Genomic DNA, 69,896 nt, shown 5'->3' with positions numbered 1-69,896 from the left:
GTCCTCTGCCTAGCAGCTTCTGAGAAGATGACAAAAGGTAAAGGAGGCCATTCTCCTGAGGTCCTGGGGAAGGATAGCAGGAAAGGAGAGGGGTCAACAAGAACACGGGCACGCGCGTCAGTGCGGCCACTGCCCCCAGGCCGCAGAGGGCTGGGTGTGGGAGGCTCAGGCGGGGATAGCTGTTGCCTCTTATCCTTTCTCCTTCTCCTCACCTCTTCCTTCTGCTCCTTTCCCTCCTTCCCTCTCCCTCCTGCAGGTGAGAAGCAGCCTGGGGACCAACATCCTCAGCGCCATTGCGGCCTTTGCCGGGACGGCCATTCTGCTCATGGATTTTGGTGTCACTAACTGGGTGTGTGTCAGACACTCCACGGAGTGGGTAAACTTGGAGAGTGAGGAGCCATATCCAGGAGGTGGGGGAGGCGAGAGTTTGCAGCACCAGGAGGCCTGGGCATTAGCGGGGCCTACCAGTCCCAATAGACCCCATGAGTATATTGACCCTACCCCAAGGATAGATGGGAGGCAGCCTGGTAGAGCAAACGGGAGGGCACAGGACGGGCAGCAGGAGGGCTGGCCCCAGCTCCAGCTCTGCCGCCAACTGGCTGTGTGACCTTGCATAAGTTATTTTCACTCTGGGCCCCTTTCCTCCTCTATTCTAGAATTCCCGTCTTACCTTGACTGTGGGTTTTTCATCCCCAGGATGTGGGCAGAGGCTACCTGGCCGTGCTTACTATCTTCACCATCCTGGAGTTCTTCATCGCAGTCGTCGTCACCCACTTTGGGTGCCAAGCCACCCACGCTCAGGCCAACGAGGTGAGAACTTCCACCCCATGCCCACCCCCAACCTGGGCCTCTGAGGAAGGCTGTTGGCTGGGAAGACTCTCTGCTTCCAGCCCCTCCCGTCTTCCCTCTAGGAAGCCATCTGGAGGGACTGGGCTGCCATGAGCTCCAGGCTCTTACATATGGGGAACCCAAAAAAGTCTTTGCTTTTTTAGGAAAATACATAGGACTATTTTCCTCATGGCCACTAAGGGGGCGCCAGCACCAGTGGACTAGCTGCTCTGTGAGCCTTGATGCAGAGCAGTGATGCAGGGGACCAAGGAGAGGGCTGTACTGGGATAAGTAGGACTTCTCCAGAAGTTCAGGGGCCATGAGGGAGACAGGGGGCATCAGAAAGGGGCAGCATGACTCAGGTGGAAATTGAGCTTAGTTTCCAAAAAACTGGAGGACTGTGAAGATGGAAGGGGGGTGGAGGAGGGTATTCGTGGCAGGGGAACCAGTTGGAGAAAAGCCTGCCTTTGGCAGGAAAATGCAGGCCGTGGCGTGGCATGCTGCTTCGGAGGTGGCTTCGTGCAAGATGGGAGGTGAGGCTATCGAAAGTCTTTGAGCAGAGAAATAAATGCTCAAAGGGGAGAGTGAGTAGAGCGGGATTCGGGGAAATCAAGAGGGTTTGTCCGCTGTTAGGGGTGGAGGGGCGGAGAGGAGGGGCTGGAGGCAGGGAGGCTGCGAGGGGGCCAGTGCAGTGATATGCAAGCCCGGAACCAGTGCTGGGGCAGACCAGAGAGAAAGAACTCCAGAACTTTAGTTCCTAGAGAAATGGGACTTTCGTCTGTTTTCTTTACTGCTGTACTCCCAACGCCTGGGTCATAGTTGGCCCCAGTAAATATTTTTTGACATTAGTTGAACAGGTGACAGTTCTGAGTCACCCATTCAGACTTGCAGAATTCATTACGAGGGCACTGTTCTCAGAATCCCCACAAGGGGGCACTATTGCCGCACCTCCTTCATTGCGCCAGCGCCCTCTAGGACCGTCACGGGGTTTTCTTTTTCTTTGCAGCCCGTCATTTTCCTGCCGAACGCCTTCAGCACAGACTTCAACATCGCCAGCCCGGCAGCCTCTCCACCCCCTGCCTATGACAATGTGGCATATATGGCCAAGGAGTCGTCCGAGTAGATGGTCACTCTGGCCCGCTGGAGTCCAGCCTTTCCCCTGTGGGCCCAGCCTCTCCCCACCCCGACCTTGATAATGGAGGGCAGCCTGCCACGCCCCCCCCAATCCTCACGTATTGTGGCACGCGAGTGAGGTGTTCCCCGGGGACGTCTGTCCCACCCAATTCTTGCAGTGGTTTCTGTCCTAAAAGAGATAGTTGATGTCAGAGGTGTGTGTCCCTCAGCTCCCTGGCCCCGTCACCCCTCTGGATATGCCCCTGTGTGCTGCTCTGCATTTCTCTCTGCTCACTTGGGGAAACCCTGGACCACTGAGAGACGGGTTTGAGGGCTACCCTGACCCTCAGGCCTTGTGAAGGTCATTAAGCTCAGAAAGCCCAGAATCTCCAGAAGGGAGTACTGAGTCCAATTGCTGAGGCCACACAGTCGGCAGTGGCCTGACCTTGGGTGTTTGGGCTCCATGACCAACTCTGTCCTTTGTAATCTGCTGCCACATCATTGGGCTCCAATTTTCCCACCTGGAAACTAAAGTGTTGAACTAGATGACATATAAGGGCCTTCCAGCTCCCCTGGGCTCCTTTGAAGTCCTGGGTCTAAGTCAGGTGTTGTCCCCCCACTGCCTCCGGAAATGCTCATTTTCCTTATCTGTAAAATGGTTGGTATTGACTCCGGCCCTTCCCAGCTCCCAGGGTTGGGGAGGTTGCAGGGGAGAGCAGAAGCCAGCGCAGTGCACCTCGGTCAATACCCACAGGTGCACAGCGATGGTGGCCCCTCCTCCAGGAGGCTCAGGTGCCCCCTGTGCCTTTCAGCACCCCCTCCCACTCCCCCAGCCTGAGGAGCAAGGCTGGCCCTGAAGGTTACCATGAGCTGGGCTGGGTCTCCAGGCCAAGGAGACACCCCTGATATTCAGAGACCCTGGCAGGTGGCTCGTCTCGACCACACCACAGAGGGAAATAAACAGCGTGGCTTACATTTTGAGCTGGTCTCATTGCAATTACTTTTTCTTTTTAACTTCAGGAGCTTCGAAGGGTTGTCCCTTATTTATCAAAAGACCTGGGTAACTGTCCCATTGTCACAGCAAAAGGGCATCTCTGAGTGCTGGGCTCTGTGTGGAGTGATCCTTACACTTGTTCTGTCCCCACCTGAGCCCAAATAAGCAGGCATTCATATCCCCTCTCTACAAGTGAGGACCCAGAAGCTTGAAGAGGTTAAATCATGTGCCCAAGGCCACCAAGCTAGTAAGAGGCAATGCTGGGATTTGAACCCAGCTCCATGTGACGGGAGAGTCTGTGCTCTTAGTACATGGCTCCCAAGTCCAAACCCAAGTACCTTCCACCAAGCCCTTCCCCTCCTTCTTCCTGATTCTTCATCCCAAAGACTGGGACAAGACTGCATTCCTCAGCACCCCCACTTCTTCATCTAACAAACTCCTGCTCCTCCTTCAAAACCCTATATTAATATTGCCCCTTCTGTGAGGTCTTCCCAAAGAGGGGTAGTTGGCTAGGTGGCTAAGTGCTATTCAGCCACAGAGCTGGGACGAGTGTGGGGCAAGCAAGGCCCCCTTTAAGGAGCCACTTGCTCCCAGCGTCTTGCAAGTGCAGAGTTGGGGTGGGGCATACAACAAGCTTTGGCTTTCAAAATTGAGAGAGGAATCTTGAGGACTGAGAGCTGAAAGTTTAAGACCACAAAGTCTAGAGTTGGGGGAAACAAGTTTTCAAATTTTAGACCAGTTTTCCTGCCACATGTAGAGGAGATTCGAGACGTTACTGAACAGAGGGGAGATGTGTGGAGAGAGGGAGGGAGGAAGGAAGAACAAGGAGGAAGAGAAGGCATAGCGCCTGGCTGGGATTACCACCATCTGGCGCCTGTAGACTGAGTCCCTCAGGAGGTGTGGGGGCCAAAAACCACAGATCAATTAGGAGGAATTAAAGAGCTGGATGCTTTTTCATTTCCCAGGCTGGAACCTAAGGAGACTGCAAGAGATGTCCCTAGAGATGCCCTATGTCCAGACAGCAGGGAGCCAAAATGTGGAGTAGATGTGGCTGAGGGCTGTGCCCATGACACAACACGAAGTTCTACACTCCCATGTGGATATAAGTAAAAGCATCAGAAAGCTTTCTGTGTCCCCAAGGGGGAAGCAGAAGAGGCTGAGTGAGTTGAAGTTCAACGTGGATTGCATGGGACTGTAGCTTTAGAGCAAATAAGAGTGGAGACAGGGGCCACCAGGGAGAGACCAGCAAGGATAAACTACACCTCCAGAGGCCATGAAAGATCACAGCTTGGGGATTAGAAGTCACAGGAAGTGACTGAGTTATCCTTAATTGGCAAAATTAAATTCTCCGCCACGTAACTACCATGAAGAAGAAAAAGAGTTCTGAAAACCATAACACATTACTAAGAGACATTAATGAAGATCTAAATAAATGAAGAGATATACCATGTTCATGGATTGGAAAGCTCAAAATTTTGTTAAAATGCCATTTATCTCCAAAATGTATCTATAGATTCAATACAATCCCATTCAAAATTCCAACAGTTTATTTTGGGGGAAATTGACAAGCTAATTCTAAAATTCACATGCAAATTCAAAGGATCTAAAATATTCAAGAAAAACTTAATGTTGGACTTAAACTACCAGATTTCAAAACTTACTATAAAGTAATAATCTCCAAGACAGCATAGTTTTAGTGCAAAATAGACAAATAGATCAATGGATTAGAAAGCCCAAAAACAGACCCTCACATATACGCTTCACTTGATTTATGACAAAGGCTCAACAGCACATCAGTGGAGAAAAGATGTCCTTTTCAATAAATAGTGCTGGAACAAATGGATATTGGTATAGAAAAAAAATGAACCTTAATTCCTACATCACACTATACATAAAAATTAATTCAAGATGGGTCATAGACCTAAATTTGAAAACTAAAACACGCTTCTAAAAAAAATTAGGAAAATATCTTTATTACTTTGGGATAAGCAAAGGTGTCCCAAATTGGACACAAAAAAACACTAATAAAATAAAAGATTGATAAATTAGGGTTTATTAAAATTAAAAACTTCTGTTTATCAAAAAACACCATGATAAGTGTGAAAATACTCCACAGACTGGGAGAAGATTTTGAAATACATAATACCTGATAGAGGACTCATACACAAAATGTATAAATAACTCCCGAAAATAAATAAGAAAAAGAGAGACAACTCTATTGAAAATGGGCAAAGAACTTAAACAGACACTTCACCAAAAAATGATATCTAAATAGCCAATTAGTGTGTTCAACATCATTACTCATTAGAGAAATACAAATTAAAACCACAACGAGATACCACAACAAGCCAAAATGGCTAAAATTAAAAAGACAGGCTATACAAGTCTTGATGAGTTTGGGGAGCTCATCTTCTTCCACATTGCTGGTGGGAGTATAATTTGATAGAACCACGCTGGAAAAAATGCTTGGCAGGACCTGCTAAAGCATACAATATAACCCAACAATTCTATTCCTGGATATATACCTAACAGAAATGAGTGAGGGTCTGGCCTGGTGGTGCAAGTGATTAAGTACACGCGCTCCACTGCGGCAGCCTGGGCTTCGCTGGTTCGGAACCCCGGGCATGCACCGACGCATTGCTTGTCAAGCCACGCTGTGGTGGTGTCCCATATAAAGTGGAGGAAGATGGGCATGGATGTTAGCCCAGGGCCAGTCTTCCTCAGCAAAAAGAGGATTGGCAGATGTTAGCTCAGGGCCGATCTTCCTCACAAAAAAAAAAAAGAAGAAGAAGAAAAGGAGGAATGAGTGAATATGTCCACCAAAAGACATGTACAAGAGTTTTTAATGACAGCTTTACTCATAATAGGCCAAAACTTGAAACATTTCAAACGTTCATCAACAATAGAACAGGCAAATAAATTGTGGCATATTCATTAAAAAATGAATAAATAAGAAAGAACAAACTACTTACACATCCAACACATGGATAAATCTCTGAGTGAAAGGACATACTGTACTATTCCATTGATACGAATTTCAAGAACAGGCGTCATAAACTGATGGAGATAGAAGTCAGCACAGTGGTTTTGCCCTAGAGAGAGATTGTACCAACTGAGTAGGGCATGAGCCAGCCTTCTGGGGCATGGGAAATGCTCTAGATCTTGATCTGGGTGATGGTTATGTGGGTGTATACATAGATAAAAATTCATCGGGCTATACATATTTATGCATTTTATGTAATCACCTCAGTTTTTTAGAAGTAGGAGAAAAAGAAACAGAAAAAGTTACTGTCTGAGTTACCTATTTCTATGTAAGAAGTTACCACAATGTCTCAAAGCAGCACACATTTATTATCTCACAGTTTCTGTGGTCAGAATCCACCTGGGGTCTCACAAGGCTGCAATCAAGGTTGGATCCAGGGCTGCATTCTCATCTGGATGCTCGAGTGGGGAAGAACCCACTTCCAAGCTCACACAGGTTGATGGCAGAACTCATTTCCTTGTGGATATGAGATTGAGGGCCTCAGCTTCTTCCTGTCAGCTGTCAGCTTCCCTCAGCCCCCAGAGTCTACCCTCAGCTCCTTGCCACCTGGGCCCCAGCACATGGCCATTACTTCTCCATCGCCAGCTAGAGAGACAATCTCTAGAGTAAGTCTGCTAGCAAGATGAAGACTCATGTAACAATGTAATTATGGAAGTGACATCTCATAATCTTTGCAACAGTCTATCAGTTAGAAGCACATCACAAGTCCCACCCACACTCAAGGGGCAGGTTAGCGGGGGTCATCTTGGAATCTGTCCACCACAGTTACACTTTTGCCCATTTAAGTTTTGTGAATGTGAAAATGCAATGTGTTTCTTTCTCTCCCAGCTTAAAAAGCCCTATATTGACCCCCTAAACCCCTTCGGCTGTGGATTTATTTTCTTCTTCTCCTTAATAGATTCTATTTCCTCACCTCCCACTCACTCCACTGAAATTCCTGTCTCCAAGGCTGTTGTCATTGACTTCATTGTCACCAAAACCAATGGGCTTTTTTAAATCCTTGTTTTAATAATAACAACTCCATCCATTTATTCACTGTTGCATGCCCTAGACTCTCCTCTACACTCTGCACATTCCCTAGGTGATCGCATCTGCTGCTTTGGCTTCATTTAATGTTTTATTCAGCAGTTGTTTATTGAATGCCTACTTAGGGGCTGGGGATGCCAGATATTAGCCAAAGTCCCTGCTCTCACGGGACCATCTATCACTATCCCGACAGTTCCCAAATCTCTCCCTCCCACCCAGATCTCTTCTCTGAGCCAGCTTCAGCATCTACTTGCATGCCCCACTGGAAAGGCATTTACATCTTCTCTTCCAACTCAAACCACTTGTCAATCAATGTCACTACTGACTTGGCTGCCCAAGCAGAAACAGAGTGTCATTCTGGGTTCCTCCCCCACCTCAGCCTCATATATAATCATCCTTTGCTGATTCTCCTCATTCTAGCTTTCTCAACTCAGTCCACTCTTCCCATCACCTGTGGACTGCATTTGTCTTTCCCCTGCATCATGGCATCAGCCTCCCGGCCTCCTAACCTGTGTCCTCAGCTCCAAGCTGGCCCAACCCACCCCTGGGCTAGATAACAGCCAGATGGATTTTTCTAAAGTATGAAAGCAATAGTGTTGTTGTTCAGCCTAAAGTCATTTGGGGCTCTCCTTTGCCCTCAGGCTAAAGTCCAAATGCTCTGGCAAGTTTACAAAGCCCAGGAGACATGGCCCACTCACCTCTCCAGCCTTATCTCTCCTCACGCTCTCTTACACTTGACCCACAGTCATACCGATCCTGGGAGACCCCTCTGCCTGGAGTGCTGTCCCTGCCTGCCCCTCACTCTCCTATTTGTCCCACTTAACTCCCAACCCTCCTCAGACCTCAGTGTAGACACCACTTCCTCCAGGAAGCCTTACCTGGTCTCATCCTTCTCTCCTCCTTCTAGGTGAGCTGGCCTCTGCTGGGCTCTAGGCACACCGCATGTCCAGGGTCACTTCACTCCACTGCATGTCCAGGGTCACCTCACTTCACCACATGTCCAGGGTCACCTCACCTCACCACATGTCCAGGGTCACCTCACTTCACCACATGTCCAGGGTCACCTCACCTCACCACATGTCCAGGGTCACCTCACTTCATGGCACATCCAGGGTCACCTCACTTCACCACATGTCCAGGGTCATCTCACTTCACCACATATCCAGGGTCACCTCGCCTCAACACATGTCCAGGGTCACCTCACTTCATGGCACATCCAGGGACACCTCACTTCATGACATGTCCAGGGTCACCTCACTTCACTGCATATCCAGGGTCACCTCACTTCACCACATGCCCAGTGACACCTCACTTCACTGCATATTGAGGGTCACTTCACTTCACTGCACATCCAGGGTCACCTCACTTCACTGCATATCCAGGGTCACCTCACTTCACCACATGCCCAGTGACACCTCACTTCACTGCATATCCAGGGTCACCTCACTTCACTTCATATCCAGGGTCACCTCACTTCACTGCATATCCAGGGTCACCTCACTTCACTTCATATCCAGGGTCACCTCACTTCACTGCATATCCAGGGTCACCTCACTTCACTGCATGCCCAGGGTCACCTTGCTTCCCCAGATAGTTGCCTGTCTCCCTGATCATCTTCCCCTTTGGACTCTCTATCAAGTTCCTGTTGCTGTTGTTAAAAACTCCTACAAACTTAGTGGCTTCAAACAACACGTTTATTATCTTACAGTTCTGGAAGTCAGAAGTCCTTAAATGACTGTGTTAGCAGGGCTGAGTTCCTTGGGGAGGCTCTAGAGGAGAATCCATTTCCTTGCCTTTTCTGGCTTCTAGAGGCTGCCGCAGTCCTTGGCTTGTGACCTCATCCTCCTTCTTCAGAGCCAGTAGTATGGCACCTTCCAGGCCCTCTCACTGACTCTGATCCTCCTGCCTCCCTCTTACAAGGACCCTTGTGATCACATGGGGCCCACCAGGTAAGCCAGGATAATCTCCCTTTCTCAAGGTCCTTAACTTAATCACATCTGCAAAGTCCTTTTACCATGTAAGGTCACATAGTCTCAGGTCCCAGGGATTAGGACGTGGACATCTTTGGGGGCCGTTATTCTGCCCACCTCAGCCTCCAAGATCCTCAAGGCAGGGGCGGTCTCTCATTCACTCCTGGACCTCCAGAACACAGCATAGTGCCTGGGCTGTCATGAGTGCTCATTAATGGTTTTATGAATGAGTGGGTCAGTTCATGAACAAGGGTGTGGGGGGTGTGTGTGTGTTACATGTTGTATGTGACTAACAGTGGTGAAGCAAACGCCTCTAACCCAGGGGAAAACCACAGGCCCTAGAAAAACATTCATTGCATGTTTGAGGAACTAAAAGTGTGGATGATGAACGGGTACAAAGCAACTGATGACAGGTGAGCCCCACACCACAGGAGGCCCCAGGGCACATGTCAGAAGATGGCGGTGGGTGGGTGGTGCCTTCTGGAAGATCCAGAAGAAACAGACGGTCTAGAGCCACCGACTGCCCAGCCTCACCCGTTTTGGGAGGTCTGCCCCATCCAGCAGGCCTGAGAGAATAGGAGTGACCTCTCAGTGGGCGTGACAGCTAAGTGAGTGTGCGGGAGGTTGCGCTCCGTCTGGTTGTGTGTGTGACATGGAACATGCATGACAGGAGAGTGTAAGTGACCCCTGAGAGTGACTATAATACTTACACACAGTACCTAATACATGCCAGGCACTGCTGTAAGCATTTTCCATTTTCTAATTCATTTAACCCTCTAGCAACTCCATAGGTATTATTATGCCCATTTTGCAGAGGGGGAAACTGAGGCCCAGAAAGGTTAAAAAACTTGCCGTAGGCCTCACAGCTATGAAGTGGCAGAACCAAGGTTTGAACTCAGGCAGCCCGGACCCAGAGTCGACTCTGAAGGGCTATGCTGTGCTCGGCAAGCTGAAGTCAGTAAGTACTGGCAGGGGTGGGTCCCTGGGATGGTCGCTAGGCTCTGCCTCATGCTTCCCTGCCCACCCTTGGCAGAACAATGTGGAGAGAGAAGCCAGATGGCAAAGGAGGGGATTAGGGTGAGAGCTGAGGGTGGTCAGAGGCCACCCACACCCCTCCCCTCGCCTCTTCGAGGATCTGCACACCACTCAGAGCACGGGCGCCATGCTCAGGGGCAGGGCTGAGCAGGGACAGGGTGCCAGGGCGAGTAAGATGGCTCCACCAGATCAGCCTGATGCAATTTGCGGGCCATGCCTGGATCCCGATGCAAACAAATCAAAGGTCACAAGATGCTTAATCAGAGAAGCTTGAACACTGACTAGACATTTGATATTGATTAAGTCATAAGAACTGGGTGAGAAGAGGCTTTTCTGACACATAGTGTTGAACTTTCCTCAACGAGACTAGTCATCTACCTGTGCCTCACAGAGCTCTGCTGGGCCGTGGGGTTATTGCATCCCACGTAAATAGGCCTCCATGAGCACTAAGACTTTCCTCGTTTTAATTTTTTAGTTGTGTCATGTGGTCATACTTTTTTTTAAAGAGTTTTTAAAGAATTTTAAAATGCTTACATAAAAATGGTAGGGTGTCTGAGTTTTGCTTTCCAATGGGGGAGACAGAGTGGGAACAGATCGGCAGAGAGCTGCTGACGGGGATGTCGCTGGGGATGGTACCTGGGAGTTCACTGGACCATTCTCTCTACCTTTGTGAATGTTTGAAATTTTCTAAAACAAAAATATCTTGGGGCCGGCCTGGTGGCGTAGTGGTTAAGTTCGGTGTGCTCTACTTCAGAGGCCCAGGTTTGTGGGTTCGGATCCCAGGTGCGGACCTACACCACCCATCAAGCCATGCTGTGGAGGCATCCCACATACAAAATAGAGGAAGGTTGGCACAGATATTAGCTCAGGGCCAATCTTCATCACCAAAAAAAAAAAATTAAAAAGATCTTTGAAAAGGCTCAAACTCTGACTCTACAAAGATTTACCATCATCTTCACTCCATCTGTCCTGCATTGTAAACAGGTTAAATTGTCAACATTTGACTTGCCAAAGGAAATTCACGACTACAGAGGAGGGCGCTAAGATTTTCACCTGCCTGGGTTGGGGGCTGGGGGAGACATCGACAGCTCACATGCAGCTGGGGCATGAAGCAGGAGGTGGGACCAGGAGGAAAAAGATCCAAAGTCTGATGTTGTAAAGACGTTCTGATCTTCTCGTGCTGCCTCCGGAGGGCCGACCATGGCTGGAAGCTCAGAGTGGAGGTCCTGGCACCAGATGAGTGGTCCCCCATGGCAGAAACAAGGAGGGGAGTGTCTTTGGTCAGTTTATCTAGAAGCAGAGCCTGAGACAAGGATTTGGTGCAACTGGTTTACGAAGGAGTGTTCTCAGGAGAAGAAGAGTGAGGGAAGCAGAGCAGGGCAGATGAAACAAGCCAAGGACAGGTGTGATCTAAGCTGCCCACCTACTTCAGCCTGATTCCACGTAGGGGGCTGCTGAGGAGCACAGACTTGGTCCCACCTTGAGACAGGGGGCCAGCCTTTTATATGCCATGCCAGTCATTGGCTGCAGCGTTGGGACAGGGGTGTAACCTAAATTCCCAGAAGGGAGCAGCTATGAGCCCAACAATTACAGCAGCTGGAAAATGGGCACCCCATCCCCCAGTAAATGGGAAGTGGAGGGCACCAATAGCATCTACCCCAGGGAGGAATTCACTACCTAGAGCCCCATGCTGCTGCCCATCACTGACTGTTAGAGCTGGGAGGGGCCTCAGCCATTTCCATTCCAATCCCAGAAACTCATACACACAGAGACAATGTTAAGGAAACAGAGCCCCAAAGAGAGGAAGGGACTTGCCCAGGACCACTCAGAGCCACGACTGGAATCCAGGCCTCCTGACCCATCACAGAGCAGAGGCCTTCACTTCCCACAGGCCCCCTGGCTGTCTTTACACCAGCACTCTATCCCAAAGCACTAGGGGAGGCTGGCTGCGGCGCATTCACAGATGTTTTCTAACTGGCATACACTGAACTCCCGTGGGGGACCCCAGCCCCCTACCAGTCCCTTTTCACATAATGTGACTTGATGCCTTTCAACTCCTGCCTTTCTCTGTTTGACATACATGGACATGCATGCACACACGTGCATGCACACATGGACACACACATATGCACACACAGGCACACATACCCCTCAGAAGCTCTCCCTGTCCAGGCCTCCACAGCACAGCCTGATTAGGGTCACAGGTTTTCTCTGCTTGACCACAAACCTCCCGTGGACAGATCTTACTCCTTGCTGCCCCGGTCCCTGTGTTGTTCAGCTCAGAACTCCATAGATAATCTCAGAGCACTAGTTCAAAGCACTAGTTCAATAAACTTGGTGCTCTCCTTTGCTCTCTACACCCTTCCCCACCTTCCCCAGGAGCCCAGAGCTCTCATGCCCTCTCCCTCCAGATGATGAGGACAGGATGTGTCAGGTCTTAACCAAGAACTAGACAAGCACCAAGTGGAGCCTGGTTGGTGGGTTCCAGGCAGGTGCAGGCTAGTGGCAATGCTGGCTAATATTTTATGAGCATTTGCTGTGCCAGGCCCTGCACATTGCAGACATTATCTCATTTAATCCTCACACCCCTTGGCACACCCCATGTGACAGATAAGGAGACTAAGATGCTGGGATGTAATCAACCTGCCCAAGATCAATGCTCAGGACAGCAGAGCCAGGATCTGGCCCAGACTTATCCACTCCCAGCACTTATGATCTGGTCCACTCTGCTGGGAGTTGGAGGGTCCTGCCCAGATCTGTCCCTGCCAACCCTGCCCTCCAGAAGCTGAAGGAACAAGGGAATATGTGCAGGACCTGGGGAGTGCCGGGCCCAGGCTGGTTTCCCTGGGGGTGCCAGGCTCACTGGGCTGCGGGTCCTGAGCTGGCTGACGAGCTGGGGAAGGGTATTCCTTCCACTGCCCCCAATGGTCTCCTGCCCCCTCCCCTCTGTCAGCCCACTTCCATCTCTAAGCTGCCCTGCACCGGGGTCTGGAGGTGTGGTGGGCAGGGGCAACAGGGCATAGCCTTCTAGGGACTCGGGGATTATGCCCTTCTTCTTGGGAAGTGGGGACTTCACAACAAACAGACTTTCCCTCTGGTTGTCTAAGTCCTGCCGCAGCAACTCCGTCCCTTCCTGGTTGTATATAGTTCATTGCAGCATCTCTCTATCCCGTGAGAGAATTATTTAGAGTTGGCAGCGACCCTAGAGATCACAGTCCAATCCCCACCCCTACCATGATATGCACATGAGAAAACCAAAAAGAGGGCAAAGAAAGTCAAAAAACCCAGAACTTAAAATTTATAAGTTTAAGGCTACTATGCCCAAAAGCATTTCCACAGAATACCAAGTGTGTAGAATCATTGGATTATGAGAAAAACAGTTCCATAGCTAGTGAAGTTTGGGAAATGTCCTTAATATTAAAATAGAGGGCTCCACTGCAGGAACTCTCAGGGCCTTTAATATACTAACGAGGAGGATGAGGATATCCAGGGTTTCCCAAACTTATTTCACCATGGAACCCTTTTGTTGCTGATCTTTCAGGACCAGTGTTCCGAGGAATGTACTTTGAGAAAGGTTACTCTGGCTTCTTGGATCCAAGTCTTTATTGGATATTTGAACCACTCCCACTGCCTCAACTCTGGCAGGTGAATGTCCAGGCGGAAGCACACCCCCAGTGACCAGGCATTCACTGTCTCCCTGGACAACCCATTCCATCCAAGATCCCGCTGCTAAGAAGTCTGCCTTCCTTTGTGCTTCCCAGTGGCTAATTGGTACAGGCCTCTCCCACCAACCACAGTGACTAACCCTCAGTCCACTATGACTATGTCCCTGAAGTGCTGGGAATTGAGAGCGGGAAAAATTCCCAAGGATAGCTGGGTCAGGTCACAGAAAAGAGAGTCACGCAGCCGTGAGTCTCTGGGCTTAGCTTCCAGAGCCCAGCATTCCCCTCCCCCTCCACTAAATCAGGTGGTGGCACTGCAGGCCAATGGGGATATTGATCAGAGGTCCCAGCAGCCTGGGCACAGAGCAGTGGCATCAGACCACACACAGCCCCAATCTCAGGCACTTCCTTGCTGTGTGACTTTGGCCAAGGCGCTCAACCTCCCTGAACCTGCTCCCTCTTCTATGGAATGGAACCAACTTCCTGGGGCTAGAGGGAAGTCAGCATGCACAAACGCCCCCCACACAGTGCCTAGCGCAAAGCCTGCAGCCCCATCCGGCCCTTCGCTCTCCAACGCTCTCCCTCCCTTTCCTCCCTGTCCAGGACTTAGTCACCTGGCCTACCTGTTCCTCCCAGCCTCCCAGGGCCCTTTCCCCTCCCACCATCACCACCTCTGTGGCAGGAAATTGCAAAATGTGGGTGCTCAAATGAGACCTCCTGAATTCACACGGTCAAAATTAAAATGGAGAGGAATGTGCCCCTCCCCTTTCTTTTCACTAGAAAGAGTGAAAACAGCCCAATGCCTTGAAAGGATTTTCTCATTAGCCCTGTCTCCATGGAGAACCATCGCCTACAGAGATCCTCACAGCCAGCCCCCCTCTCCTCCCCTCCCAGACCCTCTCGCCCCCCACTTTCCTGAGAAAGATGTCTGCTCTCCCAGCCAAGTCACCAGGCAGCCCCCAAGCCCTGATATGCCCACGACATCCACATACAACATAATGACCAGGCCCCTTAGCAAGTGACACTTCTAGCCTCCTGCAAAGTTATACCCCAACCCCTTTCTCATGTCCATTAAAACACCCGGAACATTCATTTTCACTTATGGAGACAACAGTACATACCAGATTTCAGCCCACAAGTTCTGGAGCCAGTCTGCCAGACTTGGAGTCTCAGCCCAGTCATTTACTTGCTGTGTGACCTTGGGCAAGTGGCTTAACCTCTCTGAGCCTCACCTGCAAAATAGGAGCAAGGATAGTATTTACCTCGCAGGGTTGGCATGAGGATAAGATCAGATAATGCATGTAAACTGCTTATCCCGCTGCCAGGAACAGAGAAAATACTCGTAAATGTTGATTTATTGTTAAATATTGACTTCCTGGCTCAGTGTTGGCTCATAATAGGTCCTCAGCAGAAATTTCCTTCTTTTCTCTTCCCCATCGCCCCAAACCCAGGAGGCACCGCTATGGCCACAGGTGGCAGGGCAATTATTTGATTCCCACCTCCCTTCCTGAGGACTGATCCTTCCTTGCAGACCCACCAGGATCCCTTAGAAGGTGGGGAGGGGATTCATTTCAGCCAGTTGGTCCAGGGCACCCACAACTTCTTCCAGGGCCAGTCCCTAACAGTGGCTCACTGTTCCCTGCCCAGGCCTTCCACGTGGTCATGGCTCTGCTGCTCTCGTCCCTTGGGGGTTACCTGGCCTCTGCAGTCGAGAGCCTTCACCTGGTGGTGCTGAACTGTTGACATCCATTCTGAGGCACTGCCTCGGTGAGTAGGTCTCAAAACACGGGCCGGGTGTGGGGGTCGGCAGGCAGGCTGAGGGACACCGGCACTTGGGACGGGATGTAGGGTGCGGTGGAGGGAGCTACTGGCGTGGGGCATCAGCCAGCCCTTCTCCAGGCTCCTCTCTCTGCTTCTGTTCTCTCAGTCATACTGGAAATAGCTCCTTCCCGGGGGCCCCTTCAGGCCTGCATCCCAGGAGTGCTCCCCTCTCTCCTCCCTGATTTAACATGCGCATCCAGCAGAGAGGACAGCGGGCAGAGCTGGGGTCGCTCCATCTTCCCTCAGGCTTCTGAGCAGCCAGGCTGCCTTTGGACCCAGCAACACATCCCTGGTGCCCTAACTCTCTGCAAGGTCGGTCTGCGAGAGCACAGGGGTGTAAGGCACAGCTCCTGTCCTCCCAAGGCCGTCAGCCTGGATGGGGATGAGAGGAGACCAATGCACACACCGTTTCCCGCAGGATCCCCAGGGCCCCCTCCCTGTCCTGGTCCAGATGGAGTCCTGCTTACACACTGAGTCCCAGCTCCACTGATGCCCTCTCGGGCAGGAGTCCCAACACCCCACTGTCACTTCAATCCTCTGTCCCCACTGCCACCAGCTCCGAGCTTGCAGGGCACAGTGATGGAACTGTCCCCACATGCAGTGCCCATTCATCCCTGTGACTGGCATATAGTAGTCGCTTATTGAACATTTGAAGGACTAATTACAGAAATACACCAGAGACCTTAGAACCAAGAGCTAACATCCTCCAAACTACAGGATCCAGGAAAGGAGAAAGGGCAGAGAGCAGGGGACAGTGCAGGAATCTCAGAGGGATGGTCTGGGTAGTAAAATGGGGGAAGCCTGGGAGGGCATTCCGAGTGCAGGGCACAGCCTGATCCCAAATGTGCTCCAGAGAAGACCAGCCTGGCTGGAGCAGGACCTGAGATGGGCCATGTCACGGGCAGGGTGAGCTCCCTTTGCTGGAGGAATGGTGTTCTCTACCCAGTTGGCGCCCAGATGTTGGTTTTCTTAGAAAATAGCAGGTGACAAGGAATGTGTGGGTTTCAAGGAACCCCAGCTCCTCTCTTAAGACTGTTTCAAATCTGGCCAGCAGTTCCTCATCTCAGGCATCTCGGCGATAACAGTGGATTCGTTTTCTAAATCGTATCTGGTAAGTCAGAGCCCTGAGACCATCCCGGTCCACCCCGTGCCTGGGGTAACTTTGTGAAGAGCATCTGCGCCCGCTGGAGATTCCGGAGGCCGCTCTCCAGGATTTGCTAGGAGCAGGCACAAGCCTTCCGGACAGCAGAGGGCGCCCAAGCGGAAAGGTCCGGCGTCCTGGAGCTCTGCCCCTCACATCCCTGACTCCGCGCCTTTCACTCCACCCGCTGCCTTTCCTCCACCCCAGCTCTGGCCCCCAAGGTGTCTGGCCTGGAGGTGTCTTCCAGCCTGTTCTGCACACAGCAGCCCGAGGAATTGTTCTCCAGGGCAAATCTGACTGTATCCCTCCGCGGCTGTCAAGCCCTCCTCCGTTCCCTGGTGCCCTTGGCTTGCCTCCAACTTCAGCGAGTCGGTAAGAGCTGAGCCCAGCACCTGGGCATCCATCTACGTCTCATGTTTAAGTGACAGCCAGGCACAGCTGTTCTCATACCTTGTGCTGGCCCCTATTCAAGCACCTCACCCTCTCCCTGCTGCACACTCTCTCCTGGCTTTCACTTACTAGTGATCGTTCTTCAAGACTCGGCTTAAACGCCTCGTCCTCCTGGGGGGTCTTCTCCGACCCGCCATGGCTGGCTTATGTGTCTGCTGGGCTCCTTGGACTTACCTGTGTCCTTGTCTCTCTCTCTCATGCACTAAGCTGTGTGGGCAGCTGTTGTCTGAGCATCTTTCTAGCCTGGGGTGGCCCAGGTAGGCACGGAGTAGACCGCCACACAAGACTGGATGGATGGAGGTGCATGGAAGATGGAAGGACCATCCTTACCCATCGCATTTCATGGCCTCAGCCCACCCTCTGCCCTAGAAGCCCTGGCCGGGGCCACAGTTGTGCCCCTCAGCCTGGGCTGAGCTGTGGCTGTCCCCTGCCCTCCCAGAGGGGCGTAGAGAATGGGACGGTGTTGTGCAGTTTACCCAGCAGAGGCAGAAGATGCGTGGCTAGCCCATTCCCCCTGGGCTGTGCCCCTTTCAGAACCATTAGTCTCCCCTCTTCCTATAGAGAAATTCATTCTTGTATAAGGGGTTGGAGGCTCCATATGTTCATACTCTTTCCCCATCACAGGGCTCTGCACTTGGTAGGAGGCTCCTGGAGTAGTGCTTAACCCAAGATGATGCTGAATGGAGGCATTTCAGGGACCAGGGTGGGTGGGGAAGGAGGCAGACCTGGAGTGTGTAAGGATAGGGACCTTCATGGCTCCTCCCGCCCTTTCCAGTGGGGAAGAGGCTGGGTGAGGAGTCATTTGGGTGTAAAGTCCCTGATCAGCTGGTATATCTTATGCCAGGATGGTCAGGACTGGCTTTGAGGAGGAGACAGCAGTGGGAACATCCTTCATCACAAAGCCTGTGGATCTGGAGAAAGCCCTGGGTTCCCCCAATCCTGTCGTGTAGAAGGTGAGGGCCAGTTGGGGCCTCCTCAGTGGTCAGCTGTCTCAGCAAGTCGTGTTTGGCTGAGGAGCCTCAGGCCCAGAGACAGGCAGAGTCTTTCCTGAGGCCACAGAGCAACCTCCTGGCAGGCCTGGACGTAGGACCTAGCTCTGGGTCTCTAACTTTTGGACAACGGTTGTTACTTTTATTTTTTGCTTACAGAAGGCATTGTGTCTGTCTCTGCACGCTGGTTGGCCTCTTCGTCATTGCCAAGGATCTCTTTCTCTAGAGTCCGTTTGAGTTCCCAATCTGGAAACCGTACCCCACTGGCATAGTGAGTGCCAGGCCCTGAGGGTCCTCCGACTCCCAGGAAGGCGCTGCCTCGGGCTGGGCAGAGAGGAGGTTTCTGGCTCTCAGAAAACCTCTTCTGAAGGCCAAGTAGTGGGGCCCTCAGCCAATCTGTTCCCACCCGTCCCTCCCTAGATGTGGTGCAAGGCAGGATGCCAGCCTTCTCGCTGGTCAGCATCATGGGCTGGACCAGGCCTCGAGTCACTAAAACCAATCCCACTTTTATAGGGGGGGAAACTGAGGCCCAGAGAGGAGGAGGGGCCTGTCTGAGGTCAAGCAGCAAGTTGGCAGCAAATTCAGGCCCACAATCTGGAACTGTTGATTCCCGTTCAAGGCTCTTTAAATATCGTAGCCCCCATGATCCCATTATCTGTGAGCCTCACAGCAGCCTTGTAGAGCTGGCCGAATCCACTTTGTTACCCCCATTTTATGGAAGTGAACACTAAGGTCCAGAGAGGTTAAATTTGTGGACCAAGGCCACACAGCAATTCAGGGCGTGGTGGAGACTCAAAGCCGGGTCTACAACTCCAAGCCCCACTCTCTTTTCACCCCACCACAGTCTCTGAAGTAGAAGTGGGCCAGCCGTTCCATGTGGGCAGCTGCAAGCCTGAGCCAGGTTCCGAGTGTTCTGACCTCGGTGGCTTGCTATTCCTTATCGCCCCCCAACCATGAACATGCACACGTGTGTGCACACACACATGAACACGCATGCCTGGACACACAACACACACTTCCCACCAGATGCTCGTGGCCCTGTGAGATGTTGCAGCTATGCAGTGGTCCTCAGCCCAGCTCTTCCCCTCCACAGCTGTAAGAGATGCCCCATCTCTCTGATCCTCGGTATCCCCGTCTAAGAGGGGTTAGATGAGATGATGCTTAAGGCCGCCTGCAGTTCTACCAGGACCTGCAAGATTCTCCACCTTCAAATATTCACCAAAGACCCATGGGTGCCAGGCGTTAGGCATAGAGCAGTGACTGAGACAGCCCTCCCCACGCACACCTGGGAGCTGAAGCCCCCACTGCCCTCTGCTGGCTGGGTCTGACTCCTGCTGGTGCCGCATGATGGGTGCAGGTACCCAGCGAGGCCTCGCCGTGTCTCTCCCTCCCAGGTCCACATCCAGAGGCTGGAGCTGGCCCTGCTCTGCATCACCTGCCTGGAGTTCTTCCTGCCGGGGCCACGGCCATCCTGGCCTGTAGGAATGACCGCCCGTCTGCAGAGGCGAGGGCCCTTCCTGGAGAGACAGGCCCTAAAGAGATGGGGACACGAGACAACAGAGGGCTCAGAAAGGGGAGGCAGCAGGCAGGGGGTACATGAGGAGCACGTCTCTCGTGCGTTCATTTGTCACGTTGTGGGCATTTACCAAGTGGAACCACAGAGGCAGCCCACAGTCCAGCAGGGGAGATAAGGTGCAGGGCAGAAAATGCCAATTCGAGGCAAAAAATATGGGGCCACCAAAGAGCAAACACCATGGGCGCTCAGAACAACAGGCCACTGCACTCTGAAGATTTCCCTGGGGCCTTCAGAGCTCTCGGGGTCCGTCCTTCCTCCTAACCACACCGGCTTGGACCTCCTGGAACCTTGCAGCCACTCTGGGAGGAGGGTTCTGCTTTCCCATTTTAAAGAGGAGGAATGAGGCTCAAAAAGGTTAATTGATGTCCCAAGGTCACACAGCCATTGAGTGGCTGTGTCACCCCAAAGGCCCCTGTGCCCTCCTGCATCTGAGAGGACAGTGCCAGGGACGGGCTCTGCAGCCCATCACAGATCAGGGATGAGGATGCAGCTGTCACCGGGGATGCTGTCGGCATCAGACATGCCCGTAGAAGGTACTGCAGCTAGGAGGGACCTTGGCATATCGCCTGGCCCAGCCCCGTTGGGGAAACCCACCAGGTGAGTGACTTGTCCGTGGTGACTGATACACTGGTAGCAGGCCCGGATTAAGGGCCCAGTCTGCTGACTGCCACGTGGTCCTCTCCCCCACTCCCTTCTCAAGAACAAGGAGACGGAGTCACGCACTGCCCTCGTGGAAGTCCCTCTGTCCCTCCAGCCTCAGTTTCCCCATCTCCATGATGACCTTGAGACTTCAACAGGTGAGCCAGTGGGGAAGTGCTTTGTAATGGCCACTTGCTTCCTGCATGTGAGCAGCAGGGATGGTGGCTTCTCCTTTGCAGAGGGATGACTTGTCCCCTGTTCCCAACACACTGTTGGAGCTCAGAAGGCTGTCGATGAGGCCTCCGCCATCGTATGAGGACGTGATTCGAGGCGGCATGCACGTGGAGCAAAAGTAGTGGTGAAGCGGCTCCCAGCACCATCAGAATTCACACCGTGGGCCCTTCCCCCTGCCACAGATATGACCTGATTCCCAGGGGGCAGCTACCAGAAAGGGGCAAACCGTGCTGTTGCTAGAACTGTCTGCCTCATACTGGTGGCTGAGGCGGGGTGGTCCCCATCCCCTCAGGCACAGGAGGAGCCTCCGGGCCCCACCCCATAACACCCCCCATAACACCGCAGGCTCTGACTGGTCAGCCAGAGCTGCTCGGCTGGACCAGGTCCTACTCACGCCCCCTAACAGCTCAGGAGCAGATCTCCAGGCCGGTACCCTCTACCCCTCCACCCTCCCTCATCTGCTTTCTCCAATCAATGGTGGACGCTCAAGAGCTTGTCCATGTGGGCTGTGCCGGGAGCCAGAGAAGGGATCCTCAGAGCCCAGGGAGGCATGGTCTTCCCTAGCCTCAACCTGCTAAGAGGTCTCTGGGGAAACTTGTGCATCTGAATCCGTGGAGTCAGGTGGAGGACAGCAGGAGCATGAGTCAGAAACTGTGACCAGTTCTTCCCTCCTAACCATCACGGCTCTGTCTGCCTGCCTGGGCCTCAGTGTCTCCATCTGTGCAATGAAGGGGCTGGTGGGTGAAGTGATCCAGGGGCCAGCTCATCCCTTGATCAGTAATCCTGGGTGCAGGGGTAACTTCCGTGTCTTGCTACTGTCGGGGGAAGAGGGAGAATCTCCCTCTGCCCTTTTCCTTAAGGTTCTTATGTCTGGCCAAATAATTAACAAGACAGGTTAGCAGGAGAAAATAATACCAAGTTTAATAGCATGTATACATGGGAGAAAGCAGGGACACTGCGTTTCTCAACACAATAGCAGAAAATCTCGTCTTAAATACCATGTTCAACCAAAGACAAGGAGGATGTTGGGGGTGGGGGTGTCAGTTACAGGAGATTATCACTAAAGCACTGTAAACAAGAGTAAGGTTTATTATGCAGTTGTAAGGCCTCACCTTCCACATTGATAAGTCTCTAGAAATGAGGTCATCCCCCCTCTTCCCAATACAGAGAGGGAGATAACTTTACAAATGGAGACTTCCCTTGTAAATGATTATCTGGTAACTCCTCGCAGGGCCATCTAGAGCATGTGGCCAGAGAGACAGAACTTCCAATAAGATGGGCTTGTTGGTGCCTTTTCTATTGTAACCTCTATCCTACATTATCTTTACAGCCATCATGATAGATCTGTTCCAGGAAGGAGTTACTATGTCAAATTCTTTAGGCAGTTAGTGGGGGAGGTCAAAGGTCCCTAGAGAAAACAACCAAGGTAAAGAGATGGATTTCAGGGTGGCCAAATCTTGATCTCCCACACTACTGACAATGTCACTTTTTATTCCTTCCCTTTTTTTTTTTAAGAAAATAAAACAGCAGGAAACACTTATCAAATAGGAAAATGTCAAAATCCGTCTTTCTGTAGTATGTGAATGTATGCCATATAAAAATTTCAAACATATTAGACACTAACTTCGTAGTACTATGTTGAATACAATGATTTACATTTTTTCTTTTCACTTGAAGTTGTTTCTTGATCATATGCCATGCAAAGATGAAGAGTAATTGGAAATATTCCGAGGGGGCTCATACAATCACCGAGCCCATAGCAAAGTAAAGGAATTCATGAGTCTGGAGGCTGGGAGACCTGACCTTGATGATCTTCCGGTTCTCAGCCAGCCCTAGCAGTCTCCGTTTCTGCAACAGTGAGCCAAAGGAAGGAAGATGGTGCACCCAACATCTGGTCTGTTGCTTAGAGATCGCAGCTCGATGGCCTTGGGGCAAATTAGCCAAATGCACGGTCCCCTGGTTCCCCACAGACAGGTCTTCCACTTTGTAGTTAGGACACCACCCTGCTAACTCTGTGCCTGGGGAGGGACGAGCTTTATGAGCAGTGGGCTCCCCAAGTAATGAGCACACACAGGAGCTGTGTGTGTCCTGCTTAAGGCAGGGAGAGAGCAATTCTCCGGGGACAGGAAGAGCACACAGGACTAAGAACTTCCTCTACCCTTACTCATTGTGGACCTGAGGAAAAACACCCAACTTCCCTGAGCCTCAGTGTTCTCATCTGTAAAATGGGAATGACAATTCCTCCCTCACAGAGTTATAGTGAGGGTCAGAGGAGGCCACCAATACAAAAGTACCATCTGGGTGTTCCCCAAAGTGGGAGATGCTGAGAGGGAACAGTGTAGGGATACGAGAACATGGCAATAAATGACACCAAAGAGGTATTTCCTTTTCAGTCACCTTCACTCTCGGTTTTCTTTAAGGAAAAAGTCTCCATTTGGGACTGCTAGATCTTGAATGCCTCTCTGACGTCAGCTAATCTCTCTTTTTACCAAGAGACAGCAGAGCCGGCTTGCAGCAGGCCATGGCATTGGGTTAGAATTTAACAACGCCATTCTGTTTTCTTTCGGTTTACTTTTATGCCTTCTGCTTATTGCAAGTGAGACTGGATTCCCAATTATAGTAGTGATCCAATGCATGCATATAAGTTAAATAATAAGTGCATATAAGTTCAAACAAAGCAATAATGGGTATGGCTTTCTTTGAGAAGTGTGATAAAAATGCTCTAAAATTGTAGTGATGGTTGCACAACTCTGCGCATATCCTAAAAATCATTGAATTGTGAAAAAAAAAGAAAGTCCATTTAAAGAAACCCATTAAAGAAATAATGGTACAAGACACCATAAATGTAATAAAAATTGTGAAGGTAGAGCTTGAGTGATTGAAGTCTGGGAAACAAGGAAAGTAGACTCCTTTTACCCACCCCGTTCACAAAAAGGAAGCTTCTTTGCATTCTGTAGTTGAGACTAAAAGTTCATTTTGAGGGCTGGCCCGGTGGTGCAGTGGTTAAGTTCGCTCTTTCCCCTTCAATGGCTTGGGGTTCTCTGGTTCAGATCCTGGGCATGAACATACTCACTGCTCATCAAGCCATGCTGAGGTGGCATTCCACATAGAAGAACTAGAAGGACCTACAACTAGGATATACAACTATGTACTGGGGCATTGAGAAGGAAATAAGAAAAAGAGGAAGCTTGGCAACAGATGTTAGCTCAGGGCCAATCTTCCTCCAAAAAACAGTTCACTTTGACCTTTGAACCTGGAATTCCACTTCCTGATCTCATAGAACTTTCATACTGGAAGAATTTTGTGGGTCATCTTACCTAACCCCTCATGTGACAGGTGGAGAAACTGAGGCCCAGATGTGTGAAGGGGCTTACTGAAGGCTACCCAGCAGGCCCTTGACCGAGATGAAGCTAGAACCCCAGTCTGGTGCCATCACCCCACTACCCATGACGTGTTCCCCCAACTTGTCCCTGGGAGCAAGAACGAGGTCAACCTCTGTCTGTATCCAACCCCCACACTAAGTTCTTGGCTCCCCAGACCTATTCTCCTCCAGTCTATAGGATAATCCTGCAAACTCTAACCACACACCCACCTGGGAACATCAGGAGGAAGCTCAAAGTCACGCCCTTGCTGCTTCCCCAGACTCCTTCCATGCACTGCTGCCCTCCAGGCAGGTCATGGAGGCATGACAGCATTGTACTCATTCCTTCCTTCTTTCCTTCCTTCCACGGTGAAGATTGACTTCCCGCTGTGCTAGGTCTGGAAGTAGACCACCATGAGCAAACCCAACACGGTCCCCAGCTCTTTGAGGTTGGACTCCAGTACGTGAGACAGGCATGACCAATCACACAAATAAAGGTATAACTTGCTAGAAGGGAAACAGGTGTTATGAAGACTGTGATGGGGACCTGATCTGGAACACGGGGCGGGCAGATAGGGGGTCAGTAAGGCCTTTCCTCTGGAAGTTGTCTTAATGGAGGCCTGAAGCCTGCCCAGTGCTGCCCAGGGGAAAGGCCATGATGAGGCCTGGGGCCCTGGTGGTCAAGCTGTCCAGGCCCTGCCGTTTCTTCCACGCAGACTGAGCGCTTCCCAGACCACAGCCTTTAGCCCACGCCCTCACCTTCCCACCACGCCAGATGGCTGCAATCCCTTCCTCCCCACCCCCTACTTCCTTCCAAGCATCCTGCTGTGTAGTGTTCATTCAGTAGCAATGTGCCTACTATGTGCCAGGCCCCCTGCCAGGAGTTGGACACTTATCTGTCAGCGCTTAACCAGAGAAGCAGACCAAGTGGGAGATATACAATGAGATTTATTGCAGGGAATTGGCTTATGTGAATACGGGGCTGGCCAGGCAGGTACAGAGTTGGTGGAGCAGGCTGTCAGGAAGGGCAGGCCAGATCTCCCAGCCAAGGCCTGAAGCTGCCGACCGCAGGGGGAGTTTCTTCTTCACCAGAGAAACCTCAGTTCCGTTCTTTAAGCCTTTCAGCTGCTTGAATCAGGCCCACCCAGATTATCTAGGAAAATATCCCTTATTTAAAGTCAACTGATTATAGATTCAATAACATCCACAAAATACCTTCACCGCAATACCTAGAGTGGTGTTTGATTGAATAACTGGGACTGCAGCCTAGCCAAAGTGACACATCAAAGGACTGTCACGGACACACAGATGCAAAAGAAGTTGCAGACAGAGGGATAGATAAGACTAGCAAGTATAGAATTATCTTTGGCAGGCATGGAGGGGGTAGTCTGCAAACATCCCGTGTTAATGAATTTTATTCCATTCCAGTAGCTAACATTGATTGTCAGCCACCATTCTAAGCAATTTTGTAAGAAGTCCTCATAAAAATGAGTTTATGGTTGAGGAAACTCAGGCACAGAGAGGTTAAGTAATTTGCGCAAAGTCACACAGCAAGAGAGTGGTATAACCAGGGGTTTCATTTTGTCGGATGCTGGAGCCTGAACTCCTTACCACTGTGCCATGCTGCCTCCATTTGTTGGTTCGTTCGTGTTGGAAGTGACTGAGCAGTTTGTGGGCATCATCTCTTGATCCTCCGAGATCTGATGAGCAAAGGTCTGTTGTTGTCTCTATTTTACAGGTAAAGGTACTGAGGCCTAGAGAGGCTGTGTGTGGCAGAAACGGAACTCAAGCCTTCACCTGATTGACTGCAAAGTCCTGCCCCTTCACCTCCTTGAAATAGAGGTGAAAAGGACCTCTTGCTGGTGGCCCTGGGGCATGAAGTAAACGCAGGACGATACAGTGAAATTAAGACCAACAGGGCAGGGTGTCGTAGGGACACAGATGGGGTGCCATAATTCAGCCCAGGATGGGGCAGCCAGGGAAGTGCTACAGGGGGATTGGATGCCTGAGCTGAGCCTCAGAGTGAGGAATGGTGTTCCTGGCAGAGGGAACAGCATGGACAAAGGCATAGAATGAGAGAAGCAGGAAGAAATTTTACCTCCAAACACAGAAAGCCCCCTTCACAAAGAGGTTAGCATCAACAGTCAGTGAGTAAGATAAAAATCATTGTTATGGACTGAATGTCAGTATCCTCCCAAAATTCACATGTTGAAACCCTAACCCCCAATGTGAGGGTGTTTGGAGATGGGCCTTTGGGAAGTGATTAGGTCATGAGGGTGGAGTCCTCATGATGGGATTAGGGTCCTTAGAAGAGGCAGGGGAGAGCTTGCTTCTCTCTCTGCTCTGGGCCACGTGAAGATACAATGAGAAGCCCTGAAGGGTGGCAAAGTAGTGTTGGCAGCGTTACTGAATTTCCCAGTTGACATCTTAACTCGCCTTGAAACTCTCTCCTCCCCCGCCTTCCTTGATACAATCCCTTCGGAAGACTCTAGCGATCTTGCTGGCCTCTCTGCTCGCTGGGCATCTCCATCTGAATGTGCACCAGGCACCTCAAACCGGACACGGAGTGAAATTTTATTCTCTGCCATTTTCACAGAAGCATGGGCCAGAAGCGTTCTTGGCTCTTTAGAAACATACACAGAATTGACAGAAATTAAAAGAACGTGGGAAACAGTGAAAAAGGATTGGAGAGCAATGGAGGAGGCTGGGGGGAGGAAATTCAGAAGGTGAGGTTGGTGGTACAGACTGTGTCAGTGGGTCCCGACAGGAACAGAGGGCACACTCAATGTGGGTTATGGGAGGAAAGTTTAATCAAAGGACTACTTGCAAAGATGAAGGCAGGGTTCAGGAAAGGTGACAAAGAATGGTGCAGTACCCTGGGCCACTAATGCCAGGGAGCTGTCACCACTCCTAGGCCAGAAGGATCAAGGGGACAGAGTAGTTACCAGAACCCAGAGAGGGTGGCCTGCAAGGAGCTGTGGTCCTTGGGAGGGATGCAACCCATCCTTGGTGACCTTGGAAGGAAGAAGGGAATAAATATCCCAGCCTCATTCTCCCCCCTCCCCTGAGAACTCCTTCCAGCATCTCTCATTGGCTGAAGCCAATAGAAAGCCAGCCAATAGGGAGCCTGCAGTTGCAGTCCATCTGCATCATCCACCGTGGGTCTTGGGCATAGAGCAGGATGGAGACAATGGGAGGTGATCCTAGAGGGACACATGGAGAATGTGCAGCACAGACCCTAACATGGTGACATGGAGATCAGCCTCCCCATTCCTGCTCCATTTGGTTCTCTCCTGTCATCAGCTGCCTGCACAGCTCTAGCATCACTCTATGCCTTAGTCCCTGATCTTTAATTCAAAGAATCCCAGAACGTCCGAGCCAGCAGGCACTTCGGACCTCGGCTAGTCTACCTCCCCTTTATGCAGCAGAGGAAACTGAGGCCAATGGAAATGACCAGTCCAAGGATTAGAAGGTGACTAAAAGAAAGAACTGGAACTAACACTTAGGCTGCACGCATGCCACCATAGGCATCTGTGGGTGCACAGCGATCAAGAAGAACTGCGGCCACGTCAGCACCAGGGGAGGCAGGAAAAAGCAGGCAAGGGTTTTTAATGTTTTAGCAGCAAAACTTTTTAAAAGGAAAATCTTATGTAGATAAAAACAGATAAAAGTGGTATTTTATAAGTGTAGTTTACCAGTTCAATTTTATAGCATTTATCTATTATAAAGGAGTCAACAAGAGCAAGGAGAAATTTCAGTGAGCACAAAATTTGAAACCGAGGAGTGTGGGTAACAGCTGCAACCATATTTTTTCTGAATTCGAACTGATTGCACAATGTCAAGAAAGGCCTGAAGCAAACAGACGAGTAATTGCAAATGATAATGATTTTTACCAGCTTGCCTGACAATTTCAGGGTGCTGTTCCATGAAACGGAGTTGGCAGGAGAAATATTAAGTCAAAGTCAAAGCAGAAATAGGATGAACTAGCAGCCCAAGCAAACACGTTAGTGGCTTCCAACTGTCAAAATCTGGGATACACTGTATACTTGAGTGTGCCTAATTTCGTTACAATTTTTAAAAATAGTTACAATCTATATTTTTAAAAAATGGAATTCTAAGCAAATGTTGTCAGAACGTCACCCAAATGTTAGCACTCCTTTTTTTAAAAAAACTCCAGAGTAGAAGGGAAAAGCCAGAGTTGTCTTTGCTCTGTTGTTAGCCTACTGTGTGACCTTTTTGGGGGCTGGGCGGGTACTTCTCTCTAGCTACAATTTCCCCATCTATAAAATGAATAGACTGAATAATTAAAAATGAAGCATATCAAAATCTGTGGGATGCAGCTAAAGCAGTGCTTAGAGGCCAATGTATAGCCTTAGATGTTTATATTAGAGGAAAAGAGCAGTCTCAAATCTATAAAATGAGTAACTCCCCAGCTTCTCCACTCTAATGAGCAGAATAGTCACACAGTCATAACTCCTGACAGCACCTATCATTCTAGCCCATCACTCTCATCTTACAGATGGGGAAACTGAGACCAGGGAAGGGAGTCACTGACCCAACATTACTCAGAATGTTAGCAGCGGGGCCTGCCTGGTGGCGCAAGCGGTGAAGTGTGCGTGCTCTGCTGCGGTGGCCCGGGGTGGCCCAGGGTTTGCCAGTTCGGATCCTGGGTGCACACTGAAGCACTGCTTGGCAAGCCTTGCTGTGGCGGTGTCCCATATAAAGTGGAGGAGGATGGGCACGGATGTTAGCCCAGGGCCAGTCTTCCTCAGAAAAAAAAAAAAAAAAGAGGAGGATTGGAGGATGTTAGCACAGGGCTGATCTCCTCACAAAAAAAAAATGAATTAAAAAAAAAAAAAAGAATGTTAGCAGCAGAGGCAGGACTTGAACTTCAGACCCATTACTGTTTCCCCAACAACCTCTTGGGGACAAACACTGTGGCTTATCTCTCTGTGTTTCTTCCTGGGATAGCACAGAAAGGAACCCCCAACAGCTCCTTACTCTCTGTGAACCTTTGTCAGCATCCTTTAGGCACCCGCAAAACGTTCCATCTTTGTCCATTTCCTCACGATGGACACGTGGCGCTCACATCGTGGCAGACATGAGGCTGGCAAGCAATCTGACACCCATTTATAAAATGAAACTCACAGACTTTTATAGGGGATGCAGCCATTTCCCCGGTAAGCAGGTGGGCATCTGGGAAGAGAGGCCATTTGAGACAGGTCTACAGGACCCAAGGAGTGAGCAGAGTTTCAAGCCTCTGGAGGGCTCTGTCCATCACTCTTGCAGCTGGTTTGTATCTGGCAGGAAAGAACAGGCTCACTTGTATGCAGCCAGGAGCCATGCTAGGTGCTTGGCGTGTAGCATCCCATTTAATCCCACAAGATCCCCCAGGATGGATATTTTCCTCCATTTTTGAGATGAGGAAACGGAGGCTTAGAGGGATCAACTGACTTGCTCAGATGTGGAAGCTGTGACGTCAGCGCAGCGGGCGCACAGCCAGGAGACCTCATTCGTACATCAGAAACACAGCAGGAGCTGAAGGACCAGAGGGTTGGATGGGCCAGTGTTCTGCGAACTGGCCCGATCAGAAGGGTCACCTGGAGTGTGTTCAAGACAGAGATTCCCAGGCCCGTCTCCGGAGAGTCTGATTCGGAAGGCCAGAGTGAGGCCTAAGAGTCTGTATTTTTAGCAGGCACCCAGCTTATTCTTACGATCAAGCAAGACACCAGATGGAGAAAGGGGAATGGGCATGGATTGAAGATGCAGCTTATGCAAAGTTTCAGCAGCGGGACTGAGCGAGGCATGTTAGGGGCAGTGAGAGGCTGCAGGTTGGGGCCGAGAAGAAGCGATGTTGGGAGAGGTGAGGAGGCATCCCAGCTACTGGGTGGAGGGCCCCAGGCTCAGGGGAAGCCTCAAAGCCACAGGCCTCGGACCTCAGGGGCCTCCTCCCTCTCTGTTCCTGGATTCACTTGTAATCTGAGATGTTCTGAGGTTTTGTTGTTTTTAAAGTCTCCCATTTTTGCTTAGGGAGGCAACATGAGGCAGTGGATTGAACTCTGGGTATGGGGGTCAGAAGTTGTGAGTTCAAATGCAGGCCCACCTATTTGCATGTGTCTGACCTGAGGGAACTGGGAGGTGATGCTCCGGCCCTGTACACCTCAAGGGATGTTTAGTAACTAAGCAGGGGAACATCCCTGAAGACACTAGGTAGGTGCTAACAAGCTCTACAGACAGGTGTGAGCTGTGGAGCTGGTGGCGTTGTTAACTAGCCTGGCAGGGCAGAAAGATAAGAGGAGGAGCTGGGAGGGGTTGTCCTAAAGCAGGAGAAAACCAGATTTTGTAGCCAGCTGCCCTGGTTTCAGGTCCCAGCTACACTGTTTATTAACTGTATGGTCCAGGCAAGCTACTTAATCTCTCTGGTCCTCAGTCTCCCCATGAGTGAAATGGAGATTGGGCTTATCAAATTATAAATGCTTGTTGGGAAGTGTGAGCCTACAGCACTTGTCACCCAGTCCAAACCTCTTCCCCCACCTGTTTTATTCATTCCCTTTTGCCTGCATTCCCCACCCTCATCCTTCCAGCCCCAGGCAGCGACTTTAGAGTGTTTTAATGTGGATGGTTTTATTCAGAAATTTTTTAGTGTGCAAATATTTAATTTACACAGGTGGTATTGTGATGACTCATTCTGTTTCTTGCTTTTCTTTCCCACTCAGGCTGTGTTTCAGATCCACACATGTTGTTTAAGATCCATACGCGTTGCTCTCTGTGGGCGTCCTTTCCTTTGCTTTAACTGCTATAAATCACACACAAACACATGTTTTACTAACTACCTCTCCTGCTGATGAAGCTTTACTTTTCAAATGGGGAAACTGAGGCCCGGGAAATGGGGATTTGCCTGGAAATGCTCTGTGTCATCCTTGGATCACATATGTGTGTGCCACAGGTATTCCACGGAGAGGATGTCTGAGACCCCAGCTCCAACTCCCTCCAGCCAGCTTGCGGCAGCCCAGCCCACAGCCCAGCTGCCCTCAGAAGCCAGCTCATCAGTGGTGACAAGCCAGGAGCAGTAGCCAGTGATGGTCCCTTCCCCCAAAACCCCAGGGGTGCTATGGGAGAGCCCAGAGCCGCCACTCTCACAGCCTGAGACCCTGGGGAATGCCCACCCCAGCAGGGAGGAGCTCTTCTTCTGGGGAGAGCCAACCACCTTGGGAGTAAGTGGACCCCCTCCTTTCCAAGGTAGACATAAAACAGACACCACCCATCTCAACATCCATGTAGTCAGCAGGATTTACAGGGCCACGGGTATATTCCAGCAGGACAGTTAGGGCAGCAGGGAGGCAAGACAGATCTGCAGGGTTTCCCTGCATGGCCTCCAGCTCAGAAAAATTACAGGAAAGGCTGCGGCTGCCACCACGTCCTAGAGGGCACCTGCTTGAACCCAGAATGAGCTGGGTGACATCTTCCTAGGGCCATTCTGGGGGAAGGGGTCAGCTTCCCTCTGGTTCCCCTCATCTTTCCTTTGCTGTACGTGGCTCTCCTAACTGTGCCTGGATGGGTCTTGGTCAGGGTAAGATCAGCAAGTGTGGGGAGAGGGTGCCTGTCTAGCTCTGATGTCAGCATAGCAGCTGAGCCAGATGTCTGAACCCCAGATCCTCTGTTCACCGGCTGGGGACTATGAGCCCATTTCCAAAATGGGGCTCGCTTACCTTGTTGATGAGCACTGAATAGGAAGAGTGGAGAGAACATGGAAGAAGCTATTCTGCTTGGGTGACACTCAGAGACGCAGCATGTGGAAGGCAAGGTCACAATGCTGCTCTCACATCAGAGAAGCCTAGGAGGAAGCTGGTTATACCTTGGGATAAATGACCACAAACTCTGGGCAGTCAACCTAGGCTGAGTCAACCCAGTGTTCTAGAAGGAGAAATTGAACAACCGGGATGCTTGAAGATGCAGTACAGAGAGGGTCAGGAGCACAGGCTTTGTGCTTGGGCACAGACATGCTCAGGTGCCAGCTTGGCGACCTTGGGCCAGTGACTTAGCCTGCTGAGGCTCACTTCCCATCTGAGTCGTGGTGATGAGGGCACCTCCCTCCCGGTCTTCTAATAGCAAAATGGTTCAATGCACAGAGTGCATAGCACCCTCAGAGCCTGGCACCTTGGAGGCAACTAAAATTACTAATTAATAATAACATCTCATGATGGAGGTCTAGGCTGGATGCCAAAGATGGTCCTAACCCAAGATTTCTAGAGTTCTACAAACCTCTGGTGCCCAGCTAGGGATGGGAGGCCTGGGTCTGCACCTATTGCCTGGGTGAGCTTGGCAAGGGACCCATTCTTTCCAGGTCTCTGCTTCCTCCACTGCCAAGTGAGGAGGCAGATGGGGAGTTTGTCTAAGATCCCATTTGGCAGTGGCATCTGGACAAAAATTTGCTCAGCTCAGCCCTTTAAGTCCTTGGGAGACAGAGCCCCTCCAGGGACCACTGAGGCATTAGCTCACCCCCACTCCCACCTCCCAGGCCCTGCAGATCATTACTGGCTTGCTTCATGTCAGCTGTGGGCATATCCTGGCTGCTGCCCCGAACTTCATGGAGTTCCCCACCACTTACTCGTACCTACCAGGACTTAGAGTCACAGACTTGGTTTCCAGACCCAGATCTATCACTTAACCAGCCCTGTGATTGGGCAGGTTGCTTCCCTTGTCTCAGCCTTAGTTTCTTCGTCTTCAAATTGAGAGACTGGTCCCTCACTCCTCAAAGCATGGTCCACGGACCAGCAGTACCACCTGGGAACTTGTTAGAAATGCAGAATCTTGGCCCCACCCTAGACTGGCTAAATCAGTCTGCACTTTAACAAGCACTCCTGGCTACCCATATGCTCATAAAGTTTGAGGAGTACTGGACCAGGTACCTAGGAGTCCTTAGTGGCCACCTGCTGTGCTTCTGTCCTACCGAGCTCAGCAGAGCCTCATGCTCTTCTCTGCTGCCATATGCCCCATTCCTCCCTGTTATGTGGCCACGCTGTGATGAGCCATAGACCTCCACCATTGGGATAAGTCCTTCCCAGACAGCAAATTTTCCAGCACAACTGTTTTACTCAGAGGCGGAGCCACCCCTGGGTTCTCAGGGCCAGTAAATCCTCCTGCCTCTCTGTGCACAGAGTTCTTCATTGCAGGAGCAGCCACCCTGATCATGGCAGCAAATTGCACAATTCCTGGGATGAGTTCTCAGCCATCGCCTCTGCCTCCGGGCACAGCCTGTCCTGGAAAACCTCATAAGAAGGTGAAGCCTTGTGGGAGCCTTTCCACAGGAGGGTGAGGAGGGGCTTTTGCCCTCAAACCTACCTTCCTGCGGTCTGGACTCCTGACCACCCTCCTCCCTGTGGGAGCCCCCTCACCTATGCGAGTCAGATAAATGCCCCAGTGTTCCATGCCTTCAATACAACCTGGACCTCACCACGGCCACCAAGTTGCCCCTGATGGGATAGGTTGAATGCAGAGCTATATAGCATTAACCTTGCTGGGCCTCCCGGGTCAGAGCTTCGGAGGAGATCTATCCTGTCTCTCCTGAGCAACATGGGCCAGAGCCATGATTTTGAATCTAGGGAAGTGGGATGGTGTGTTCATTTCCTAGAGCTGCCAGAAATTGTTAGCACAAACTGGAGGGTTAAAACAACCAAAATTCATAGTCTCACAATTCTGGAGGCCAGAAATCCTGAATCAAAGTGTTGGCAGGATTAGGCTCTCTCTGGAAGCTCTCGGGGGAAATCCTTGCTTGCCTCTTCCAAGCTTCCAGCAGTTGCTGGCAATCCTTGGCATTCCTTCGCAATCCTTGGCTTGTAGCCACATCACTTCAACCTCTGCCTCCATTGTCACAAGGCGTTCCCACTGTGTGCCTCTTCCTTTCTGATCAGGACACTGGTCGTATTGGATTAATGGCCCACCCTAATCCAGTAAGACCTCATCCGAACCTGATTACATCTTCAAAGACCCTATTTCCAAATAAGCCCCATTCCCAGGTAGCAGGGGTTAGGTCTTCAACATATCTTTCGCAAGGGACACAATTCAATGCACAACAGGTAGCAAAGAGCTCTTATATTGATGCCAACCCTCATGGATTGCAAGGACTGATTAGTGTTGTCTGCCGTGGGCACAGGAGGAAGAAGTGGCCACGTGTGCTGCCTGGGCCACCACCACTGAGCAGTCCTCTGGCCGTTAAGGCTGACGGCTTCTATGGGCCAGCAGCAGCTCTTGGTGTCTGTAGCCCATGGATCCAGCAGTCAGAGCAAAGATGTCTTTCTCACCTCCAGTAACTGGTTCCCAGCCCCCCAGGGCAAGTCAGCGGTCCTTCTCAGATCAAAAGCTCATGAAGGAAGACTGTGACTCCTATGGCATCAGCACCCTCCCCTGCTGGCTGGGTAGTGACGGTGCTCTGGTCTCCTTGGCAGATGAAGGTCAGCACGGGGCTGGTCAGCTGGCTGTGTGCGGGCCTCAGGATGCATGCTTTCGTGGTGCAGCTGGCCGCCAGCAGCAGGTATGCCCAGGTGGGTGCCCCAGGCCCAAAATGTGGAGAAAGGAAACGGCCAGAGAACCAGCACCTGTACTTTGGTGCACCACTGATCCTGGCAACAACTCCCCAGAGACATCTTCTTACTCCCCCGTTTACCAAAGTGGGAGCTGGGGAATGGGATTGAATTGCTTTATCCATTAGCTCAAGGTCCCACACCTACAGAGTCCCTGAGGCAGAACTGGGCTTCGGATCTGTCTGCTCCAGGCTCTTACCAGTAAACTCGCTTTTCCTGCGTTGACTGGTATAGGGAACACTTATGGAGTGAGAGACTCCAGCCTGTCGCCTCTACTGAGGGCACCCCCCTCCCTCCATAGAATACAGGGTGAGTGGACCTTGGGAAGACTGTGAAGCCAAAGACACTGGGCTTCATCGGGGAGTCTCGTCATTGCCTGACTGGGGTCCAGGTCAGATCTGTGGGGTGATGTCACTACCATGGCCCCTGGATGTGAATAGGAGTGGGAACACTGCGGGGGGAAGGGGGTCGAGTTCCATCTGCTCATGCCCCAGGGATGGACTGGGAAGGGAGCTGCGCTACCCTTCATAGTTGGGTCCAAGATACCATGCAGGTGCCAGTGGCAGGAAACCATCCACTGCTGCCCTGTGCTAAGCATCTCAGCTACCCTACTGCCCATGACCCCAGACTTTCCCCCACAGCCTGGGATAGCTGGACAGCCAGAGACTTGGCATCCTGCCCATGACCTCAAACCTACCTGAACCTTCACACAGCCCCTTCTGTGCTTTCCTTGTCGGTAGAGGACTAATCCTTCCTCCTAGACCCCCCTCCCTACCCTTCTCCATGGCTTCCACCCTCCCAGGCTCTCTCCTCCACCCATGCCCCTCCCTCCTCTCTGGCTCCATAAATTGAAGGCTCTGAGACTCTGCAGCTCTGTCTGACTGTGGTCCTCTCTCTCTCCCCCTTCACAGCCAAGAACCTCTCACTGTCTCCACCTTCTTGCCTCCCACCTGCATCTCAGCCCTCTAGTGGAGGTCACCAATGACTCGATGCCAAATACACTAGATGCTTCTCTGTGTATTTTCTTACTTGACCTCTGTACTTTTGCTCTTGGAAGTCAATCTGGCTGAGTAGCTGATCACATGGGACTTGGCACTGGACAGCTGTGTCTGAATCCCAGCTGAAGCTTACCAGGTGTGCAGGTTTGGACAAGTACCTTAGTTTTTCCAAACCTCAGTTTCATCCTCTGTGAAATGGGGCTAATAATAGTACCTCCCTAATAAAGCCATGGAGATTTAAGTGAGCACATGGCAGGTGCCCAATGATGACTGATGACTCACCTCTCCTCTTCTTCTCCTTTATCCATCCCTGTACCAGTTTCCAGCCCAGTACCGGGTGTGTGGCGTGTGCTTTCCCGGTCAGATCTGCTGACTGACTCCCAGGACGTGGGGCAGCCCCTCCCACTCCGAGCCAGGGTGCAGACTGAGGGGCTTCCTGCTGCTGCTTTCCAAGTGCCCTGGAAGGGTCTCTCGGCAATGCTGCTTTTCTTCTCTGTCCTGGAGATGGGCATCGCTTCTTCGTCCACCTTCCTGGGCTTCTAGGCACCTTCTCCTATACCTGGCTAGTGAGTGCTTCAGCAAGGTGTCTGTGGGACAGGATAGGTGCACCCTCACTCTGTCCCCAGGCCCTGGACAGGGTAGGTAAAGGGACGAGGGACAGCAAGAGCAGGGAGGATGGAGGATAGGAGACAGATGCCTGCCCTCCTGTACCCAATGTGCAATGGATGGGGCGAGCCTCCCTGCATCTACACTGGGGGGCCCTGTGTGGTGCCATGGCGAGCCCCGCTGCATCTACACTGGGGGGCCCTGTGCGGTGGCCATGGCGAGCCCCGCTGCCTCTACACTGGGGGGCCCTGTGTGGTGCCATGGCGAGCCCCGCTGCCTCTACACTGGGGGGCCCTGTGTGGTGCCATGGCGAGCCCCGCTGCATCTACACTGGGGGGCCCTGTGTGGTGCCATGGCGAGCCCCGCTGCATCTACACTGGGGGGCCCTGTGCGGTGGCCATGGCGAGCCTCCCTGCATCTACACTGGGGGATGCTGCTCTGAGGACCCCATGAGAACAGGGGAGGGGGCTGGAGAAGATGTTTACAAAAGCTTAAAGCTCAGCACCAATGTAAAACCAACTGGGGACAACAGCCATGTGGTGAGGCCAGACGCAGGTGGTGACAGCAGATGCCACAGGAAGGAAGAGCAGAAGGGTGACACCCCTGGGTCCTGGCTGAAGTCTGTAGCTTAACACATGCTGTAGAGGATGGCTATGCAGCTCGCCTTGGCAAGGGGCTTCCACCAGCTTGTTCCCCTGACCCTCATGACAGGCCTGAGCAGGACAGGAAAGGGATTGTGACCCATGTTACAGATGAGGAAAGTAAGCCTCAGAATCGAGGTGACCTGGCTGAGGTCACAGCCAGCTCCAGAATCCAGGTATGACTGCTGGGCAACCTTCTCCCCAAGAACTAATGTGGCTACAGGAAGGATTCAGCCCAAACACATGGTCTGGGGGCTCAGGCCACCACTGCTAGGTCTGCCGAGGGCAAGCCTGGGTCACAGGGAAGCAGGAATGAAGGATCTGAAGGGATGGTGGGATCCCATGGGCTTCTGGGCAAACTGAAGGCAAGTAGCCTGGCTCTTCCTTCCTCTCCCGACTCTAGTACTGAACCCAGTTGAGGGTGAGCCCATGGCTACAGCACATCACAGCAGGTACAGCAGCCCCCAGCCGCCGCCCGGGCCCAAAGCTTCTGCTGTCCCTGGGAAGTGAGCTCAACGTGGCCTTCCGAGGACCCTTCTCCAGAGCCTGGCCTCTCCAAGGCTCTGCTGTCTCCCCCAGGCCTGTCTTTACTGGGTTGGCCCTCCCTTCATCATGCTTCACTCCATAGATCACTACACCAGCGCCTTACTCACACACGCACACACACCTGGAGACAGGGGCCTGCTCTTGGTCTCTAGGAAACACTCCTCGACATTGCTGCTTTGCTATCAATAAAAGGTTGACATGTGGCCATGGTCACACCTGTCTGGGTGTAGAGACTAAAGCTGCATATCTTCTCCGTGTGTGCACGTCTGGGGACCCTGGGCAGGTCATGTCCACATGTGTAGATAGACGAGTGGGCGGGAGTAGACGCCTGTTTCTCACTTAATGACTCGAATTTGGTCCTGAAGACTGCTGCTAAGTGAAAAGCCATTAAGTAAAATATTTTCATGAACATGGATGGGAAAATTATGACACATTCCATCCACTCCCACCCAAGGAACCCAGGCAACTCTCAGACAGAAAAATGTCCAATGAGACAAGTTAGAGGTGGTAAGCAATCTGAGCATAAATATTCTTTTTTTTTTAATAATTTTATTTATTTATTTTTCCCCCAAAGCCCCAGTAGATAGTTGTATGTCACAGTTGCACATCCTTCTAGTTGCTGTATGTGGGACACGGCCTCAGCATGGCTGGAGAAGCGGTGCGTCAGTGCGCGCCTGGGATCCGAACCCCCGGCAGCCAGCAGCAGAGTGCGCTCACTTAACCGCTAAGCCACCAGGCTGGCCCAGCATAAATATTCTTATACAAAACTGTAATTGTTGCATTATTTTCATCAAAGGAAGGAAAGAGCTGCAAACAGACGCTGGGTGAGGAAGGAGTGAGAGGATATCCTTCCTCAGAAGGTTCGTTTTTCATCATCTTTACCAATTTTCCATATTTTGGGGGCTCAGGGAGAATCTTTGAGCAACCCTAAAAATTGTAGCAGAGAGAAAAGCCTTTAAAGCAAAATAAAAGCTAAACTCGCGAGCTGCTGGATGCACGTGAAGTTGCACATGTGCCCTCAGGTAAGGAAAGCCCTAGAATTCCTCTTGGAAGACCTCTTCTTCCCTCTTGGCTGACGTGCCTCAGTGTCCTCCTCTGAAACATGAGGGAGCTGAACTATGAGGTCTCAAAGGGTCCTTCCAACTCTGGCAGTGCATTCACTTACTCATTCAACAAACTTACCCCAAGTGAGAGCCAGAGCCAAAAAGCCTGACTCAAGAAGCCCTGAGGAACTGGGAAGACTTTACGGTAGGTTTTCCTAAGGGGACACCCACAGATTTCACCCCACCTGCCACACAGAAGCATCCCAGAGTCCTTCTGGGGACATTGTCCCCTCTCCTCAATGTTTCACACTCACTGCAGCCACCAAAATCCCCACTCTCTCAGTTCCCTCACCGCCATGAGGCTGTCCATGCTCATCTCCACTCACCTCCTCATCCCCACCTGTATTAGTCAGGATTCTCCAGAGAAGCAGAACCAACAGGATGCATGCATGTGTGTGTATATATGTATATATATAGAGAGAGAGAAGTTTATTTTAAGGAATTGGTTCATGTGATTATGGAATCTTGGTGAGTCTAAAATCTGATGGAGGAGGCCAGCAGGCTGGAGACTCAGGGAAGAGTTGAGGTTGCAGTTCCAGTCCAATGGCAGTATGCTGGAAGAATGCGTTCTTGCTCAGGGGAAGGTCAGTCTTTGTTCTATACAGACCTTCAACTGATTGGATGAGGCCCACCCACATTATGGAGGGCAATCTGTTTTACTCAAAATCCACTGATTTAAATGTTAATCTCTTCCCAAAAACACCTTCAAAGAAACATCCAAAATAATGTTTGACCAAATATCTGGGCACTGTGGCCCAGCCAAATTGAGACATAAAATTAATCATCACAGCACCCACCTACCCCTGGCCAAGGCATCCCACCTCCCACAGTGTTATACCCCACTCTCCACAGAAGTTGGTGGAGTCACAGGAGGTGGAATCTGTGTTCTCTGACAGATTCTCTTGGGAGAGATCCTGGTGGAGCGATCCTCATGGTCAAAATGTATTGAGCATCCACTCTGCCCAGACGCCAGTGCTGAGAGACAGGGGAGGGCACAGTGGTCTCTGTCCCCACAGAGCTCGCCCTCTAGAGGGGGTAACTAGGAACCCGGCCACTCTCAGTGCTTGGGGGATCCCAGAGTGGAATATGGCACAGAGGTCTCCTGAGGAAGTGACCCAAAGCTGGGATCTGGAAAAGGAATGGAAGCCAGCCAGGCAAAGGGGAACAGGGTGCTTCAGGAAGAGGGACACACACGCTGAGGCCTGGAGGGAAGAGATGCACCAGTCAAATCAGAGGGTAAGATGTAAGGGCAGGAGGGGAGCAGCCAGCTGGGACCAGGTCATCCCTGGCTCCACCACGGAGGTGGACTTTATCCTCGAGGTGGTAGGGAGCCACTGAAGGATCTGGAGCAGGGAGAGGACAGGATCAGATCCATGATTCAGAAAGATATCTCTGCCGCAGTATGGGAAATACACTGGAAGGGGCCAAGACAGAAGTAATAACAAAAATAATAAATAATAATAGTAACAAATAATTATATAATAATTGTTATACATATTATTTATATATATTATATACAATATATTAATATTAATTATATTGTTATATATTATTATTATTCCCATTTGCTATTGTCTTCCAGGCACTGTGATAAACACTCTACGTATATTGAATCATTTAAAGCTCACAACAACCCTGTGAGGTGGACACTTTCATTATCCCCATCTCACTGAGGATACAGAGGTTCAGAGACATTAAGTAACTTACCCAAGAACACACAGCTACTAAAGGGCACACCTGGGTTTCAAGCCCAGTCTGCCTGATTCCAAAGCTCCTGGCCACTCAGAGAAGACCCACTGGGAGTCCCTTGTACATCCAAGGAGGACGTGGGAGTCCTGGACTAGGGCAAGGCAGTGGGCTGAGGAGACAGGGATGGCCACACCCTTGCAGCTCAACCCAGGGTGGATGATGCAGACCACAGGTATGTGGCTCTTTCCTGTCCCAGGCTGTCCCCAAATGTGGCCATGCATGTCACTGTCCCCTATGCACTAGGACTCCAGGTGAGCCTACCATCACTGCTGCTGCAGCTCCAGCCTGTTATATGAGGCCTCCAGGACACAGAGACCCCTCATCTCTCAGCAGACCCCAAAGGGAAGCTGCGGGCACCCCCAAAGTCCTATCCCCGCAGAGGAGGTGGAGGCTAGCCCTTGCCCTAAATATCACATCCCAAATCCTTCAATAAAACAGAGCCAAAGTTTGTAGGGCTCACCTGTTTTGCCTGAAACGTCCACCAGTGTGAGGGAACAAGTGTTTGATGTCAAGAACTTCTGATGGATCCAGTGATGTCAATGACATCATTGATACAGTCCACAGCATCATGCACCAGCACTGAGAGTGTGCCCGGCCCCATCAAAGGTCTTTACACGCATATCTCAGTCCATCCTCACCACACGCTTGTGACATAGGTACCAATCTTTTCCCCATTTCCCACAAGAGGGAACTAATGCTTGAGGAGGTAAAGTAATCACCCCCCAATCACACAGCTGGGTTGTGGCAGAGCCGAGAATGTTGGACTCCAGAGCCAGCTATGCTAATGCTCAGTGTATCACTGAATCCAAAGGATCCAAGACTGAGTGTGAGATGGCATGGGCCAGATGCTTCGCCCTGGAGGAGAAAGGGTACTATTGATCTACTGCTGGACGTTCAGAAGAGCATCGCTTTCTGGTACCCGCTTCTGTCACGTGAGAGCAGATTATAGGATACACACCCCAGTACCTGGGAGGCACAAAATAGAGTGACAATATGTCCTTGGCTCAGATCTAGTTTGCCCCCGGTGTCCAGGATCCCACCTAAACAAAAGCTCCTCTTTGGATGATAAATTATCAGGTCACTGTAGACCCTGGGAAAGTCGATCTCTACAGACAGAAAGCCCCAGAGACATAGGACGAGAGGCCACCAAGTGGTGGTATGGCATTGAGTGCTGAACTTGAGCACCCACTGAGGTTGCTGGTGCCAGTGGGGGAAGCTCTGCTCAAGTCTGCACCCAGAAAGATATTTCTTTGCAGAATGAAACAGAATTGGTCACGGAGGGGACAGCCAGGAAAGTCACAGGACACAGACACCAAGCTGGTGCCTTGCTGGGCTCTTGCACTGACACTCTCTCCTCCAGTGGTGGTCCCCCTGAGGTCCCCTGGCTCCAGGCACTAATCATGGCCTCTGGGAGGTTCTAAAATCATTCCACATGTCTTATTAATCTTATCTCACCAACAGGACCATGTGGCCTGGCAGAAATCATCCTGCCTGCAGGGCAGATCAGAAACACCTGGGGGTCGGCCCAGTGGCATAGCAGTTAAGTTCACACACTCCACTTCAGGAGCCTGAGGTTCACGGGTTTGGATCTGGGGCACAGACCTACACACTGCTTATCAAGCCATGCTGTGGCAGGTGTCCCACAGATAAAATAGAGGAAGATAGGCACAGATGTTAGCTCAGGGCTAATCTTCCTCATTAAAAAAAAAAAAAAAAGAAAGACTTGGGCACCCAGGGCAGGCTAAAAACCATCCAAATTGATCATCTTCCAATATTTGTGTAATGTTAACTTAGTGAGGATGGGAAGAAATCATTTTCCCATTAATAAAAATTGTAACCCTCTTTCCATATGTTACAAATGGAAATAGACTATATGCACCAACTCGAACTCTAGTTTATTTGCAATTATCTTTCCTCTCCTGGTTCTTCTCTCACTCAACACTGGAGAAATTACTCACCCTCCTTTACAAATGGCGGAGGTGACTTGCTGAGGGAACCATAACAAGTCTTGTTCTAAATATATTTACCATTTGTTTTCAGGTGTCCATGGCTTACTCTGCTGTAGTTGTCATTCTCTCTGTTGTTTCCTTTCGCAATGAAACAGCTTTTTAGGAGACGTTTTAATGGCCTGTAGATACGTTCTTGGTAAACAGCCCTTCGCTGTGCGTTATTTGGCATCAGAATCTGGGCTGCCCAGCGATGCTTCCTCCACAGGCTGCCAGCTGGCTGGTCTGGGGGCTGGACAGGCCAGTGGATGCAGCAACTTGCAATGCAACATCTGTCATGAGAGGTTCAGGGATTCGATCGGAGACGTAAAAGACACTTTCCACTCCAAACAAATGGACTGAAGGTATATTTTATTATATAGAGGATAGTAAAGGCGATAGTCTGCAAACAGATCCAAATAGGTCAAGTATTAAAAGGGAAAAAACATCAGCCCGACTGGAAAGAGAAAACACCCACATCGGCTGAAGAGAAATGACACAAATCAACCTGAAAGAGAAACACCAGGTTGACCGAAAAAAGAACACATCAAATCAATTACTTCACATCAAATCAATTACTTCACATCAAATCAATTATTCACAACATCCACGCCCCACTGCCGGGAGAGCCCTGTCAATCGACGCGGCTGGGCAAGGATCACACGTCCTGGGCAAGGAGTCCCTTCCACAGGTGGAACTCTGACCGGGTCTCAGTTTCCAGCAGTTTTTATACCATCAGTAATTTTCAGAGTAAGCAATTACAGAGTTTGCAGAGCAAGCATTTAGTGTTCCCATGCACAAAATGGTTATCAGTGGCGTACGTGCACTGAGCCCCCTGGCTAACATCCCAGCCCAGTAGCTGTGTATGTGCATTGTTCTCTTTGGTTATCGTCCCAGCCCGGCACAGATGGCCAGTCCATCCCGTGCTACGACGCTCCAAGAGCCTTGAAATGTTACAACTTGCAACTCCCTCCGTGAGAGAAGGGCCAGTTCCCACCACGCAGAAAGCAGCTTTTATATTTCTTTTTGTGCTGGTGGCTGTAGGTCAACGGAGCCGCCAAACATGGCTGTACTCATGTCAAGACAACATCACAAAAATACCCCTAGCCAGTGCTAGCGAGAAGAGGTTTCTCATTCTATTTAACAGTGTTATCTACTTACGTACTTAATTATTTACTTAAGGGTATTTTGGCAAAAGGACACTAATTTCCTTTCCAACAGCTGTGGGAGAATCTACAAGTAGATTTAACAAGTTAACAAGCCACAGATTTCTGATGAATCTCTGTGGTCGTTCACTGTTCCTGTGAGTCAGTGCCTGGGGAAGCTGCCTACCTGGATCTGCCTCCTCCAGGAAATCCTCTGATATCCTCTCACCCTCAGAAGCCGCAGCTGGTGAAACCCTATCAGTTTTGCCCCTGGGCCTAGCTTGCCTTATTGAGCTGGCTGTCTCACAGACTTCACTCTTGTGTCTCCAGCTGGACTCAACATAGTTTGAGGACAGCATCCCCATCTTACACTTGTTTGTGGTCCCTGTGACACCCGGCACATGCCAGGCAACAAAGAAAGCTTGCTTGAATCAATTCTTATTTGTTGATTGATCCTAAATCCCTTTAGAGTGTTCAGGAACAAATTCCTTGAACAAACTCCTAAGCATAGACCTGAAGTCCCCCCACGACTCATCATATATTTAATGATTTATTTTTCCTTTTTTCAAGAAAAAGTTGGGACTCTTATCTATTCCTAAGTATGAACTATTAACTCCTCTTTTAACTGTCTCTAACTATTTTCTTCTCTTTTCTAGTCCATTCTCTACTATGATTTTCTTTTTTTTTTTATAATTTTTATTTATTTTTTTTTCCCCCAAAGCCCCACTAGATAGTTGTATGTCATAGCTGCACATCCTTCTAGTTGCTGTATGTGGGACGCGGCCTCAGCATGGCCGGAGAAGCGGTGCGTCGGTGCACGCCTGGGATCCGAACCTGGGCCACCAGCAGCGGAGCGCACACACTTAACCGCTAAGCCATGGGGGCCGGCCCTCTACTATGATTTTCAAAAGATTCCCTCCACAATGTGAGCTTGCCATTGTCCAGAAAATGATGTATCATTACCATAAGAACTAAAACACGGTAATGTTAACAAAATTCTCTTGAGAAAACATTATCAAAAATTGTGCCCCCGGGCCGGCCCCTGGCTTAGCGGTTAAGTGCGCGCGCTCCACTACTGGCGGCCCGGGTTCGGATCCTGGGAGCGCACCAATGCACCGCTTCTCCCGCCGTGCTGAGGCCCCGTCCCACATACAGCAACTAGAAGGATGTGCAACTATGACATACAACTATCTACTGGGGCTTTGGGGAAAAAAAAAAAAAAGGAGGAAGATTGGCAATAGATGTTAGCTCAGAGCCGGTCTTCCTCAGCAAAAAGAGGAGGATTAGCACGGATGTTAGCTCAGGGCTGATCTTCCTCACAAAAAAAAAAAAAATGTGCCCCCTTGATGTTTCATCTTCATTCACTCATTCATTCAATAATTATTTATTGAGTAATTACTAAGTACCAAGGACTAGGTTCTGGGAAGATAGTAACAAACAGGAAAAAAATCCTGTCCACGGGGAACAGACATTCTAGTCAGTGGGAAATAAACGATAAACAAGTAAGCAAGTAAAATATATTAATGTATGGTGACTAAAGAACAAGGAAGCTTGCCCACCCAATCTGCCTCTGATGAAGTTATGGGCTATGATTGGGTGCCATCCCTGCCAATCATGTCGGCCCCAGGAAAGGGTGAATAAAAGGCCACAAGACCTTCCCCCTTGAGATAGACACCTGACTATCTGAGCAAATGCCTTCTGTTCCAAGTACTCTTGCTGCATAACAACCAATCCCCAAACTTAGTGATGTAAAACAACCATTTTATTATTCTGCGGCATAGAATTTGGACACGGCATAGTGGGGAGGAGTTGTCTCTGCTCCATGATTTCTGGGACCTCTGCTAGGAAGACTCAAAGTTGGGAGTGACCTGACAGGTGGGGGCTAGAATCATCTGTAGGCATCTTCACTCATGCCCGGCACATGGTGCGAGTTGTCAGATGGGACCTCAGCTGGGCTATCAGCTGGAACACCTTCACTGGCCTCTCCATGTGGTTTCCCTATGGGATGACTTGGGCTTCCTCACAACATGGCTGGGTCCCAAGGGTGAGCATCCCATGAGAGCCAGGTGGAAACACATGGCATTCTTAAGATCTAGCCTCAGAAGTCACATAGCAACAGTTCTGCCCTACTCTTTGGGCCAAGGCAATCACAAAGGTCCATCCAGGTTTCAGGGGGGTGGGACATAGACCCCACTACTCCAGGGAAGGGGTGTCAAGGTCACACTGGAGGAAGAACATGTGGATGAGAGATACTGCTGCAGCCAACTTTAGAAAATGCAATCTCCTACACCTTCTGTGTCTAATTTTCAAAAAAATAAAAAAAGTGGGTTATCTAGATAAACCCAGAGTCATCTTGCAAACAGAGAGCAAAAATCACTCAAGCAGAGAGTGATAATATCTGAGTGTTGTGTAATGTTTTAGTTTGAACAGATAATAAAAGAGCAGCAGAACAATCCTTTGATTGATCAGCTCCTGCTGTGTATGGGAGGCACTCTTAACCACCTGAAATTTCTGCCTTGTACCTTATTTTTAAAGAATGGAAAATTAGGCCTAGGCTAAAGAAAGGACTTATTCTTCATTTGGGTCAAGTGCATAAAACACAGAGGCAGAGAGCTGTGGGTAAAGATGCACATGCTTTGGAGGCAGAGTTCTGGATTCAAATCCTCTCTCAGTCTTTTACCAGCTGTCTGTCCTTGGACGAGTTCCTTCATGTCTAAAAACCAGGGCACCAGGATCAACTTCCTCATGGGGTCGCCGTGAGAATTAAACGAGATAATTTATGCTCTCCACTCTTGGTAGCCACTCTGGACAGAATCTCTATCATTTAAACTACCAGTGGCATTCATATATTTTTGTGGTCTTTTAATCCACTACAATAAAATGTCTTTTCATCAATATTGCCATAATTTTCACGTCCTTAAAATTTACCATAAATCATGTTTTTAAATTTATAAGCATATGAACGGTCCTTTTGGGGGAAATGATCAGTTGGTTTCTATAATTGTCCTTTGGTAGAGCAAGTCTTGAGCGTGAGATCCAGAAGAATGACCCTGGCTGATCCAGTGGGCTCTGGGAGCAGCTGCTCCATCCTGTACCCAGGGAGCTTGAGGTTCTAGAGGCTCCATGAGAACAGAGAAACAAGACTGTTGATTCAAGGGGGACTGGCCCAGTGGTATAGTGGTTAAGTTCGCGCACTCTGCTTCAGTGGCCAGGGGTTCACAGGTTCAGATCCTGGGCATGGGCCTACGCAACTCATCAAGCCATGCTGTGGCAGTGACCCACATACAAAGTAGAGGAAGACTGGTACAGACATTAGCTCAGGAACAATCATCCTCAAGCAAAAAGAGGAAGATTGGCAACAGATGTTAGCTCAGGGGGAATCTTCCTCACCAATAAATAAATTAATTAACTAATTAATTAAATAAACAAATAAATAAAATAAAAATATTTTAAAAAAAGACTGTTGACTCAAGGGAAACCACATCTCACCAACCTGGTGTTCTACCACCCAGCTCAATCAGATTGGGGCCAGTTTTAGGCCATCACTGGAGTGTGTGGAGGTGGAAAAAGAAAAGCTCTCCCTGCCACAGGGCCAGCAGATTCCCACCCTCAAACCAGGGACCTAGTTGGTCCATGCTTCAGGAAAAGGGCCTCATATTTGCTCCTTAGTCACCAAGGCAAGGTCTCCAACGGTTGCCATGGAGACGAGGCTGCCATATTGCTTGGCGGAGACGACCCTCTCCAGAGGAGAGGTCGCACTGAGGATGAGCCAGAGCCATGGGGAAACCAAATGTTAGAGGAAATGAGAGGAGGGGTATTAGTGAGTGGGAGTAAGGGAGAGGAAGTGACTCACTGTGAAACTCAGTAGTTATCCAGGTCTTAGGAACTGAGAGTAGTGTGTGTGGGCGTGGGACGGTGTGTCTGGCTGTCAAGCTCTCCTTCCATACATAAGGATGAAGGCCCCAGCTGTCACCCACTGACACATGTCCAGGGTCTGTAGCCTCACCACCTCAATCCAACCCCATGAAGTTGGGGTGGCACACAGCCAGGGGATGGCAGCCAGATTTTGGGTTGAGAAGTCCAGAGTTCAAGTTCTGCCACTTCACATTTGTGTGACTTACAGCAAGTCATGTAACCTCTCTACGATGCTATTTCCTCATCTGTAAAATAGGAACACTAATTCCTGCTCAGCTTTCCTCAAAGGACAGTTTTGAGATACAAGTTTAATATCTGTGCCTCGAAGTAGGGATGAGAACTGCCCTGTCCCTTGCTGGACAACTAGTGCCTCTCATAGAGTAAACATTTAATAAATTCTTGGTGAATAAATAAACGATAGGAAGATGGTGAACTCAGCTCCTGCCCTGGATGGGAAGTGAAGCAGGTAAGCTCTTCATGCATCACTCATTCCCTCCTGCAGGACACTGCTCCTCAAAGTGTGGTGGTCCACGGACCAGCAACAGCATGACCTGGGAGCTTGTAGAAATGCAGAATCTCGGGCCCACCCAAGACCCAGTGAATCATAATTTCTGGGGTTGGGGCCCAGATCTGTGTCTTAACATGCCCTCCATGATTCTGATGCTCATCAAAGTTTGAGAAATATTGCTATTTGACACATTGGGGTGAGGGTGAGATGGGGTATGAGCTACCATGCCCCTCTTCTTGGGGTATCGACCTCCCATCTGGCACAGGTGTGCATTTCCCAATCAACCCCCACCCCTTCTTTGGCCTGCCTCAGGCCAGGGGAACATATGATGGAGGCTGGCAAAGGCCCAAAGAGGGGAAGAGGCCTTGTCTTCCGGGGCCAGCAGGTCTGCCCCCTTCCTGTTTCAGCAAAACCTGCAGATGCTGTGAGGGGATTAGGAGATAAGCTTTGCACATACACCAGAGCTTTGCAAAGAGGTCCCTTCTCAATCCAGCCAGCTTCTCTGCACCCCATCAATGCCCCGTGGGAACAGCTTGGAGGCCTCGCACCAGGGGTCCCAGGTTCGACTCGCATCCATTCCCCAGCCACTCTGCTGAGGTCTCTGCCACCTCCTCTTGAGGATCTGAACCTCACTGTGAGCTGTTGGGAACACAAAGAAAAGATGAACCTCCAAGATAAGTGCTTATGGTAAGAACAGACATAACCCTTATCCTGGTGCATCTTCTCAGTAGGACCTGATTCGAGGTACCTAGAAGCAGCTGTGCACACACACATAGGAGGAATGGGGAGCCAATATTGAAAGAGGAGAGTGGGGTTGCCGGAGAGGTCAAAAAAAAGGCAGTAAGGCTAAATGACAGATCCTGTACTTGTCCAGAAAAGCCAACAGCTCATGTCCAGGATCGGGGAACAGCAGCTGGAACCAGACGGAGGGCTTCAAGTGGTGGCTCACCCTTGGGAAGAGGATGGGGACCTGGCCACACTGACAGGAATCGTGGAGAAGGGAGGTGACAAATCTACTCGGCTTTCCATGGGGCAGTCAACCCTGGCTGCCTGAGGGAGCTCTGGTTACCACTTTCTGGAAGGCTCATCAAGAACTGATGTCTTTTCCAAAAAGTTACCATGTTGTCATGGGAGGGACAGCTGAAGGAGCAGATGTTCGGCCTGGATAAAAGACAATTCTGGGGAAGCTACAAGAAAATTGTGTTCAAATACTTAAGAGACCTCAGAGTGGAAGAGAGGGCAGCCTGGACCATGTGGCCCAATGAAGAACAGCCATGCTCAGCCCCAGCCCAGTGACAACTCTGCCTCGTCGGGGTCCTGCCCTCTCTCCAGCCACACTCAGCAACATCCCATTTACCAGATGCACCCCCCAGACTGAGGAAGTCCTTACACATCCTCAGCCCCCATCTCCCAATCCTGGGCCTGCTGGATGTGAGAGTGAGGGCTTGGGTTTGGAGCAGGGAAGCCCCGAGTTCCAGTTCTGTCCTTGTACCTTGCACCCTCTCCTTGTGTCACCCTGTCCCAAATCACAACCTCTCTCGGCATTGGATTTCCTTGTCGGTAAACTGGGGATGTCCATCCCTGCCCTGGAGGGTTGTAATGAGCATCCTTCCACTCACTCAGCAAATGCTTATCCAGCAGGGTGCTGGTGCAGGCAATCACATTCCTGCATTGATGCTCCAGGGGGTTAAACGAGCAACCAGGAGAGGCCCAGCACTTAGGAAGGGCTCAGTTAGTGCTGCTAGTGGCTGGCAGGACCCGCCCATCTCCGATCTTGGTGCTGAGCTGAGGACCACGGGATACAGGCCCCCAACACCTGGGACTGTCAAACCCTCTCACAGCAGCACCCTTGGCTACGTGGAGGACGGATGGCTCAGAGAAGAATACCCGATCCCTATCTTCAGTCCTCTGTGGTGCATGGTTTCCTTCAGTCAGCAGATCTCAGTTGCATAAATAAGCTGGGGATTGCCCATTCAGCACACTCTGCCCTGTGTGTATGCACACAGAGCCACAGCCAGTCCTCGGGGTGAGGTGGCACCCAGCCTCTCCCAGTGCACAGACCAGTATCAGTGTGAGGAACGAGTGAGCAAGGCCCACATGAGGGGCAGTTTTAAGGCAGCTAAGCATGTGAGCTCTGGAACTGTAATCCTGGCCCTTCAATGTGTCACTGTGTGACCTTGGGCAAGCACCTTAGCCTTTCTGTGCCTCGGCTTCCTTACCTGGATAACAGAGACATTTACTCTTAAGAGTTGTAGTCCTGGGCCGGCCCCGTGGCTTAGCGGTTAAGTGCTTGTGCTCCGCTACTGGTGGCCCGGGTTCGGATCCCGGGCGCGCACCAACGCAACGCTTCTCCGGCCATGCTGAGGCCGCGTCCCACATACAGCAACTAGAAGGATGTGCAATTATGGCATACAACTATCTACCGGGGCTTTGGGGAAAGAAAGGAGGAGGATTGGCAATAGATGTTAGCTCAGAGCCCGTCTTCCTCAGCAAAAAGAGGAGGATTAGCACGGATGTTAGCTCAGGGCTGATCTTCCTCACAAAAAAAAAAAAAAAAAGAGTTGTAGTCCTGCGGTCAGACAGCCTCGGTATGGATCCCACCTCCACCACTTATTTGCTGTGTGACTTTTACAAGTGTCCCAGCCTCTCTGTGCCTCAGTTTCTTTATCTGTGAAAGGGGAGTCATAACAACAGCACCTGCCTCACAGGGTTGTTGTGAGGATTAGATGGGTTTGTACGTCCAGAGCTCTTGAAAGAAGGCCTGGCCCAATAATTGCTCGCCCCACTAGTTTAGGCTGGGTTCCTCCAGAGCTGATACTGAGACAAGGATTTTAGTGCAAATAGTCTGTTCAGAGAATGCCCAGAAGCACCCACAAGGAGTGGGAAAGTGAGTCAGGCACAGGGAAAAAAAGAGAGTGCATGAATGATCAGGTGACCTTCATAGACAACTGGGGCTCAGTCCTACCGGGGGTCTTGGAGGGGTGCTAGAGACTCCCTTGGCATCCTCCCACCCAAGGGCAAAGAGTCCAGGATGGCTACAGTAGAAAGCAAAGGCGTATAAGGGAACAGAGTCCCAACAGTGACTGCCACACTGGGCTTTTCTGAAAAATTCAGGAGTCTCCCCTAGGCCCCTGCACACTGTTTATAGTGACAATGACAACTGAGCTTAGGAGGGAGTGGAGGGTTCCAGGCCAAGTTCACGTGATGCCACGTTGATTAAGGGTCTCCACACCTGATTTGAGGGATGTCTGTAAGACGTCTCCCTCTCTCACACCACCCTGGCAGGTACCTGAGATTACCCTCTGAAGCATTTTAAGCAAGGCCAGGATTTAACCCAACTGGCCTTTGAGAGCAATCCCTCCAGCTGAGGGAGAACGGGAGTTCAGGAAGCAGGGAGCCAAGGAGACCCGGAGCAGGGCAGTGGCAGTGGGGTGGCGTACAGTCTCGTCCAGCGTGGCACGGTTCTAAGTGGCAGGCCATTGGAGTCTCCAGGCAGGGTCAGGGAATTTAAGGAACCGAGGGCTGGAAAGCTGGGCAAGGAGGAGTCTGAGCTGCTTCTGCAGTGGGAAGCTGCTCTGCTGGGCAGAAGACTGAGACGAAACCTCAGTGCAGGGCCTTCCTTGGCCCAGGAACGTGAGGGCGCTGATCCTGCGGGTGGAGCCTCTGAGAGGGGCCAGGAAGGCAGGGACTGATATATGATTTCAGCACAATTATTTTGGACGACACGGAGGTCCAGTGGAGAAGATGTGCCATCATCTTACCCGGAGGGAGGTGATTTCACAGGCTAAAGTTATCAGGATGCATTTTGGATGCTGTGTGGCACCAGCCAAGGAGTGAGAGGCATTAAGGCATTCTCAATCCACTTTTCCACCCTCCAGGAAGCTTTCTCTGGTTTTGCCCCCTCCTTGATCAGCAATCAAGACACGCAGGACCGGGCCAGCCCCGTGGCTTAGTGGTTAAGTGCGTGCGCTCCGCTACTGGCGGCCCGAGTTCGAATCCCGGGCGCGCACCAACGCACCGCTTCTCCGGCCATGCTGAGGCCGCGTCCCACATACAGCAACTAGAAGGATGTGCAACTATGACGTACAACTATCTACTGGGGCTTTGAGGGGGAAGAAAAAAAAGGAGGAGGATTGGCAACAGATGTTAGCTCAGAGGCGGTCCTCCTCAGTAAAATGAGGAGGATTAGCACGGATGTTAGCTCAGGGCTGATCTTCCTCACAAAAAAAAAAAAAAAAAAAAAGACACGCAGGACCTCATTTGACACTTACTCCTGCTCCACTGTCGGCAGAGTGACTCAGCAGGTGGAGGTTGTGCTCAGCAACCAGGCCCTGGCCGTCCTCCTCTACCCCCTGATCACCCGTGGACAACTTCCCAGGCCCTCCCACAACCACTCAGCTGGAGAAACAAAGGTTTCTAAAAGAAGCCACTGAGACAGCCAGACAGGGACCTTAGATCCCTGAGGGCCAATGCCCAAAAATAACACTGGAGAAGAGCTGGATGTAGTTGGGCAACTTCCAAGATGCTCTTCCCAAGAAAGTCTCCTGCTGTGAGTGACTCAAAGCCTGCTCCTGGGTCTCACGCAAAGGAGGGGAGGAGGCAGGTTCACACACTGGGGCAAAGACGGCTGCTTTGGCTGAAAGGAAGCTCAGAGACAATCCAATCCCTGTGTCTAGAAATGGGGCAGAAGGGGGACCTGAGAGGGTATGCAGCATGGCTGAGGGCCCGGGTGTGCCACAGAACAAAAGGGGTGCATCTTACGGGTACCTCAACTTCAGGCATCAATGCTGAAAATGTTGCAAAGGGAGAGCCATAGACTTGATACTTAGGCACAGAATGCGAGAAGAAAAGGATGTGCAAACTTATATAACGCAAGACTTAAGTGATTTCCCATCTCCAGGATCCGCCAAGTAACATTCACTCTGGCAGCAGAATCATTTTAGATACACTAAAGTAATGCAAATCACCCATATTACAGATGAAAAAACTGAGTCCCAAAGAGGGCGGGATCCCAGCCCAACTGCACAGGAGATGGGAGCAAAGTTTCCATCCAGCCTTGCCTACGGGCTCCCTGGATCTTTTTCCAATCCTTTTCTCTCCCGGAAATGGGTCCCCCTTCCTTTCTCTGCCTGCACACTGTGTTTTCCCTGAGAGCCTGTGTTTGCAGAAAGGCCAAGCGCGGATTTCAAGCTAAGACTTGCTCATCAATTAAAGGAATGCGCGCAAGCGCTTTGCGCATGCGCCTAGTAAGCCCAGCCCCTTCGGGCTGCCAACCCCGCCTCTCCGCCCGTCACCAACATGGCCTCCCAGGCAACAGTTCCTCGTGCCCAGCACAGACGTGGCGGCTCCTGACGTCATACGCCGGCGCCGGTTGTCCCAGAGGGTGCACGTGGGCTCGGGTTTGGGAACTTGCTGGTTGGGGCATGGATACCCCGCTGAGACGCAGCCGGCGGCTGGAAGGCCTAAAACCCGAGTCCCCCGAGAGTCCCACTTCAGTGTTGCGGGCGAGACGGGCCCTTGTGGAGTTCGAGTCGAACCCAGAGGAAACGAGGGAGCCCGGCTCTCCTCGGAGTGTGCGGCCACCTGGCCTGGGGTCCCCCCGGCGTCAGCAAGATCCAGGCCTGGTGTCGCCCCCAAGACAGCCGGATTCGAGTCCAGAATCCCCCCGACTACAGCCAACGCCAAGTGGGGAGTCGCCAAAGTGCTCCCAGGGCCAAGAAGAACCGGACTCGGAGTTGGCCCAGAGGAAGGAGGAGCTGGCCCCGGGGTCCCCACGACATCAGCTGCAGCCGGGCTCAGGATCTTCAGAGCCTTACCCCGGTCAGCCAGCGCCGGGTCCGGAGCCCTCGCCGCCGCTACAGGAGCTGACACCCCCGTCACCTGGCTTCCCCCGGGGTCAGCGCGAGCCGAGCAAGCCACCTGCGGCCGGGGAGCCGGGGAGAGACGGCCTCGGGCCAAAGAAGCGAAAAGGTTCTCCAGCCCGGGCCCCAGCGTCCAAGAAGTTGAAGGAGGAGAATGAGGTTCCCCTGATCCCGAAGGGAAAGCCCAAGTCGGGGCGGGTGTGGAAGGACCGCTCCAAGAAGAGGTGAAGTGGGGAACAGCTGGGCAGGGCTGGGGTGCGACCTGGAGACAGCCCCTGGGTTGGAGAGGGAGTTGGACACAAACAGGTCACTATAATCAGAAGGTGGTAAAATGCCTGGGACCCAGGGAAGGTGAGACCAGGCCCTCAAAGGTTATTTCTGTGATGCTTTTCCTCCTCAGGTTCCCTGTGGACCTCTCCTGTAGCATCTCCTTTGTGTATTCATTCAACAGACATTTCCCCTGGCCTGCCCTCTCTCTAGAGAGGGAGGCAGAAGCAAGTAAGCCAGGCAGTACTTGATAAAAAGCAGTGAGGTCTTCATCCACTGTTATCTGTTACAGTTATTTGCATTTGTGATAAAAAGTATTCCCGAGCGCTGAGTATATAGGACACTTTAGTAAGAGTTTAGTAAGGATTGGCCCCGGGAAGGGCCTTTCAGACAGAGGGACCAGCACGCATTGAAGCCGCACATCAGCCCTATGAGGCAGCAGGTGTTAGGATTTTCCTCAGTTTACATATGAGGAAACTGAGGCTCTGCAGAGGAACCGGGGGTGAACAGACTGTGGGAGGGCAGGGGTGAAAGCAGAGAGCCTGCAGTAGAATTAAAACACCTTCAGGGCTACAGGCAGGCCTTGTGGCTAAGGGCCAAAGGGCCATGGAATTATGTTTGGGATCTTTGAGGAAGCAGCTTCGGTGGGTGGTGAGTGAGTCCAGAGGTGGCGAAGGCAGCTCGTGTTGCAAAAAGTGGCCCAGCAAAGGGGGGATATGGAGGGAGGCAGTCCCGGCTGGGAAGCTGCAGCCCCACCTTCCATGCTCATGCCAAATGCCACCTTCTGCACAGTGCTGCATGGGTGTGCTGTCTGCCTTCTCTGAAGAGTGGCCTTTATTGAGCACCTACCGTGTGCAGAGCTCTGTCCTAAGTGCTTCTTGAGTCTTGTCTAGATTAATCTTCCCACCACCCTTTGGAATGGGCATGATTCTCGTCTCCATTTAACACGGGAAGGTGCTGAGACCCAGAGCAGCTGGGTCTCCAGGTAAGACTGATGCCATGGAACTGCCCCAATATCTTAGCTGTCAGCCACATGTGGCTATTTCAATTTAAACTGATTAAAATTAAATAAAGTTCAAAATTCTTTTCCTCGGTCACGCCAGCCACATTTCAAGTGCTCAACAGCCAGTGTGAGGAGTGGCTACCTTATTGGACGGCGTAGATATAGAGCATTTCCCCCATTACAGAAAGTTCTGCTCAGCAGCACTGCTCTAGAAAGATGCAGGATGTGACCTGTAGTGCGGTGTGTGCCCAGGCCCCCACTGCCTTGTCCCTTCTGGGTTGTCATACCCCAGTTTGGGGTAGGGAAAATCCATGCTGCAGCCCCATTCTTCTGTGCTCAGAAGACCAGGTTTCAGCAGCGAGCTCTTGGAGAGGGGGAGAAGGAGCAGGGGGTGGTGTGCTGGGGTCAGAGGCAGGCAGAGTCAGAGAAGGGGGCGGGCAGAGTCAGGCTGAACATGGACGGGTCTGGGGTCAGGGTCCGGGCTGTGTGTGCTAGACTCCTGTGGAGCAAGAAGCGGGGAAAACGGCCCAGAAGACTCTCCTCCATAGACAGGAGGGGGCTGTGCCCTGCGCGCAACAGCCTTCAGAGGCTGGGGTGGGACTGGCTGACCTACTCTGGCAGTTTGGGGCACAATATAATGGACATGGATGAACAGGAGCTCTCAGAAGTCAAGAAATCGGTGGGGGAGGTGGAGAGGCCACTATGAGAGGATCTGCTAAGGAGAAAAGGCCCGTGGGACACCTGAACAGGCTTCAAATCGTTCCAGGAGAAAGACCTTACAGAAAAGGGGAGAGCATGGTTTCATGAACCCCCCATGTCCTCATCACCAGCTTTACCAGTTCTCAACATTTTACTCGTGTAGCGTCATCTTGCTCCTCGACACTTTTTTCTTCTTTTTTTTTTTTTCCTGGAATATTTTACAGCACATCCTAAATATGTCATTCCACCCATAAATCCTTGTGGGATGCATTCTTACACAGATAGTCTCGCTTCCCCTATGACTATAGTGTCACTGTCACTCTTAAGAAAGTCAAGGCTTCCCTGATATCCCCGAATGCCTACTCTATTTTCACACCCTCCCCTGATTCATCACAGAGAGCTGTGACCATTCACACTGTTCTGAAATGGAACGGGCCACCTCCGTAGGCAGGGTGCCCCATCTCCAGAGGTGTTCATGCCCAGGGCAACTGCACTTGGCAGAAGCAGCAGAACTTTACAGCAGAGGCCGTGTGCCTGGACTCTGTGGTCACAGACAGAGATTCGAGTCCTGACTCCTGCTCACAAGGTGACCTTGGGCAATGACTTAACCCCTCTAAGCCTTGGTTTGCTCCTCTGTGTAATGGAGAGGACAAGAGTCCCAACCTCAGAGGCACGTAACCAGGGCTTAAGAAATGGCAGCCGTCGTGGTCGGAGCCCTTTCTGCCCTGAGTTTCTGCAGACCTGGAGGATCGACTGCCCAGCAAGCAGGCAGGTGGGGAGGTGATTCTGACTGGGTTTCGGGGAGAAGGCCCAGAGCTGAGAGGAGAGGGGGCGTGGGTACGTCCCACGGACTCTGCGAGCACCCGCTTTCCCCGTCCAGATTCTCCCAGATGGTTCAGGACAAGCCCCTGCGCACATCCTGGCAGCGGAAGATGAAGGAACGGCAGGAGAGGAAGCTGGCCAAGGACTTTGCCCGGCACCTGGAGGAGGAGAAGGAGAGGCGTCGGCAGGTGAGGAGCCGGCCAGCCACACTCAGGCGGGAGCTCAGGCGGGCAGAACGGGTGTCTGCTGTAGCAGGCCTGGGAGGTGGGAGGCTCACACACGTGCCCCGGGGGAGGCTGACTTGGCCAAGAGCCATCCTCAAGCCTGAGGGCCCCAGGGAGGCAGGGAGCCTGGGCAGAAGCAGAAGTGCAGTCTGGGACTGCAGTGGCGGGGAAGCCCAGTGGAACATCCAGTTGAGCCTGCGGCTCTGTGAGAGGCTCAAGGACGGGGAGGAGGCCCAGGAAGAAGCCCCCAGCGCCCCTCACTGGTGACAGGAGCTCTCAGTGAGATGGGCTTAAAGGTCCCATCCCTGGGACCTGCACAGATGGGAAGGCTAACAGATTGGAAAGCCACATCCCAGTGTTATCGCCATCCTTCTCCAAGAAGGGGCTACCACCGTCAGCGAAATGGACAGCCCGCGCTTTCCTCCACTTCTCTCCGGGACGCTCAGCCCAGGGCCAGAAATGCCCCATTAGAGGTTCACGCCCAACCTCTTCAGTGTCCAGGGAGCCCCCTCAGGCAGCACACAGAGAAAGCAAGGCGGAGGCATTGGTCAGCAAGCACCACACCGGGACCAGGGTTATCAGTGGGAGGTCACTCACCTAGTGATCCCAGGGGCACAGGGGGAGTCACACACCTTGCCCCCAGCCGTGGTCCCAGCCTGGACACTGGAGGACAGTGGGCTAGTCATTTGGTCATCTGTCCCCAGCTTTGAGTCGCCCCAGCTCAGCTATGGCCGAGGCCCTGCAGATGGTGTGGCCACTGCCGTGCGCTGAGGCCTTATCTCGCTTCCTTTGTGGCCCTGGGTCCCTCTTGGGCAAGAGAGAGCCTTCTTGTCACCGTCCCCCTCAGAGCTGCCCCTGCCCAGCCCCCAGCCCAGCTCTTCCCCTGACTACGGGAGCTTAAGTCTCGCTTCTCCTTTCTCCCCAGGGGCCCAGGCCACCCCTGCTACCCTGAGTTGCTAAAGCCAAGAGAAGCCCCTGACCACGCAGCAGCCTCAGAGCTGCACCCCTGCCCTGGCCCCACCAAGCACGGCAGTCAGCATAGCCAGACAGCACTGGGCTTCCAGTCCCAAGAGACACTCCATCTAGACTCAACCTCTAAGTGGTCCCAGTGGGTCAGGTGCTGTTCCAAGCCCTGTACTTGTATTCATTCACTTGTTCCTCAAAACAACCTTACGAGATCATCTTCACTTTAAAGATGGAGGCTGGGGCACAGAGAGGTTAAACAGCTTGGCCAAAGTCACCCGTTTAGGAAGTAGCGGAGTCAGGATTCAAACCGGGACCGGATAGCTTGGAGGCGCTTCTCTGCAGCCTCCCCACTTCCCAGCCCCGTGCTGGGCGAACCTCAGGAGCCTGCACTCACCCCTGGCCTCACATTCTAGGGGCACATGGGCTCAGGGGGAGAGAGGGAGACTCCAAGAGGGCTGTTGAGAGGGTGGGAATGAGGAAACCAGCCCACCCCTTCTCCCCTGGCAGTTGGTGAGGGGGTAGTGTGAGGGGCTGCTGTCTGCATGTGTCTGAGTTTCCAGGTGGGGAGCCACCATGTCTTACCCGCCCCCCAGTCCTCCTGTCTAAGCCCCTGTCCTCAGCTGCCTGACCAGGTGCCCACCTTCTCAGGTGGAGTCAGGAACTCCCCACCACGGTGGGCCTCTGTCCCATGGGCGCAGAGATTGCTCCTTGCTGGCCCTCCATCCACACACCACCGGGAACAACCTGGAGCCTGATAAGAGGGCCTTTTCCCCTCCTCCCTGGGAATTCTGCCAGCTCTCGCCTCCGGGGCCCAAGAGACCAGGGCCACCTCGGCTCCCAGACTCAAATCCTCTTCCCCTGTGTGTTCCAGGAGAAGAAACAGCGCCGGGCTGAGAACCTGAAACGCCGCCTGGAGAATGAGCGGAAGGCAGAGGTGGTCCAAGTGGTGAGTGTTGCTTTGCGTGGGGATCCGCCCAGGGTGGGTGTTGCGTCCAAGATGCCTCGGCACCCCTGCCTCACGGCCCCAACTCTCATGCTGCGATCCCAGGCCCCTCCCTTTCCCCGGGGCGCCAGGCGGAAACTCCAGCCACACTCATGCTTCCCCTCCCACCACTCCCAGATCCGAAACCCCGCCAAGCTCAAGCGGGCGAAGAAGAAGCAGCTGCGCTCCGTCGAGAAGCGGGACACCCTGGCCTTGCTCCAGAAGCAGCCACCCCAGCGGCCAGCAGCCAAGGTCTGAGCCCCGGACAGCCCGAGGCCTGCTGTGGCCAACCACCACGTCAGACACGGCACCTCTCGGGCCACTGGTCACACACCTCTGCTGGACCCGGCACTCCAGCTCTGTGGTCCCAAAACGGGGACCCTACTTGAGATGGGCTCTGAGCTTTTGAGGCTCTTGGGCAGGGCTTTGTGGGACGGGCCCAGAGGGAGCCTGGGACCTGGCGGAGACTGGGGGAGGGAAGAGGTTCAGCCGTGCCCCCACCCGCCCCCTTTGCCCCTCCTCCTCCAAGTGCCTTCAAACCAAGAAGAGTAAATTCTTCTGGTTCCTCAGGGAGCTGGTGACTGAAGGGTGACTTGCCAAAATGTGTATGTTCTATCTCAAGGTCCTGGTCCAGCCCAGGCCAGGAGCCAGCAGTCAGGAGTCCAGCTCCCTGTACACCTTCCCAAAGGCTGCTTTGGGTACCTCCGCACCCTACTGACCCCATCACCCAGCAAACTGAATCCAGCCTTGCCCAACTTTTCAACAGGGAAAGAGTAACATGAGGAGGTTGCAGGGAGCAGTTTCTTTCCAGCTCCCTCTTTCCTGTACCACACTCTGCAGAAACCCCAAAGATCTGATTGACTTGTGCCAGCCAGTCTGCAACAAAAATATTTATTGAATGCCTGCTCTGTACAGGCACAAATCTAGCTACCAGGGAATCAGACAGAAGTCCCTGCCCTCAAGGAGCTTTCATTCTGATGGAGAAAATACAGTGAAGTAGTAAAATATATTGTATGTCAGAAAAGTGCCCTGAGTCAAGCAGAGGAGTGGGAGGGAATGTGGGCGAGGTGTTACGGAGGGACATCTGTTCAGCCAGCTGTATGTCTGCTGTTCAGTTTGCTGAGCACTTGCCGTGGGCCAGGCCCTGCCTGGCACTGGGAGTAAACAGTAAGCTAGCCAGCCCGGCCTGGGGTGGCACAGGAGCACTGGAACAAGATCCCAAACGAGTTTCTCCACCGGCTCTCCCACTATCGTTTCATCCACCACATGTTTACTGGCACCAACTCTGCACCAGGCCTGGGATGCAGAGCTCAAGACAGCAGTCTTTGAGAGGAAACAGACAAGGTACAGTGGAAGTGCTGTGACAGATACAAGTTACCCCCACATCTACAAATTGGGAGTGATAGCTGCCCAGCCCCTGTGTGGTCAGGAGGTGGGCGCTGCACAGATCTTGGGATTACCAGCGTTGGCCAGAGGGCATCCCCCTGAAGTCCAGGCCTGCACAGGTGGCAGATTAGCTAGGAAATGTCACGTGCTGTGGTCTTGGAGGCTGCCGTGCGCATTCACATACTAATGAACGAGAAGACCTTCAGTGAAGATGCTCACTGCAGTTTGAGTAGCCCAGGTTTCCCAAACATCTGACCATGGCACCCCTTGCTTTTTCCACATTGTAAACACTTTGGGCAATGCCAACTCAGAAGGGTAGAGATGGGGGCTCCGAGGCAGCTACTATCTTAAGTACCTTAGGTATGTTGGGGTGTTCTTTCACTTACTAAATAGTTGAGCACGTAATGCTTGGAAGGTAGCATGCAGACCCTGCTGGTCACTAGCCGTGAAACTTTGGGCAAGTTACTTATTTTCCCTGCACCTCAGTTTGTTCATCAGTAAAAACTGGGGCTAACAGAACCTGCCCCTCAAGGTTGTGGGATAAAGCAGTCTGCTCTATAAATATTGGCTGAGTAGCTAAAGCAAAGAGATTAGACTGGGTGGTGCTTCCCAAACCTTTCGTCTCACTTGACTCCAAAAACACATCACTGGTTCAATGTAAAAATATAGCACCCCCCCCCAATCATCTGGCACAATTGAGCTCCAGAGAGACGCATCCTGTGTACCTTGGGGAGTCCACTACCCTGGTTTGAGAATCTTATGATTTTAACCCTGTATTACTCCAAGTGTGGTCCACAGACCAGCAGCACTGACATCGCCTCCTGGGAGCTTGTTAGAAACGCAGGCTCAGCACCCCTGCCCCAGCCTGCTGAATCAGCCTGCACTTTAACAGGATTCCTAGGTGACTCACACACAATAAAAAGTTTGAGAAGCACTGCTTTAACTCACTTTGATTCTGAAAAGAATTCATTCCCGGAATCATGCAGGGCCGCTTTAAAATGCAGATTCCCGGGTCCTGACCTTGGACCACGATCTCCGAGGCTGGAGCCAAGATATCTACATTTTAATGATGGCCCCCTCGGGACGCGTTGGCGTTTGGCGGCTGCCCAGCCTTGGCCTTCCGGGGAGCATGGCGATTCCGGGCCCGCGCTTCTAACTGCAGGTGCCGCTCAGGCCCGGTTCAGGGGGCCCTTCTTGTCCTGGGAGCGGGCCTGGCCCCTCTGCGGGGACGTAGCGCGGCCTCCCCGCAGCCAGCCAAGCAGGCGCGCGGACCGGGCCGGAGACAAGCCGCGGCCGGCGAGCGGCACGGAGGAGGCGGAGTTGGCGGTGGAGGACGTGCGGCGGCGGCGGCTGCTGCCCGCGCCGCCGAGCTCGCTCTCGTCCACCAGCACGCTCTCCAGCACGCTGCGCAGCGAGCGCCGCAGCTTGCGCAGCACGTCGGGGCAGGTGAGCACGTAGAGCAGCGGGTTGACCACGCTGTTGAAGAAGGCCAGGCTGCTGACGAAGGGCAGCCCGCGCCACACGAGCGGCCGCAGCGCCTTGTCGCCGTGCGCCCGCGCCTCCAGCAGGCTGAAGACGTGGTAGGGCCCCCAGCAGAGCGCGAAGGCCGCCACCACGGCCGCCACCAGGCGCACGAAGCGGCCGGGCCGCCGGCGGCCGCGGTGGCGCAGCTGCATGCTCACGGCCGCGTGGCTCGAGGCGATGATGGCCAGAGGCACCAGGAAGGCCAGCAGGAACTTGCTGACGGCCAGGGCCGCCTGGCGCGAGTTGCACGTGGCGTCGCGGTCAGGCCCGGGGTTTAGGATCAGCACGTTGTAGTAGCACATGATGCGCCCGTCCAGGCGCGGGATGGTGTCCCGGAACACGAAGTAGGGCACGGTGTTGAGCACGGCCAGGGCCCAGAGCACCAGGCAGACCTTGTGGGCCGCGGCCACAGTGCGGTGGTTCTGCGCCCACACGGGCCGCACCACCTGCAGGCAGCGGTCCAGGCTGATGGCGCTGAGCAGGAAGCCGCTGGCGAACATGTTGAGGAAGAAGATGGAGGAGTGCAGTTTGCAGAAGATGGTGCCCAGCTCCCAGGAGTGGCCCACGGCCAGGAAATAGGTGAAGAAGGGCAGGGAGGCGGAGGCCAGCAGGTCGGAGAGCGCCAGGTGCAGCACCCAGGTGGTGACCACAGTCTGTCGCATGCGGCAGCCCACCAGGAAGAGGATGAGTCCATTCTCCAGGAGGCCCAGCAGCGAGGCCAGCCCGTGCAGCACCACAGATGCGTAGTCGATATAGCGGATGCTGGAGTTGCTGTGGCTTTGGAGGCGGCTCATCTGCTCCAGGATGGGGCAGAGAGGCTTCATGGAGACATTGGCCGACATGGCGAGCTCTGTGGTGGAGAGAAGGAGGCCCTGAGGTGGGCAGTGCAGGGGCAACAGGGGACCCTCTCCAGAAGATGCGAATCTGACCCACGAATGTTACAGAGGAGGCCCCTGGGGATCAGGGAAATTGAGCAAAGACAGTGAGGTGGGGGAATAACATCCCAGCTCCACCTGCTCACTGTGCAACCTTGGGCAAGCCATCTAACCTTCCCGAGCCTGTTTCCTCCTCTGTTAACATGGATGTCAGTGCTAACAGGACCTAGCTCATAGGGTTGTTGGGAGAGTCAGATGAGTTATATAGAAGCATTTAGAACAGAGCCTGGTGCACAGTGAGCACATCAATGTCATTGTGATTATAGTTAAGCAGACGCCGTAAGATCACACAGAGAAATAGGAACACGGTCAGGCATGCAGGACTGCTGTCCCCAGTCCTCCTCCGAGTGCTGGGGCATGCACGAGGCCCCACCTAAAGGGCAGGAGGGTTCAGTTGGCCTGGGGGATGAGAATGAAAGGAGGAGTCTGTGCCTTTAAGGATTGCCGCCCTTCCCCACCCCCAGCACTCCCAGACCTTGGCTCTGCAGATTCTCCACTTGGCCCTTTGCTCCCAAGGTGGTGGCTGGTTGGGTGTGTTGATTGCGGAGAGTGGAGCCAGCCCCTCCCCTGATAGTTGGGGAGGAAATAAGATAAGAGCAGGGAGAGAGCGGGGCAGGAGGAACTGCCAGATTGGGGCCAAAGACCTCTCCTCTGCGCAGGGGCAGCCACAGCTCCTCTGCCGGCCCCAGGAAACCCAGCCTGTTCATTCGTTTATTCATGCACTCGCGCACTCACTCAACAGGTATTTATTGAGCAACTACTCAGGCAAGTGCTGGAGCAGCCAGCCCTGGCAGGTGTGCAGACACCCCAGATGTGCACGCCCACAGCCTCATCAAGAACCCGAGACCTGAAGCTGGTGGAGATCCCCGAGGGCTGATGGGGGTGGGGTGGAAGGCTGATGGCAGGAGATAGGGGACGGGTAGCAGAGGTGGGGACAGAGCTCCCCCTCCTCTGACACGCCAGGTACTGTGGTAGGTCCTCTCCATAGGTGCTGTCTTCCTCACGGCTCTAGGAGAAAGTGCTAGTACTTCTCTCCATCCCATTTTACAGGTGAGGAAACTGAGACTCGAGCGTTTAAATCACATACGCAAAGCCAGCCAAACAACACAGACCTGCGGAGGAGCAACAGTCTAGCGCTCAGCCTGTTCTCTTTCCTCTCTCCCTGCTCTGAGCAAGAGACGATGACGGAAGAAGAGAAGGAAAGGGTTAAGGGGAAGACAGTCTTCAGTATTTCTCTTTCCAGGGCAAACACTGTTAGCCAGGATGAGAAAAATCCACACCCTTCTCCAGGGACCATGGTCCTTTGTGGGGTAAGGTCCCGGGACATCAAACTAGAATTTCCCTGGCAGACGAGCCCCTTGGAGCTGGGGATCTGTGAGTAGGTGGGTGGGGAGCAGTTGGACCTGTGCTCCCTGAGAATGCTCATCCTTCCTAAACTTTAGAGTTTGCAGAGCAATTCCTCTCACAGTGACCCTATGAGACCCCATTTTTCAGAAGAGGAAGCTGAGGTTCAGAGAAGCACAGTACTTGCCCAACATTCCCCAGCTACAGTGGTGGAGCTGGGACTCCACTCCCAGCAGACAGACAAGTGCCATCCCCTCTCTGCCCTGCGACATTCCCTCAGTCCAGCAGTTGCTTGTCTGAGTCCCATGGGGATGCTCGAAGAGCACAGTCCTGCTGCAGCCTAGGACCCATCCAGATTGGACCTTCTGGCTGCGTGGAGTCGGCCCCCAGCCTCCCAGGATTCTCAGAGAGCCCAGCCGCTAGGGTCCCATTTCCGCAGGGGGCTACAGGCAGAGAACGCAAACTTCTAGAGTCAGAGACCTGGGTTTGAATCCCAGCTCCTCGACTTCCTGGCTGGGTGGACTGGGGCCGGTTACCCTAAGACTGCTCATGTAATCCTCCCACCCAGACTGCATGTGAGTCTGGAAAGAGCTCGAATGATTTAACGCCGTGCCTGGCATCCAGTCAACGCCTAAGAAAGTGTAGTCCTGCTCTTCTCTGAGCAGCGAGTCCACTCCAGTCTTTGGTAAACCCTACCCTCTGCCATCCTAGCCGTGAACAGCCCTCTCCCCTGGTAAAACTGTCCCTTCTCTCCTGGGTCCAGAGAGAGCACTAAGGCTATCCAGCCCCTGGGCCAACACCCCCTTACCTGGGCACAGAGGGAGCACAGGATTCCAGCCCTGAAGGTGGTCAGCTCCCGGCAGCAGCCAGACAAGAGGCACTGGGCGGGCGGGTGGAGGCAGGGAGTGAGGCTGAGAGAGGAAATAGCTGTCAGCCCCAGAGTGTGTGTGTTCAGAGGTGGGGTGGGGTGGGGGGAGGCGGGAACAGTAGACTGTGAGCTGTCACACTGGTGTTCAAGTAACAGTAATCTCCATCAATGGGCAGGGGACATAACTGCTGACAGCCTCTGCGTCACCCCTCTCTCTTTACAAAGGAGACATCGCAGAAGCCGGAGGTCAGAACAAATGCAGGTGAGGAAATAGGAATGTGTATGGGAGTGCTTTTGAGAGTGACGGGGTGTAGCAGAAGTGCAGGAGGAAGAAGACGTCTTGTCCATCTGTCCACTGTCCTGGGCTGCCCTCTTCGGACCCCACAATTCTCAGCAAAGAAACCGCTTTGAGGTACCTGGGTCTTGTGGGGGCCTGTCCATGAGGGCCCCGAGGGCTCCACGACCAGGAAGGCAGGGTGGGCAGTGGGAAGAGCTGGGGGGCCTGACTGCCCAAGCGGCCCCTGCAGCCGCTCCCCTTGCTGGGCCCTGGTTTGGCCATCTGTGAACAGAACAACAGGGTCTGCCTCGCAGGCTGTGGCAATGAAGTGCTCCCATTGACAAAGTGCCCAGCACACAGTAGGTTCTTATAAAAATCAGCGTCAGGGCCAGCCAAGTGGCGCAGGCAGTTAAGTGCGTGCGTTCCGCTGCGGCAGTCCGGGGTTCGCCGGTTCAGATCCTGGGCACACACCAATGCACCGCTTGTTAAGCCATGCTGTGGTGGCATCCCATATAAAGTAGAGGAAGATGGGCACGGATGTAAGCCCAGGGCCAGTCTTCCTCAGCAAAAAAAAAGAGGAGGATTAGCATCAGATGTTAGCTCAGGGCTGGTCTTCCTCACACACACACACACACAAAAAATCAGCGTCTTTCCCCTCTGGGGGAGAAATGGGTTTTGGCTGTAGCGCTAGGGCACACAGCTTTTATTTAAAGTGAGCTCCGAGCCCTGGGATGAGATGATTGAACTGTGTAAGTCTGCATTTGATCGTTCCCCGAGTGCTGACTCTCCTTTACTGACCCAGCTTCTCGGCGTCAGGGACCGTCCTTCAATCTCAATGTCCCAGCACTGAGCAGATACTTAAGAAAACATCAAAGAACTCAGTACCCCATATGAGGGCCAGGGCACCCCCCATGGGACTGACTCTACAGGAATCTTCTGTTTAGGCACAGGCTTAAGACAGTGCCTAAAGTGTATCCGGCTTGATACACTTGCAGAGAGACTGCAATCCTGAGTGGAAAATGAACAAAATGTCATGACCGTGGTGGGGTGGGAGATGATATTTCTCCCTGTGGCCCAAGGTGGCATGCATTTCAGTAAGAACCTTGACTATGCAAACCATTAGCACTAGGAAATGCCTCCTCTCCTCTGGGTCAGGGGGGTTTGGTCTTCCAAGGACCATCGCCTGCAGCCCTCCCTAGAAAATAGGGGGCTGTTACCATTCCACTTCAGGGAAATTTCCTTCATCCCCCGCAACACACACACTCGACCTGCTGACCCATGGGCATCCTCTAAGGCCATGCAGGCCGTATACCCTGGTTGGATAAGCCCAGGGACTCTGGGGCAGACTGCCAGCCTTGGGATCTGGCACTGCCACTCCCTAGCTATATGACCCTGGGCAGTAACTCCACAGCAGTAAAATATGAATTTTTAAAGTTACTCCGTCTGCACAGTCCCTGCCTCAAAGTGCAGGAGTTGGTGCATACACTGCTCTTTGGGCCAAGCAAGAATCTCCCCTGCTCTCCTATAGACCCGTCTTAGCATCAGGGCATCAGGCTTGGGACGAGGCACAGCCCTCCCTTGCCCTCTCTGCCCAGTACCCTTGTGCAGTGAACATCCTGCACAGCCTCTCAGGGCAGCCCTGCTAAGGTGCTTCTCACCTGAAACCCTCACTCCTCTGACCCTTCCCCCACCCTTGTTTCCTGTCCTGTAACCACTGTGGCGGCTCATCTCCCAAGCCTCCCCCGAGAAGAACTTATGAACTGTTACTAAAACAAACAGTAAAAGGACTCCAGATGAGTAGGGCCGGAAGGCATTTTTCTAAAGAAGGAGGCAGGGGTGTTCTTGAGGCCCCCCCCACTATCACCCCGGCTGCACTCCCACGGTGGAAACAGTCTCCCTGCACGTACTCCGAGAGTGAGCCCCACAGTCTCCACGTGGAGGATGCCGGGGGCAGGAAGGAGTCTGCGCGGGGAGCATGTGCCTCAGCCCCCCGGTTTCAGGAACCGAGAGCCAGCACCAGGCTCTCCAAGAAGAAGAGTCTCTTGAGTAGACAGATGGGAGCAGTGGGGGCCCAGGGCAGGGGCTCACTGGCTGGAAGCAGGGGACAGAAGCCTCCCTTGACCAGGAGATACCAGCTCAGGCTGAGTCGAAGAAGGAGAAAATCCAATCAGAGAACGTTGTGGAGGCCTCTGCAGTGGCGGACAGGTGCTGTGGCCAGGAGAACACCAAGACTGTCAGATGGGCCCTCCCGGAGCTCAGAGTCCAGAGATGGGTGACCAAGGCCAAAATGGTATAGACCAGCAATTCCCAACTTGAGGGCGCATCAGAACCTCCTGGAGGGCTTGTTAAAAAACGCTGATTGCTGGGCCCCATCCCCAAGTCCGATCTGGCAGTTCAGGGGCACAGCCTGGGCATTTGCATCTCTAAGTTCCCCAGAGGATGCCGATGTGCTGGTTCCACTGGGATGGAGAATTCTGGGTCCTTGGGTCTGGTGTGCTGGGAGCAGGGAGCAGCAGCTGGGTCCTGGGAGAGTGCAGAGGCTTTTAGCTGAGGGGCCTCGGCGAGTGTCTCCCCTCCCTGCTCTGAGAGTCAGAGGAGATAATAAGCAAAGGGCTCAGCTTGGAACCTGGTACAGAGTGAGGACGCAGGAGCCAGCCGCTGTTATTATTATTTCTCGTTGTTGTTGTCTGTGACGATGCTGATGTGAGGACCTCAGTGGGGCTGGGCCTTGCCAGACAGAATGTGGGGGAGCAGAGGAAAGGGAGATAGGCTTTGTTCCAGCTGCCAGTGCAGCCAGAGCCTGCCAGGAGGGGTTCCAGATTAAGGAAAGAGAGAGAGGGCCCAGGGAAGCTGGCGTCCTGACCTGAAGGGGGGCGGGGATGGGTACCCACAGAGGCGCCTCAGCCTGGCTTCTCTGAGCACTGGGATGAGAGGCTGCAGGGGTAGAGGGAAGAGTGAGTCTTCAGTCCCAGCCCCGCCCTGCCCTGTGACCCCCAGGATCGAGAAAGATGCACTTCCCCCAGGACGCAGGCCCTAGTCCCTGAAGCACAACTTTCTCCATGGCTGGGAACTTGATGTCACAGCCAGAAAGAGCCAAAGTTGGGTCCATCTCTGTATCAACCTCACCCACCCCACATAGAAGGAGACAAATCCAAGCCTGGCAGACCTCTGCTGGTTCTCTGCTGCCCGTGGGAGCTGTCCAGACTGCCAAAGGGGCATTGAAAGCCTCTCGGATCCACCTGTCCCTGCACCCCTACCCCATTTCCCCTACACACGTCAGTGCCTTTGCACATGCTGTTGCTGCTGCCTGGAATGCCTTTTCCCCTCCCCTACTCATCCTGCAGGACCCCTGTCTGACGTCATCAGGGTCTCTGGGCTCGTGCCATCAGGTGTGTTTAACGAACAGTCAAGGGAACGGGCCAACGCGGCCCCCAGCCATGGATTTCTCCCCAGCTGTCTCCCTCTGGCCCTGCCTTAGGAAGCGGGTTTTCATGTTCCTTTCTGGCCTCTTTAAAGAAGTCAAACAGGAAGCGAGAAGCATGGCAGGAAGTGGTGAGAACTGCCCTGGAATCCTTACTGGGGAGGCCCTGGAGTTGCCCACACGCAGGGGAGGAACAGTGTGACAGAACCTTGTTGGAGGCCCGTGTTGAGCTCCCTAGTGCCACTGTCACCCACAGAAGGAGGCCTAACTCCTCACACGGCCAAGACGCCTCTCAGTGATCCAGCCGCGCCCGTGCCTCCACCTTCATTTCTGCCACTCCCTAATCACATCCTATGATCAGTCACCATTTATTACCGCCTCCCCCACCCCATACACAAGTACGATTGCTGTGCCCTTGTGCGTGCTGTTTGCTTCCTGCTCTAGAATACTATTTCTTCTCTTGACTTCTTGGTGAACTCCTATTCATCCTTCAAAACCCTGGCCAGAGGTTGCCTCATCTGGGAAACATTGGCTGATCCTCTCAGACAGACCCTCCCTCCCACATCTCTGCCTCACTTTATATATGGCCACCTTTCCCCTCAATGGTAACTTTTTCTCACAACTGCTCCCCACCTTCCTGATGAGCAACTTGAGGACAGAAACTGTTTCTATTTCATCTCCTCATCACCAAAGCCAAGCAGAGGGCCTGACTTGTGGGAGGGGTCCCAATGAATGTTTGCTAAACAGAATAAATCTCCAGTATCGGAGACTGGATCCACCAAGATCCCCCAGTTCCTCACGGTGACCCGTTCTGGATCCGTTGTTACCCATGGCCTGGTGCCGTTCTCTCTGGCTCTGTTTTCGCCTGCAGAGGGCACAACCTTGGAGACTGATAACTTTCTACTGTTATTAACTAATAACTCGCTCGGGCCCACGCATATGCCAGTTAATCCTTGCAAAAACAAAAAGAGCATATTAGTGTCCTAGGGCAGCCATAACAGAGTACCACAAACTTAATGGCTTAGAACAGCAGAAATGCATTCTCTCATAATTCTGGGGGCCAGCAGTCTGAAATCTAGGTCTTAGCAGGGCAGCATGCCCTCTAAAGTCTCTAGGGGCGGACGCCCTCTTGCCTCTTCTGGCTTCAGGCCACTCCAGGCATTCCTTGGCTTAGGGCTGTGTCACTCCAGTCTCTGCCTCCCCCTTCACATGGCCTTCTCCTCCTCTCCCTGTGTGTCTCGCACAAGGACACTTGTCTTTGAAATTAGGACCCACCCAGATAATCCAGGATGATCTCATTCTGAGCTCATTAACTCAATGACATCTGCAAAGCCCCTTTTTCCAAATAAGATTACATCACAGTTTCCGGGAGTTATGACGTGGACATATCTTTTGAGAGGCCACCACTCAGCCCACTACAAATAGTAATTGCCAAAATTTATGGGGTACTTGCTATGTGCCAGACACCAGGCTAAGCACTTCACATGTCTTAGCTAATTTAATCCTCACAACCACCCTTGTCTCTCCAGCCTGAAAAGGCCCCTTCCTCAAACCCCGGCGCCCTCCCTCTGTCCCTCGCTTCTATTAGCAGAAGAGACAGGGTGGAGAACTCACACTTTCTGAGCACTGAAATCTCACAGCTCCCCGGTTAGGTTAAGC

General features: G+C 52.2%; 4 protein-coding genes across 4 annotated transcripts in view; 3 read left to right on the top strand and 1 right to left on the bottom strand.

Moving 5' to 3' along the window:
• Window positions 1–2,922, top strand: part of MS4A15 (membrane spanning 4-domains A15) — a 10,561-nt gene extending 7,639 nt beyond the window's left edge. The window contains exons 4-6 of the mRNA XM_004437433.2: window positions 257–349; window positions 697–810; window positions 1,835–2,922. Coding sequence (XP_004437490.2) covers window positions 257–349; window positions 697–810; window positions 1,835–1,951 — 324 coding nt within the window. The 3' untranslated portion in view covers window positions 1,952–2,922. The remainder of the gene's footprint in view (window positions 1–256; window positions 350–696; window positions 811–1,834) is intronic.
• A 6,920-nt stretch (window positions 2,923–9,842) lies between these two features.
• MS4A10 (membrane spanning 4-domains A10) lies at window positions 9,843–20,643 on the top strand. Its single transcript, XM_087423178.1, is given in 8 exon segments — window positions 9,843–9,932; window positions 15,319–15,438; window positions 16,547–16,603; window positions 18,232–18,245; window positions 18,247–18,343; window positions 19,467–19,533; window positions 19,536–19,576; window positions 20,527–20,643. Coding segments are annotated over 8 exon segments (603 nt in total).
• A 32,373-nt stretch (window positions 20,644–53,016) lies between these two features.
• CCDC86 (coiled-coil domain containing 86) lies at window positions 53,017–59,068 on the top strand. The gene is made up of 4 exons (XM_004437434.3): window positions 53,017–53,743; window positions 56,369–56,498; window positions 58,372–58,446; window positions 58,621–59,068. The coding sequence occupies exons 1-4, from the start codon at window positions 53,082–53,084 to the stop codon at window positions 58,738–58,740; spliced, it is 987 nt and encodes a 328-aa protein (XP_004437491.1). The 5' UTR covers window positions 53,017–53,081; the 3' UTR covers window positions 58,741–59,068.
• Window positions 59,069–60,550: 1,482 nt separating this feature from the next.
• On the bottom strand, window positions 60,551–64,561 carry PTGDR2 (prostaglandin D2 receptor 2). The gene is made up of 2 exons (XM_004437435.3): window positions 64,480–64,561; window positions 60,551–62,242 (listed from the first exon to the last, which is right to left on the bottom strand). Exon 2 carries the CDS (start codon window positions 62,232–62,234, stop codon window positions 61,038–61,040), a length of 1,197 nt encoding a protein of 398 aa, XP_004437492.1. The 5' UTR covers window positions 62,235–62,242; window positions 64,480–64,561; the 3' UTR covers window positions 60,551–61,037.
• Between the last annotated feature and the right edge of the window lie 5,335 nt (window positions 64,562–69,896).

This window comes from Ceratotherium simum, chromosome 34 (genome assembly GCF_057802395.1).
Source record: "Ceratotherium simum simum isolate JZ-2026a chromosome 34, ASM5780239v1, whole genome shotgun sequence".
Lineage (NCBI taxonomy): Eukaryota > Metazoa > Chordata > Mammalia > Perissodactyla > Rhinocerotidae > Ceratotherium > Ceratotherium simum.
This window is presented reverse-complemented; position numbering and strand designations above follow the sequence as displayed.

Bases quoted from the DNA above. Each gene is read 5' to 3' on its own strand.
- CCDC86 (XM_004437434.3), top strand. From the start codon at position 53,082: ATGGATACCCCGCTGAGACGCAGCCGGCGGCTGGAAGGCCTAAAACCC. The intron at 53,744-56,368 runs GTGAAGTGGGGA...TTCCCCGTCCAG, and splicing joins AAGGACCGCTCCAAGAAGAG to ATTCTCCCAGATGGTTCAGG. The intron at 56,499-58,371 runs GTGAGGAGCCGG...TGTGTGTTCCAG, and splicing joins AGAAGGAGAGGCGTCGGCAG to GAGAAGAAACAGCGCCGGGC.
- PTGDR2 (XM_004437435.3), bottom strand. From the start codon at position 62,234: ATGTCGGCCAATGTCTCCATGAAGCCTCTCTGCCCCATCCTGGAGCAG.